Here is a 72,089-nt window from a genome sequence, read left to right on the forward strand (position 1 = left end):
AGAGTGGCCTGCTTTAAAGGACTTATAAAACATTCATTAGAATGTCACCATATAATGGATTTACAAATAAAACTGTTAGGTCCACTTGATTAAGAGATTTTTTGCTACAATGGTTAGAGAGTAACATTGAAATGATCTATTTAGTTTAGCATTACCTTTGCTTGTTCAAATATTTGTTTTTCTCTATTCTGGATGATCCACTCAACAAACATCAACTTAACACTTCTATTGCTTGATCTTCACAATTTAGTTTTTCTCGGTTATCCTCTATTTATCACCTTCGTTCTTCAACTTGATCAACACCAATGAACAATGCATTCATCTCTTAAATAGAAAACTTTTTGCTGTTTCACCAGATTTGTCTACGTTTTGTTGCTTATTGAAAATCGTCTAATCTTCATCAAACTTAGATTCATCGAGTCTAGACATTTGAGAATCATGCCTTCAGCTTCAACTTTGTACTCCAATTTAAATCATCAAATCTTCTATAATCTTCTATAACTATTGATCTCATAACCAACTTCATCCTTATCTTCAAAAATTCTCGAACAATCTTTTTTGTTATCAAATGTCGGCCCTAGTTAAATATTTTCCAAACTGTTCTTCCTTTCCATTCTTAGTTAACACTACACTTCGCTTAGTGAATACTAATCTCGGTTAACACTATTCTTGGTTGGTTAATACTACACATCCTTCACTTCTTTATTAGGTGCTAGATGACAATTATAGTAGCTCAGATAATACTAGGATTCTTCACTCACCAACCAAATAGTCTTGCTTATACTTGATCTCAACACTTAATCAAATCATGTAAAACAATCAAACCAACTTTATACTATCAGAGTCTAACTCATTCGAGTGACCATTGAATACCATACACTTATCAACATTAAAATCATCATTATACTTTCTTCAAATCCTCTTCATCAATCCAATGATACAACACTCTACTGAATTAGCATAATGTCTCACCAATTAAGGCTTTACATCAATGCCAACATAACAAATGATATGACTCTTTCACACACATTAAAAATATTATCAATTGGGGCTAACAAGACCTCCTACCTGTACAATACAATATACAAAGCCTTCTTCCTATACTACTCAACTTCTTCCATACTTATGCCTTATATATCAAAACACACTCACTCTATATTTCCTTTAGATCTTGCCTCACTTTATCTCTCATCATATATCCATGCATTAGATACACAAGGCTTTCTTTCAATTTATGCATATCGGGTAATACATATGTCAACCACACCAAAAGTATGCGGTTGCCTCAAATAAAGTAGATATTATAATTATATTTAATGCATTACTAGTGGTCCTTATAGGCCACACTTACAAAAACTTTGAAATATGTTTTTGCAAGACCCAAATAGGTTGTACTTAAGATGTATACAATACATATTACTTTTATTCAAATACAACCATATTTTGGAACCATCAAAACACCAAAACCAAGATCATGCCTTGATCATCAAACATATTTGAGGCAATCGATAGATGAAACTGGATACAATCTATCTAGAATATAGTTTGAAGATCCATTTGATGAATTGCAAGAAAGTCCAAATATCAGAAACACTTGTAGCAAAACTATAATCATAGTAATCAAAAAATGATGAAAAAAACTTCATGCAACTCCAAACATTGAACACATACAAGTATACCAAAATATGTAATCCTTGACTTGCCCCAATTACATTTGTTATACATCATAGAAATTGAAGATACTAGTGTAGAAAAGGAAAAATGATCAATCATCATTATAAGCATGAAATAAGCAACCACACAACCTACAAATCCATGCAAACTAATCCCTAAGCTACCATTAAAGCCATTTAAATGGAAAGGTGCATATTTTTTTTAATATTCAAACTAAACACCCCCTTCAAATGAAGCTCCAATGTTTTCCTTTCTTCTTCATTGAAAATGTTGCTCTTGACTTGACAAAATTCACTCACAAAGTAATAGCAATATGAGTATAATGATGATGAGAATTTTAGGAATGTGGGTGAAGATTGAAGGCAAAATGAGCTCAATTTCTAGAAATTGAGAACCAAAATGTATATTTAGCAATTGGATGTGCAAAACATAAGTTTTTCATATTTGAAGAATTGAAATGGAAAAGTGTCATATTAAGAGACATTATGATAAATTGTAAGAATTTACTTTGTAAAATTAATGAGGAGTGGAAAAGGAAGTTTATCATAAAGTATGAAAATTTATGACAATTGAAAAATGAAGATAGTCATTGAACTATGACAATACTATAAGTTGAAAAGAGGAAAGTGGAAGCTAAAAAAAGGGATGGATGGATAATTAATTATTTAAATTTAATTTCACCTATGTTGTAAATTAAGAATGATCAAAATATGAAATTCTCAAAATTCAAGAAATGAAGGATTAATTAATATAAAATTAATTAATCGCAAGAGATGGGGAATTTGATAAATAGAGTTTATTTATTTACAAAGACTAAGACTTGGGGATAAACTATGGCTTACTTACCCCAAAAGAAGACAAAGCAGACCAAATTGACATGAAATTGACTCAACTTTGATGATTTTGATGTAGGCACGAACCTGTTTTGATGGTTTTGAAATAATTTCAAAATAACGCCTTTGATCTATTATGAGAGGCATTTGATAAAGTTTGAATTGATTTGATAAGATTGGTAGCAAATTGAATTGATTTGATGAAGTTGATGAATATTTGAAATGACATTGATGTGTTTGATAAAGAATTGACATGATTTGATAGGCTATGAAAATGATTTGAACATGATCAATTTAGCCAAAATGATATAGGTTATGATGAAAAAATGAGAAAAATGTAAGTATGAATCATTTTTGAGCGTTTACAAATAGACATGTCCTATGTATAACCAAAACCTCTAATACTTTACTAATAACCAACAAGTACATAATTGATTCTACTAACAATCAATCAATACCACCGAGATGTCGATATGAAGGTTTTAACATCAATGCCAACAATGCCAACAATGTCTCAATATGTTTAGCAATCTCTTAAGTAGGATTGAATCCAATATGCCATGGTTTAATAAAAAAAACCCAATTTGATTATAGAAATATGCCCCCTTCAAAAGCCTTTTTCCTATTTGACATACATGAGAAAATTGCCAAAAAATAGCCATTGGAAACCATCAACACTTCCATCTGAGCCCCCTTTATGTTCCATGTGCAACAAGCCCATGACTCCAAGAAGGGCATTAACACCAAAATCCCCATAAACTTGTAGATCAAGGCATGCATAACAAGATAATTAATATCACTTACACTGAATCAGGCTGGATCAATATAACAGGCCTAATCCCGCTCCTTGTAAGAGAATCATTAACCTTTATAGGCTAAAACCCTCCATTTGAGAGAAAGCCTCAGCGATAGATGCACTAAATGAGCAAAATACAAGACTCACATAAATGAAAAAAAAGTATTGTTTCTAGAGATCCCTCTAGTATTAACTATAGAAGGCAAAAGCTAAACGTGTTTGATTGGCACCTCAAACCCACACCACAACAAATTGCATGTAATGAAATCTCAAGCTAGAAACCAAAAAATCAAACACCCCACGCCCAATCGAATCACCCAAGCCATTGATGATTGCTACAAGTCTCTAGATAACCAAAATCTTGCATGACTAGGACGTAAAAGGCCCAACATAGATCTCTACTCTTGATCGCCTACACCCAAGACTCAATCCTACATTCAACAACTAACTAAGCTAGTAATTTTAATTTTCATAAATATTTTATTTATTATTTAAAAAAACTATTTTACTTTACTATCTTTATTATCACATATAATACAATAAATTAAACTTTTGACCTTATAACTCTTATTGTTCATTTGACTTTATACCTTTTTTATATAGATATTTTATTTCTTACCCATGACTTTTGGAATCATATTGCCCACTTATCTTTTTGCTTTGCTTTTACATAATTAATTTTTCTAATGACAAAAGCTCTCGTCTTTTTGCTTTGTTTCTACATAATTTATTTTACTAACGACTAAACATTGATAAAAAACTTACTTAAAGCATCCATATCCATTTGAATAGCCTAGTCCACTTCCAAACAAATTTTGATGTCCCAAAACCCTTAAAAGTCCAACCAATGGGAAATTAACTCTCGGAAAATTTTCTTCATCTCCCCATGGGGCCCATAAGTGTTATCAATACGCTTATTAACTTTAAAACAAATTAATTTGTTTCTCTCAGTTAACAAATGGACCAATTTACTGGACCGGACTTGAACCAATTTACTGGACCGGACTTTTTTTAACAGCTGAGGGCCACCTCTGCATTTTACCAGCACGCCACTAACTTCGACCTTTCTCACAAATTCGGATCCAAATACGCAGCAGGTTAGGGACCTCCGATCCAAATTCATGGGCTTCTTTTCCCGACTGAGGTTTTGAACAATTTCAGGCATTTCACATAGATGAAGAAGACCAAATGGGCAAAAGTCAGGTACGAGTCATCTTCGTCGTTATTGTTATATCTGTTACTGTTGGGGAAAGAAAAAACACCAATTTGCATCGGCTTTGTTGCTGGAAAATGTAGTCATTCTTTCCAAATTGGAACAGAACATCATAATTATTCCAATTATGCAGTGTTTTTCTCTTGGAAGTTTTGGGCGGGTTCGGTTACGCTTGCACAGTATTCTGCGGATTTAAACTTGATCATCATTTATGTTTGTTAGTCGAAAAATTCGCTACATGGGGGGTTGAATATGTGGGCAATTTGGCCTTAAATTGTTATTACTACGCCTTTTACAATTCAATTGAATTTCCCTGTGGATCGTACTTTCCAAAGCCTCGTCTTCAAAGTGTTAAAGTGATTTCATTCTTGCAATTGTACATCACGAAAAAGGCGCTAAGACTTTGCATTTAAGCCAGTCTATCAATTAGAATTATAGGAACACTGTGTTAAGTGAAATCATTTAGACAATTGTAATTGGTTCTGATCAGCAATACATTTTTCATTAAAAGGCTGGATTATGTGTGGAAAATCAGAGTTAAAGAGGCTAACATTTTTTATCTATGTCGCAGGCTTTGATGTTGTGTTGGATTGACCTTTTTAATACTTTAAATGATAATTCTATCTTTATTTTTTTTTACACTTCACTTGATGGAGTTAGCATTTCGATCGACTCCAACACAAACGCAGGATTCCTTTTCTAGTTGCTCTACCTTTTCTGTTTAATAGTGTGTATTGCTTGATAGACAGACATATCCACCTGGATACTTTCCAGTTTTTCTCTTATACTGTTTTGCGCATTTTAGAAGTTGTATAGAATCATTAGATTTCTATAGTGAACTAGAAGCCCTGAACATGAGAAATACCTTAGATTTTCCACTATCTTCACTTAAAAGGGTAGGTTGGAGAGTTATGTTCTGAGATTGTTTTTCATTACTTTGTTGCACGTCATTCTGCAGATACATTGTTATTTGACTGACTTCTTTTTATGTATAGCAACTATCACACTTTCTTGAATGGGTGAATATTGCAATCCATCACAGGCACAACAACTTTGACCCAGTATCTAATTGGGAAGCCAAATACTTTATTGTGCATGTGGAAGTCAAAACTGTTGGTCTGTGTCATTTGCAGGTTTGGGTTGTGTGCATTCCCTGGTCTTCAACAATCAGTGCATATTCTCTGCTTATGTTTCATAAAGTATTGAATGCAGGCATCCTGAGAAGTGTGGCTAATGTCTGGGCTCTCAGTGAAACCAACTCAAAATGCAGTCCCATTACTTTCATGAACAATGTGTAGCTTTGGGTTTGATCAAACTATATTAGTTGAGTAGAAAATAATACGACAGACACAAAAGCTTGGGAAATTCTAAAGAACTTAACTTGTCATGATAATGGTAATCATTAGTGGTGATTCTTAAAGTATGCTGTACTAATTTTTTCCCTTTAGGGCATTATATAATGCTGACATTTTTTGCTAGATATATGACAACATTAAGCTATGATGTCTAACGTATTTTAATAGAATCCAGAGATAAGCACTTAACCAACAGTTATATTCAAGTTATTTTTTGGCTTGCTGTGTGAGGACACTAGTGAATTTATCTTTTTGACGATGATATCCAGAATTAATCACATCTAAACTTGGCATATAGTGTGGTGCAGTCTCATCAATTTCTCTTTTAGTTGTACTCTCGACTCTTGAGTCTCGAGGATCTGATCTTCTTTTTTGTGAATTGCAATACTTAGTTACTTGATGCATTAGAATTTCCCCCACCTTTTGTTCCAAGGATACAGATGCTATTTAGGCCTCATTTTCTGAAGTTTTGTTTGCTAGCAGAAATTAGCACTCAGATCATATTTGATGTGTATAGTGATGTCTATATATCCTACTCACATGGTTGTAAAATGAAACAAGTATGGAGGCTCCATTTTCTCTTAGTCATGGCATTGTGCTTGGGTATGTTAATATGAGTAATTCCATTATTTTTATGGACATATTTGTTTGTTTTTCCAGCGTGATTGTTAATATGTGTTGATATGTTTACATGCAGGTCCCAAGTCCGTTGGGATGAAACAAACCTGGGAGAAATAGAGGCAAACAAGCCTGTAAGGCAGAAAATAAATGAACCTAAAACTCCTTATCATGCACCACAATATGAAGATGGTAAGTTGTCCAGATATGATAAACTCGAGCTAATCATCAATAATGTTTCTCTTGTAACTTTTGTTGAATGATATCATGGAGACATCAATTTAATTTCTTTTATTTGCAAGATTGTAAATAACCATTTCATGTTAAATAAAATGAAACTATTTGCAGGATCTGTTTCACCATTATCAGATGGAGAAACGTCTTTGGGTGATGCTGAACATGCAGAAGCAGTACGATCTGCATTAAGCCAAGTTGCATCTTCAAGCAGAGGAGGAAGAAGGCAAGGCAATGGTTGGACATCCTCTGAGGATGAGGGTGATGCAGCAGAGCATGATGATGAAGGTTAGTGTCTACCATGTCTACATTATTGTCAGCATATGTCTTTTTATTGGTAGTAAAAGGCCTTTGTTGGGAATATATATGTATACATCTTATATGGTAAGTTGGTAAGACTCACGCTTGTCATCTTGTTTAATAAAATATTGGGTTGTATTCATGGGTCTTAAATGGAAACTCTTCCTATTTGCCATATCAAACTCTCTAACTTGTTGCTGTGATAGTCTCTTGGTGTATTTATCATTATCATATTATCAAGGCCATCTTTTGCCTTTCACAAATAGATGGGAAGAATCACCTTTGACCACTTAATAAGTTCTCTTCAGTTTCAAAATTTAGAGGAATTTTTTCTCACTGGTTATGACCTGGGGCTTGAGGCTAGTGTATTGTTTTAAATCACTGAAAATATTAGTCTGCCAAAAAATATTGAATAAACTCTAGTTTCTCTTGATCATAGGCGTTGCTTACATGTGTATAGTTTTCTTTCATATCAGGTAGCTTATATATTTGGAAATATATTTTCATTGCCTTATTTCAGAAAATGTAGTGAGAACATATGACAAAAGCAGGTTATCTTCATCCTAAAGAGAATTTTAGTTTCATCTGTATGATTTCTGTCATGATCATAAATATTTTTTCAAACAACTTTCTCCAAAGACTAAATACTTTCTTTCTTGTCAAAGATGCAATTTTGCATTTATAATTTTCATATATAGAATAATAGCTCTGGAACCTTTGAAGTTTGTATAGGTTATCAGGCCAAGAAATTACTCTGGATGAATTTGAAAAATAGAAAATGAAATAGTGAAACCCGTTTCCCATTCACCTGGAAATGTATTAATAGCTACATATTTATCAGCATGAAATGACTTTCGGTTCAATATTGGCTGTTCAGTTTCTAATCTATTTAGATAATAATAATATAAAATATTATAAGTACTTTTATTTCCTGCACTTAGGATAAATGCACAATACTGTTTGCATTTGCCCCTTTATTCACTAGGGTAGCTGTGAGCCCAATGTTTGTGTTGCCTATCTTGGATACTTTTTCTGTGTTTCAGGAAGTACATTTGACACCTCTTTTTGTAATTTATTAGAAGATTCTTCACGTCAGGGTGTATCACTCAGTTGATAGCTCTTGATCATCTTTCACATTGTTGTTCTGAAATACATTGCTCTTGATCCTCTGCCAAAGGTATTGCCTAAGTAATAATTTGGCCCCTTTTGCAATTTCAGAGTTTTCACCAACCAAGGTATTTTCTGGTTGGAGACTTGAGTTTTCTTTAGGAATGCTCAACTGTGGATCGATGCTACTGAATATTCTATGGTTTCACAAAATACCACATTCTGGTGCTCAAATAAATTTCTAATTTTGTTCTCTCAACTACATTTTATCGAGTGAGAGGGACTTTGTCATGATATATATATATATATATTATATACCATTTTTCACAGAATATGGTATTCCATTTGGTTTGGTTTATTTTATTTATTTTTCCAACCTGCATGCCTTATCCCATTTTTTTGAAATATTTATCCTCTTCATTCTTTCACACAAACTCACTGCCATTTAAGTAATAAATAAATTTGCAGGAGAATGCTATTCAACTTTCATCTCTTATAGATGTGTCAATCAAACTTGCCTCTTTCAAAGACGTCTTGTCTTGAACAATTGTGTGTTTTGGAACAGAAAGTTGAAATCAAAATGAAAAATGCACTGTCAGTCCATTCAACCCCACCAGTGGATTTGTTGGCATCCTTTATTTCTGAGAAGAGAAGACAACATACATGCATCTGTACTAGATGTTAGGTTTAACGAGGCAGAGATAACAATTATATGGAAATATAACCAATATCAGAAAATAATAAATCGCATAGAAGAGAACACAAGACACAAAGATTTAATGTGGTTCACCCAATCCCTAGGCTACGTCCACCAACAAGAAGTCCAATATTCTTATTATCTAGTGATTACAACCTGATTACAATCTGTAATCCTTCACAGCTCAATACTGCCGCAAGAAGCTACAATCTCATCATACATTATAAAATCCCTAATCCTAAACCATTTTATACAAACTTTTTCCTGCTTACTGCAGCCCCTTGACCCCGTCTTGGGGGCGCTGCCCCAACCCTTGTAGAATAATTTGGGGAGAAATTGCGTCGAATGAAGCAGGGAGAAATTAACCTTGGAGTCTGATTAGGCTCCACATCACAACACCAGAACACCCTAGTCGTAATGTTGTTTTGTGCAACCTCCATGCCTTATCCCATTTTTTTAAATATTTACTATGTTCATTCTTTGACATTAACTCACCACCATTTTAGCAATTAAAAATTTTGCAGGAGAAAACTATTCAACTTTCTACTTTTCTCTTTCAAAGATGTCGATTCAAATTTAATCTTGAACATCTGTGGCCTTTGGAAACAAAAATTACAAATAAAAAAAATGAAAAATGCCCTGTTACTCCATTCAACCCCATCATTTGATTTGTTGGGATCCTTTATCTTTGAGAAGAGCAGACATCGTACATGCATCTGTGCCAGAACACTCGACTTATAATGAACTGGCTGATGCATGAGCCTTCTATTGTGGTGTGTAGAACTTTCTTTCTAGGTCAGACTTTTCTACCTCCATTGAAACCTGCCATTTGGGGAACACTCCGTTATCCATCTCTCTCTCTGCCAGCCTGCTAGCCTGCCTGTCTGTTTGTCTGCAAAGTATACCATACATAGCATCACATACTGTATACAAAACTATGCCACCATAAAATAAAAAAATATTACAGTGTTAACTAGTCAAATTTGAATGTCATGATATATATTTAAAAATGTTAAATGTGAAAAATCAGCCATTATTGATCAGCATAAAATGGGTCTTAAAAAATATAATCACCACCAACCATATTAGATGATCTAGGTATTGGTAAATTACTAAGTTACTGGTTCAGATTCTGGTTCACATGCGAGTTTGAGATTCGCTTTTGACATTCGCTCAATTTTTTTTGGACTGGGTTCAGGTTGTTTTGGGTTCATTTGTACAATTTTTTATTTATTTAAATAATAGTATATAGTAATAATCCTTAATTAATAATTTATTAAGGTGTCAAATAATAATAATCAATATAGTCCATTGACTATAATCTTCGATTATCATTGCGACAAACATAGTCTAATGTGGGGTATGAATATGACCTAGCAAGATTATATAGGAGTTGGCTTGCATTCACAACATCAGAATTTCAATATGAATATTGCCGTGGGTATAATAGTTTCTGCAATCAACATAATAATTCATGCCATTGATAGGGGTGTTTATTATTTGTAAACCATTAAGGATTATGCTTGTCCATACTGTCGAGCGGTTTGTGGAAATTGGCGTCAGTTCACAAGGAGACTTTTGCATGGGACACCTCCCTTATACAAAATATAAATATCAAAAGAGAAAAACATCAATTGATACTTTTGCAAACGAGTAAATGCAAATGACTTTAGGTTTTATTAAGGTTAGAGACAAAAAACAATGTTTAAAAACTCCAATAAAGACAAATCGACGTCACATATATTTGCCCAAAATTGTCCAAATTTGCCGAAAGAAAGCTAAATTCGTTTCCAACTCGGCTGGAAAGTTCAAAAGTCAGACAAATTCAACTACCATTTGACTAGGGTCCTGCTTTGCGACTTGGCAATGGATTACTATTAATGTTATAATTTTGTCGGATAAATTATATTATATATATGAGATATAAATAATATATGACAAATGTTATATATTGAATAATTAACTTATGTTAAGAGTATATATATATATGTATCTTGTTATATAACCATAATAATATATTGAGGGTATATTACTTGTGTTATAACTATAACAAATGTAAGTTAATATATTAAAGAGACATGTGTCTTCAAGAGACATGCCTCTTTATATTACATATATATTCATTCCTATAGTAACTTGGAAAACAGATAAAATATCCACAAGTGCTATTACAAGTTACAAAACAGATAATCGATCCTATCATTAACATTGTATTAGAGCCTAGTTCCTTCTATAAAGCCTAACAACTTGAAGGTAAATGAGACAAAATGAAATAATCAATATACAATCCCGAAATTAAAACACTGTCATCCAATGAATAAGAGTGTGATTGGAGATTTAACATAGATCCTGACGTGCAGTAGAGAAGAATTCACAGGCTATTTTTGAGTAGTGAATTAGGGTTTCCAGTGCTATGTTGTGGGATGCCCACCCAATGTCGAAGAAGCATAGGTAGGGAGTTTGAAATGCAACAGTTCTCAACATTAGAAGACACACTATTGGCAGATCCAGTCAACATATGATTGAACGTTAGGAATGGAGGGAGCATGGAAAAGAGGTTAACACCCTCTATTGAGACATGACAAATGGAGATTGTGATCCATGGAATTGAGCATTACTGAATAACTGCTTATCTTGTATGGGACACAAAATTGTGTATATGTAATTGCATATTGCATCGGGGGGCACATTACCATTAATTATCATCAAAAGTCTTTAGCAGGAATTAGTCATCGAAGACGAAGGATAACAACTAACATTAGTAAGTCCTAGTCAGTATTAATAAAGAAGTCCTCCATATGTAAAGCCATGTCATGTGCAAGTGAAGACATTGACAAGTGCGAGTAGCAGCTTTGGTTCAAGGATTAAACAACACATAAGGAAGGATTTCCAAGGAGAAAATTAAAACATGTAACAGACAAGTCAAATATGGAGCCTTTACTTGGACTGTCAAGGTAGGGTTGACAGTGCAAATGCCTCTCACGGTTCGTTGATAGTCTCAGATTAGTGGACAAGAGAGCTTACCCATTCTGGATTTCAATGTGATATCCTCCTCCAATCATGTAGTAGAGCTGATTGTTTAAAGAGACATATGCAATCATCAGTGATGAGATGTACCATGTGGTTGAAATTAATAAATGGGCATAAATACTTTAAGATAGAGAATGGAAAATGAAATAGAGTACCTTAATCGTTAGGTTTGGTAGAATAAAAAAAATAAAAATAAAATTTAAGTGGGGATTAAAAATTGCATCGAATATATATTTAATGTTGATGGAGTCAACACAAATGGTTCTCGATGTGATCACTGTAAGCTCTATGCCACTATTTTTCTCCATGTTGATCAATGGCAGCGAAGCCAGACCAGATGGATCTCAAAATTCGATGCTCATACTAGGACTTGAATATCAAAAGAGCTGGATTAACAAGGAAGCTTGGGGTTTTCTCACATCAACCTCAATGGTGCAATGTCCGACAATCTTCACCAACGACTCACAAGTATACTTTGGTGTTTTTGGAGATTGCTAAATGAAAATATCGATGTTCGATAGCATCCACTGAGGAATGAGGGGATCAATGTGTCCACCTTCTGTCAAGCGAATTCCATTGATTCCACATTTTGCAAGCATGTGTACCCGTGCTATTGGACCACAACATTTAGTGAAACTCCTGTATATATTGTGCATTGATAGATGTTCATAACCTTTTCAATATGCTGATAGGATAAGAGAAAGGTTTCCAAATTTGGCATTTTGCTTATAAATTGCATTTTCTCGAGGTTATCTTGTGCATACTCACAATCCCTAAGATGGCATGGGGTTGTGACATTGTGTCTAATAGTTATCATGTCCTTGATTGCGGTGTAAGCTTGTGAAGAAACTAGGGGACTTGTGGATAAGGAAATTTCAAAATGCTTCGGTTGCCATATCGATATGTATGCAAGGTGTGAATATTGGAAGTTGGCACCCAAGCTATGCTCCCTATTCTGCATTTCTTTATAAAAAATATAGTGTCTTAGGACCATCTTTGTAGTTGGTGACATCTTCTTTGCTCTAGCTTCAACATTCACCAAATACACTTTGTTTGTTCTACCAAGGGGTCATAGCTTTACATAAACCATGCACAAGTCAGTAACGATGGGCCTCAAATGAGACTCTTATCATCAACGTGTTTTGCCCATGTACCAATTCTATTTCTCCTTGTCTTTGGTCGGCGAAATGTGGAGTGTCCACTATATTTGTTCCAATCTTACCGCAGTGCCAGTACTCCTCTTTAATTATCCCCCTTGTTACATGGGTCAAGCAAGGCATGTAATGTGTTACTATCTCAATGCTGGTAGATCATTTGACTTTGCATTAGTCACAAAGAAAGATGTCGTCCATGGCACAATGGCTTTTCCTATCTTTGCATATATTGCAGTAACTTATATCTTGCAAAGAAAGTTAAAAAGAATGTGAATAGGATTACAAAACATGTCTTGCAGTCAATATATCTTTTCATGTTTAGGACTTTGTTCAAATTCTTACACACACACACATATATATGTAAGAATATAAAATGCAATAATAATTGAGGAGCATATTGAGTGTTTTCTTCTCCTATGACCAAGTTGCATACATCATTCTACTAGTTGTTGGTCCCTTTACCTAACACAAGTGCTCTACTATGTGAACACTATAAGGAAAATCGAGATAGTTCAAATCCTTGATGGAGTGGTATGTTTGTCATCTACAATAAATGCTTAAATCTTAACAGACATTTTCCAAAGGCATATTATGGTCTCAAGGATCCCCATAAAGCTTTGAATAAATTGATATAAGTGGGAATCTTACATTGTGTGGGGGAATATTAACCAATGTACTGTTCCCATTGTTTGACAAATGCTTATGTGAAGGCATTTTCTGATTGGAGAAACTTGTATCAAGGAAGTTGGTGTGTAGATTTAAGTATTTATCTCCTTGAAGATTTAGTCTCTACCTTATTTGTATTTCTATATGTACTATAAGAAGCTATTTGTCTTGATCTTTTTTGTTTTCTCTGGAATGTTCTTGCAGAGAAGAAGATTGGAACATTAGGCATGCTACCAAATATTGTGCAGACTCAATCTTATGATAGTAGCTCCAAAGAAAATGTGATTTAGCATTCACGAATCATCTGATGATTAGTTTTGATAATGTGAGTTTCTTGAAGCAAATATCCTTGATGATTGAGATTATGAGAGGGAGTCTGACAGTTCATTAGAGGCAACCTTAGAGAAAGAGGGAGCAAATATAAAGTATGCTTCAGTCAGAAGATGTAACAAACAAATTTTCATAACCAATTTAAATCACCTAATAATCTGACTTAATAAGTAACTGATTTCATTTCACATGACAATGACTTCCATCAACTAACTATGATGAAAGTAACTGTTTCTATTTTAACTGTATTTCATGCTCAACTGATATAAGGAGATCCAAAGAAATAATTAAATAAATAAATACATTGCTAACATTTTAACCTTTTCTAATTGATAACTTATTCAACTGAAAACAAAGTAACAACTAACTTCTATATCAACTAATATCTTCATTCAAATTATGCTGTTAGAAAACTAATCTATCTAATTATTCTTCTAAGGATTAAAAGTAATAGTACAAAAGAAACATATAGAAATAAAGGAAGAATCCCTTTATCTTGTTGTTCAAGCCTCAGCATTGGTGAGAGGAGAAGCATTGACATAGGCTTAAACTCTCAACCTTAGACCATACTTATCCCTACACATCTTAACTTATTAGAATGACCCTCCTTACCTCGAGATCGGGCTTGGGATGTTCTTTAGTCTAGACATCCGAGCTACTCGATGGTTTGAGTGCCCCATCATTTATACCTATATAATTGACATCTATGAACAAACAAGTGATCTCAAAATTGGCACATATGCTTATAACTACCTTGGCCAAAGATTTCAATTTGGTTTGTGAACCCGTGTTAGAAATAGATAATACTGAGAGGGGGGGGTGAATCAGTATTTTCAATCTTTTTGCCCACAACTGAATGTTATTAATTACTTTACCACATGTATAAGAAAGTAAATTGATAATGCTAAACAGTATACACAACCATACACAAAGAGAGATCATAACACCATATTTTGTTAACTAGGGAAACCTTGGCCAAGGGAAAACCCCAATGGGGATGAAACCCACTAGATGATTCACTATATAAAGAATCCGGTTAAGGATATTGACCTTGTTAGGAGTCTATGAAGCATGCTTGGTTTCTCGAGTCCCTGTTAGGAGACTAGGCCTTGTTAGAAGCCTCAACCCTGTTAGGAGTTGGTGGATCATATACCAATGTGTGCAAGTAGAGCCCACTGCCCTAACATGCAACTATACAATGAGATCTTCAAGAAATAAGTATACATACAATTCTGAGATATTTAGACAGTCACTGACAACTTTTTGAAGTAGAATCAGAAGATTGACACAATTGAGCACACAATACAGCTACTTCATGATAGTATAAGGGAAATACAAGCAGAAAATCCTGAAGAGGTTCACTCTTTTAAGAGTACACTTATTCACTCAGATAACATTACTGGAGAACCAATTGGAAGAATTTAATAGTATGTTTGGTATAAGAAAAGAACTTCATTTACAAAGTTACAAGTGTGATAGAGATTGATGATAATGATGTATGATCAGTGATTGTGAAATTGATATGATCTTGTGAAATGAGAGTAAAAAGTGAATGTGACATTGTGATATATGGTGCGAAGCATTGTTAGGCTAAGATATGATGCAGATTAGGTTGTGCGCAATCACTCTTGTATGAAGAATTGTCAATCAGAAGATTTGCGAAGTACAACAAGTATCTCATAATTGTATGTATACTTATTTCTTGAAGATCTCATTGTATAGTTGCATGTTAGGGCGGTGGGCTCTACTTGCACACATTTGTATATGATCCACAAACTCCTAACAGGGTTAAGGCTTCTAACAAGGTGTAGTCTCCTCACAGGGACTCGAGACACTATACATGCTTCATAGACTCCTAAATGGTCAATATCCTTAACCAGATTCTTTATATAGTGAATCAGCTAGTGGGTTTTATCCCCACCGGGGTTTTCCCTTGGCCAAGGTTTCCCTAAACAAAATAAGGTGTTATGATCTCTCTTTGTGTATGGTTGTGTATACTATTTAGCATTATTGGTTTACTTTCTTATGCATGTGGTAAAGTAATTAATAATATTTAGTTGTGGGCAAAAAGATTGAAAATACTGATTCACCCCCCCCCCCCCCTCCCAGTATTATCTATTTCTAACAACCCGATCACCACCACTCGACTTGACAATAGATTCCATTACTGGGACATGCATGATCTATTATTTATTTATTATTCCAATCTGATTTCATTATTTGTTTCTGTAGGTTTATTTCCACCTCTTCACCATTCAATGGCTTCTTTGCCGGGTGAATTCCTCAGTGTTCGCATGATTATGAACATTTTGATATTGTTTTACACCTCTTCACCAATTCTATGGCTTCTTTGCCAGGTGAATTCCTCGGTGTCCGTATGATTATGAGCATTCTAATATTGTTTTACACCTCTTCACCAATTCCTTGGCATCTTGCCAGTGAATTCCTCTGTGTTAAAAGTATTTTGAATATGTTTGGAAAATTTATTAAAGCATGTGCATTGATGTGGATTTATGTAATCAATCAAGTTTGATACAACTACCAAATGAATTCATAAATGGTATATACTTATGGATACTTAGTGAATGATCTCATATACACTTCAGAATACAAACAACTAGTATTATAAATTGATCTCTATTTAACATGCCTAGCCGGCTATGGATGGATACTCAAATCAGAGAGAAAAGGATTTGAAAAACATATTTAATTTATTCTCAACCCTATCATTATGTATTGGCTGAAGATAGATACTAAACTTAGGAAAAATTGAATCATGATTTACATTGCTTCTATGGTATTCAATCTTGAAAATAGGAAGATCCGTTTTCAGTCGGCTTATCTTTGAAAACAAAATAAAAGGAAATTAGGAGTTGTGAACTGTGATTGGATTGTGACTCCCTTGCTCTAGCCAGGTCTCTTGTCCACCCACTAACTTGAGACTAATCCCATACTTCAGTCACCAGTAGTATTAAGAAGAAAACAAGGATTCGGGGTGTGAAATGATGAAGGGTATACGGCTGTGAACTTCCAACTTGACTCAATATGAAAATGCAATAGTATGGAGATAGGAGAGAATAGAAAGATAGAAGGAGGTATGCTCTGTCTAATTCGATCATGGCTTCTTAAAGACTTAGCCGAGACTCCTTGGCTTCTATTGGTTTCCAAGATGACTATTCGGATACAACATGAATTTGATTTGAAAATAATTAAAGAGGGAAAAGAAATAAGGAGGAATTGAAGAGTTTAAACTTTATTTTATTATTATTATATGCTCTTATATACGTTCACATAAGTATATTGATAAGATGACATCATTAGATTATATTATTATAATTTATTGGTGCCATTTCATTTTTATATTTATGTATTCGTATTTAAGTGTTTATTATAATGATAAGATAAAAAAAATTATTAATCAATCTCTAAAGGTATGAATTATATATTAATTTAGATCATTTTATGTTTTTTTATTATATAGTTTCCCTAATAGCTCACGTGATCCCATAGTGTAACCTGTGAACAAGTCTTTGTATCCTTTCCAAGGAAGTCTTACGTCATACTTGTCGATCCTGATGACTGAACCAAACGACCATTCCATTCTAATGATCCCATTTAGTAATGCTTCCCCTCTCTTCAATCTTCTCCTGCAATCACCTAAGCAAAACATCCTCGCCAAAACATTAATTCAAAAATATATTGATCGTTAATTCAAATCAAACAACTGCTAGTCATCTAATATCAGTTATAGGTTACTGATCATTTCATCAACGTCTATAAATAACTAACTCATTTCACATGATTATGAAAAGAAATAATTCATTAACAATTGATACAACGTATATAACTAACTCGTTTCACATGATCAGGAGAAGAATTAATCTGTTAACAGTTGATACAACGTATATAAATAACTAACTCGTTCACATGATCAGGAAAGGAAATAATTCGTTAAACCAACAGTTATGATCAAATTAAAAAGCAAAACTTGGGATGTAATAGAAGACCTTTTGTTATCAGGATACCTCTTGAACTAGGGAAGCATGACATGACTTGCTGCTAGATGGTTAGAAGGATGATAACATATTCAAAAGGAGTCTAAAAAGCTAATATCAAGGGTCATAAGGTTAATATTTCTTCGTGAAGAAGTTCCAAGTGCAATCCCTTGTAACACATTCTTATCTATGAGAGATAAGTTTGAGGTGAAAACCTTATTCTCTGATATGTTTCATGGTGGATGTTATGACAACACCGCATGATAGTATATGTGGTGACTTAAATGTGAACATTTCTTGTAATATGTATATGGGCCTGCCCCCTGTGTACATCATGAGGAAGTGACGACTTTCAAATGACGTCACTTGTATTTGGAGAAGTTATTGAAAGGTGACGACCTTACAATAACTTGTATCATGATATACTTTTTGTGTAAATGTTGAAATAAATCATGAAAGGCTTTATCTTATAAATCAACAACTAGGTGTTAGATGTCATTAATTTGACTATCTACAAGTCGTTTGTATAGATATATTTTAGGTACTTGGTGAATATCTTGCATTAATATTCTGATAGGCCATTACCGCATTGAGTACTTCATGAATATCAAATAGTTGATATTTTGATAGGCCATTACTCAGAGTACTTGGTGAATATCATTTGATTGATGTTCGGATAGGCCAATGCTCATTGTTACCTAATATGATATCAAATAGTAATTGGTGAATATCATGTGTTGATATTTTGATAGGTCAATACTTAGATGATATCATATTCTAGAAATCTTCTGATCAAAGATTTCCTATATGTATTATTCTTGAAATATTACCTATGGTGTAATATCTATGTGTTTTATCCTTCTTCATTAAGAGGGAGTATTAATGTTATAATTCTGTTGGATAAATTATATTATATATATATGAGATATATAAATAATATATGACAAATATTATATATGGAATAATTAACTTAAGAGTCTCTATATGTATATCTTGTTATATAACCATTATAATATATTGAGGGTATATTACTTGTGTTATGACTATAACAAATGTAAATATATTAAAGAGACATGCCTCTTTATATTACATATATATTCATTCGTATAGTAATTTGGAAAACAAAAAATATTCACAAGTGCTATTACAAGTTACAGAATAGATTAATTGATCCTATCATTAACAATTACATAGGAGAAAACAATTTGGGACTGAATTCTCACTGAATTCGAATGTCAAGAAAATCAACTTTTGAATTCTAGGCAAATCCAGCGAATATAGTAACTTCGGTAAATTAGAAGAACCATAAATAGTTTCCCAACTCTTGCACTTCCATTGGCACTAGCACTAGCACTAGCACTCTCATGCTCTCTATTTGGCTCATCTTGTAATGCCCCGCCCGGAGATCCTTGGAAACAAGGATGAAAACAAGCTAGAATAATTTTTTTTTTAAACAAGTGTAAGTGCACATGACAACAACATACACAGATCATACAGATCGCAACGGAAGACTTAACGACCATCCTGACACCCAACGGATCTCCAAACATCACCACTAACCAAAACACAAACAAGAAAACATAAGAGATCGACCGAGCAAAAAGACCAAAACAGACTCCCGAAAATTGGCGAAGTCTGAAATCTGAAGCCCTGAAATTTCCTAGAAACTTAATCTTAGCCCGTAGAGGTCTAAAACCCATCTCAAATGAATCGTCGCATATATTAAAATATATCTTAAGTATAAGAATCTTATACTTAAATGATATATTTTAAACCCCGAAGGACTAAAACAGAAACTCGAAAACTGGATTTCAAGAAAAACTATTAGAAATCAAAATGCAACAACATAGGGTCGAAGAACGCCCAAAAGGGTATCCGGATCAACTCTTAAAAAGTTCGGATCACGACGAAAAGTGCCCGCTGTCCACCCGCGCAGGTTTTTACAAAAACTGTGCGATACTTTACTGTAGCATAGAAAAGTGTCGCGCGACATTTCTCAAGGAGTGCGACACTTTCAGGGACTGGGCGATACTTTTCCTTAAGGCGTGCGACACTTTAACAATGTCGCACGACACAACTCTAAGAGGCGTGCGATACTGGAAAGTGTCGCGCGACACTTCTCAAAGAGGCGTGCGACACTTTACAGGATCGTACGATACATTTTGTGTGGGCGTGCGACACTTTTTAAATATCGCACATTGCTGAACAAATGTCGCCCATACAAAAAAAAACACTACCAGAACTCAAAAACGGGGAAAAACCGACAAAAGAACCTCCACACCGGGGAGTACCGGATCCACATTTTGAGTCTAGAACACTCGAACCGGAATTGAGTAACTGAAATACAGAAAACAGAATCTAACATCTAACAAACAGAAAAGGAACAGTACAGAATGGAAACATCACCACAACTGAAATAACATCGCAATGAACCAAACAACCACAAGTATGCGGTTCCTCCCAACCATCAATGGCGTCATAAAACCATCGTGGGCCCTAGCCATCCCTCGCGCATAACATCCCAAGCCACTGATCAGATCATTGGTGCTGTCGTGATAGGGACATCACTACTAAACATGCTACAATATAAGTAAATGAAATCTAACATGCTAGTAGAAAGCATAAGATAACCCTGTAATCAAATGACATCATCTACCATATGCTAAACATCATAATAAGGAATGCGTAAAACCAACATCATGTAACATGGAAAACAACATCCCAATGAAAGCATAAATCATTGGAAAGCATACTCCGCAAATCGAAGTACCAAGTGATACATCCAGCAATAATCACGCTAAAACAATAGACCATCTCTGTACATTGGTCCCTAGCAGTGGTGAAGGTAGCTACGCCTCCCAACCACGTGGCACCCGTAGGTCCACACCCACCGTGCTGATGGAGATAATGATCCAACCACACACACACAAAACAACAACCATGGCTAACACACACGCCAAGCAGTATGATGACTGAATCCAAGACATAGACAATGCATAAACTACAGGTCCTGGTAAGACACCTCAATGGGCTACTACGTAGGGACTGACATCATGGAGAGTCGCTTGGCATCGACAAGCCCAAGCTCGGATCATGCGTTTCAACTCCTCAACGGAGGGCCCCGCATATACTTTTTTATTATCTTAAATTTTATTACCACCCAATGTTTTATTTAATTATCACTTACTTAAAACTTCCTCTGCCAACCCTGTGGGACTAAGGTCACCAGACTGCGAGATAGAAGCCCCCTCCATATGCTACCCTACCCTACCCATGCTCATCCAACGATGAGTGCCTGTAGGCATGCAAACTCCCAACCCAACCCCAATGATCACAACTTCCGAAAGTACCATGGAAGATCGGGCCTCGCAGGTCACCCGACAATATACATGTGTGTGGCACACTACCATCACAGAGATCATACACAAGGACAGGATGAGAATGCAAACAAAAGTCAATCGAACGAAAACATAATCGGGATGACGGATGCTACACGCATCCCAATTCAACAAAAGATGCAAAAGTGTTCCGACTGGTATCCAAACGGATCAGCTAGGTCCACGAACCACAATGTGCCGAGAAAATTCAATAAAACAGGGTGGCACGCAAAACGAGGTAAAAATCTCAAATTTTGAAAAAATTTCAAAATTAAAACTCATTTGGCCTTTGGGTTCAAAAACCCCAAAAATCCAAAAATAATTGAAAACGGACACTGTATGCAAAAATGGCCAGCATAACGGCTCAAAAACCCAAACCCCCATTTCAAAAACAGGTAAAACGTTCATACCCAACCAACCGGGCAGAACTAGCACACAGAAACGGAGGGGAACACTAGTTCGCAGCCTCCTAACATAATGCTACAAGAAACGGAAGCAAAAACAAAGCAAAAACATTAAAATGGGAAGGCCCTACCTGACAACAAAAGGGGCCAAAACTGAAACCCGTAGAATAAAATAAATACTTTGCTGAAACTGCTAAAACTGACGGCAAAGCAAGAACTCCTCGAGCTGAATCCAACGAGACCAACCTCGCAAAGATCCCACGCTCACAGCTCCTACAATGAGCAAAACAATAATTCTTCAGAAGAGGATTTCCAAATTTGCTCTCCAAATTCAATTTTCCAAAAGTGAAGTGAATAATGAATTCACTTTTCTAATATTTATTCATTTTGAGTGAATAGTTGATTATGGAAAATAGCTAGCTGGAGTAGTTAAACTCCGAATCGACCCAAACGAAAACAGGTTATTATCCGCAATGGAAATTTACCTAAGGCAAAGCTGCCAGAAATTAAATCCAAAAAGATTTAAAACCCGAAAACCCAAAATAACAGAGAATCACTTAACACTTTTGCGACGAATGCGAACTTCTAAATGCACAGACATGCTCACTGGTCTAATCACATAATGCAATGAGTTTGGATTTACTAATCACCGTAAGGTTTTTTAATATAGAACAACTAAATAAGGATACATCGACCATATAGGAGCGACATTGGCAAAATATGAATAGCTGGATCACTAACTCCATAGGCCACTGCCAGGGATATAATTCTTACACACTAAAACACATGATCAAGTGCAATTGCATATAACATAATAGCCGAAGCAATTAAAGCATTAAATAACTCATTAATCCATTTACACCACTCACATTCGCATTAATCATAAAAGACGAGAATGAAGTAAATAACCAAAGCATAAGGTCCATCACATCATAAAAACCACAGATGTGACCAATACATCATATAACCAGATAATCAGTTATCATAGATCTACTGTCATCTCAAAATAGCATCAACATGCAAATATGATAAACTGAACAACATAGCAACAAAGCATCTATGGTACAGAAATCAAAATATAACATTCGACCCTCGGGTCGTCTCAAGGTACAAATATCAAAAAGAGTAACAAGTATCTCTCGAATCTAAAATAGACAAGGTACAGACTGCAAACACGAGAGGCACTACACATCTTCAATATCAAGTGTAGCAAAGTGGGAAGTGGAAACATCCAATTCAATATTCTCGGGTCCAATATCCCTCTTCCTTTTGTGCACTCACTTTGTGTATAAGGAGTTGCACATGCATCAATTCCTCTACTTTTTGAGTGTAGTCAATTGGAACTAGCAAACTATCAAGACAAATTAGAGAGGTAACAGTAATAAATTTAAAGATTCAAATTATAAAATATAAATGAAACTTTAAAGATACAATAATTCTTCTTCTAAATTTCACTTGCATAAAATGTTGACGGGAAGAGGTTGTAGGTGTGTGAATGCTTGGCCACAAAAGTACCATGAACTATGAGCATCAACCTTATACTTGTCTCAAAGAGCAATTATACTAAAGATTTTGGAGTGTACAAAATCCATGATCTCAATCCTTATTGCATCCTGCATGTAAGGATCAATGAAGAGTCTGCAAAGTGTTGTCTTGTGCACTTTACTGGCTTCAACATCTATATGTGGGGCAATTCTTGTTGGTATGGAATGGAGCTCAACACTATAATATTTGGGACTCAATGTTAAGGCAAGAAGATATAGGGGAGTGGCCATTTTGTCCGAGTTCTCTTCAATGATTTTGTGTAGTTGTTTGAAGAAAATTTCTTTAGGATCTTGCTTTTTAGCACTTATGATGGTTTTCATCTTCTCTATCATTGAGTTGTTTCCGTGAAAATGTGATTTTTAGGATGCTTCCACCATCTCAGTATTATGGATTATGCTTAATACGGGTTCAGTGAAACTGTCATATTTAGCACGATTCCGTTAAGTGCCATCTAGGATCGTTTGCTTAATCTTTTCTGCCTTTGTAGTGCCATATTGCCTCTATATGTATCAATTTGGGTTGTTGACCATGTTAGAAAGTTCCTTTGGAACCTTCACATGTGAGCTCAAAACAATCATGTTGGAGGCATAATGGGTCTCAAAAGCCCGTTTGAAATTAAAATTCATTTCTTTACAAGGTTTAGAATTTAAGTTAAATTTAAAAGTTCTACTAAAATGAAACATATTTAACTTCCTTTCAGAATAATATATTGTCGGCAATCCAAAACCTTTCAGCAGATATTTCTGAATCAACTTTGGTCTATGAATATTTCATTTATGCAGATTCAACCCTTTAAGATGGCGGGATACACTACTCTGATACCACTGTGATATCCTTAACCAGATATTAGCCCAAATCTCTCAATAGAATCTTAGAAATTTTAAACAATTAATTTCATGCGATGCAGTTCAGATTTAAACAGCAAAACCCACAAAATAACCAAATAAAATGAAGCTTCATAAATGATATTGCAATCAATCTCCAGCACAAATAACTTTTTAGAAATATTATTGTATCGAAGTTCTTCAACAAAACAACCACATAATCCAATTGTAGTTACAAAAATTACAGAAAGATTGACTATTCAGAATATGAACCTGAACACTATGTGAAATACTTGCCCATGTCTTCAACCAACAATGGATTTTCATCCACTGCCCCAAGTTCGAGGATTTTGTCCTCTCACCTATTGAAAGCTGAAGTTTTCCAACGCTCTCCGAGAGAGAAAATAAAATCCAAAATAATAGACCAAGTATGCTGCAAATGAGCCCCTCTCCTCTTTTAAGATCAACTTGGTGACTCTTCGCATTCCCTTCTTTGTTTCTTTGTTTCCTTTTTAAAATAATACTTTTCCCTACTTAAGGAAATAAAGTGCTCATAAATAACAAAGGGACATTAATGATATGAACTTGAGTTATATAGTCACTTTATAATTAAATCTTCAAGCATTAAAGTCACTAACCAGATGGACTCGGATATGCATGTGTAATAGCTCGCTGGAAAGGTCTCGACACGGCGCTCTTAGTCCGACCTTGAAATGCCAAGAATGGTGAGCCCATTGACTTACAAAAAATAGTCAGTGTTTGGAAACCCCACTGAAATAACCTTAAGTGGCCGACATCTGGAAGTGCCCAGGCGAAACCTCGATTTGACCCCACAGTAAACCCAGTTAGCCCACAGGACCATGGTAGAATGTGATAACAACACAACAAAATTCATTGGCCTAGAAAGGGGGACATGACAGCAGCCTTGTTGTCATAAGCAGGAGGCAAGGATCTAAGCACCTTTGAAACAATCTTATCTTCATCCAATTTTCTACCAGCACATTTGATTCCACTAACATACTCATTTATCTTCTGCATATAAGAAGTTATGTTCTCATCTTCAAGGCTTCATACTTCCCTTTCAAACTTTGTAACTTTACGTTGTTCACACATTTATCTCCTTCATGTAAGGTCTCCAACTTTGTCCACACTTCATGAGCAATTTCCAATTCTAGGACATTTGTACATTCTATATCAACAAAGCACTTATCAAGGCTTCTTTAGCTCTAATGTTATATTCAAATTTCTTCTTCTCATCAACACTAGCAATTGAAAGATCTGTAGGAGGTTGGTAGGAATTCTCAGTGATAGTCCAATAGTCTTCTCCAAAGCATCTCAAGTGAGTCGTCATCCAACCTTTCAATATTGTGTAGTTTGTTCTGTCAAATCTAGGACTGTCCTTGAATGCTGAAGTTCTTTTCGATGATATCATTTTTGGTGGTAATGAAAAATTGAGTAAGGAATTCGCTAATGAGATGCAATGTGAATTTGAGATGCCCATGATTGGTGAGATGAAATTCTTTCTTGGTTTGCAAATTACTCAATTAGAAAATGAACTTTCATGTCTTAGTCTAAGTATGTGAAAAACTTGTTGAACATTGGAATGTATGACTCTAAACATGTGGGTAATCCTGTGGTGACTGGTTGCAAATTGCCTTAAGGATGAAGATTCACCTAGTGCAAATCAAACTAGATTCAAATCAATGATCAGCGAATTGTTTTACTTGACACAAACTAGGCCTCATAGTATGAATTCAGTTTGCATTGTTGCTAGATTTCAGTCTAATGCTAAGCAATCTCATGTTGTTACAGTTAAAAGAATCTTAAGATATTTGAAAGGGACAATTCACTGTGATCTATGTGTTGGAAGCATAAATGTTGATGATACTTCTATGGGGGAGCATTGCAGAAACATGATTAGATCATTATCATGATGATTAGTTACATTCGTGACTGTGTTTGTCATTGATGTCAACATAGCAGTTTTCTGTGGTATCTGATAGAAGAACAACATAAAGATGAAGATGGTATGGACAAATCATTGAGTACTTTCACTAGCGAGGTTAAAAAGAGATACTACTAAGTGTCTAGTATATGTAGCTAACCTTGAAAGCATAAGATATTAAGTCTGGAAGAAGTTATGCAAGTTTCAGTGAAGACTCTTCTGAGATAGAGTTTATAGAAGCATGTTTTGGTAAACTTGTTATATCTCTTAGCAGAGCTGTTATTTTGAGAAGCTGAAGTTAAAGATGTGAAGAAGATATTCTGGAGATGATGTAGCTAAGCTCGCTCGTCATAGCTACGTCATAATGTTACATGTACGAAAAATTATTCGAGTTACAAGGCAAAAGATTAATGTTATTGCTAAGTGTAATGTGTTCTTAATAAAGTCCTATAATAATTAATTGAGAATGTGCAATAGCCGACTTAGGGAATTTTTTTATGGTTTCGGTATAAAGGAAGGACATTTTCCTTTATCATGTAAGAGCTAGAGAAATGATTGTAAGCAACACGAAGAGCGAAATGAGATGATAAGTGGAGTAGAGCAAAGGAGAAGGAAACTTCATTGTCGAGGTTTTATTGTGTGATCCGAAGTTTAATAGTTGGATCCGAGGTTCGTGACCTAGTCTACAAGGTTTGATAGTGATTGGTTTGGTTGATAGGACAGAGGAAAGAAGTTAAAGTACAGTACAAACAATTATTCTACAAGGAATAGTTGAGAGATTAGTTGGATAGTGAGTTCATTGGTCTTGCCCCAGAAGCTGTTTTGACAGTGGGTCCTTCTGTCTTCCACAACTCCTAATAGGGTTGGCACAACTCCTAACAGGGTTGGAATTTCCTAATAGGGATTCAAAGTCTCCTAACAGGGACTCATTTATACTAAATGTTGTAATAGACTCCTAATAGGGTACATCCTCTAACAAGGAATATTTATATTAGTACATCATTTTGTGGGCATTATTCCCACTGGGGTTTTCCCTCTGATCAAGGGTTTCCCTAGTTAACATATCTGGTGTAATTGTATATGTGCATCTTGTTATGGTTTCTGTTTACTTTGGTTGAATGGTTAAGATTATTTAAGGTTGATAAATGTTTTAATTATTGGATAACTGATTCACCCCCCACCCTCTTGTTATCTTGGTGGACTATTGTTTCTAACAATTGGTATCAAAGTGTTAGAGTAAATAATTAATTATTAATTATTTATTCTATTTACTTAAGCTTACTTAGGTAAATGCATTCATTTATTAGTTGTAGTCTAGGAGTTAGTTATAAGTTGTTGACAATACGGGAGTTTTTTCTCTCCTAAGTCATACTTATCCTCTCACATTGTTCGAGGACTTTCCACTTTATGTGGATGTATGCTTAGTTGTTACACTTATCTCCTAGCATCTTCTAGCTTGTTCTAGGAGATTCCTTGAGGCCTTTATAAGCGGTCTCTCCCTCCTTGTATGATATTACAACGCATATTGTAAATACATATTATCTTGTGTTTGCATATTTTCTCTCTCATGTCCGCTTAGGGTTTTTCCTAGCTCCACGCTCTTCCTTCCTTGGCTTCTCTTTGACAGGTTTTCGCATGTAGGTGATCTTGGGCATTTTCGGAGTTGGATTTCATCAACTCCAACATGGTATCAGAGCCTCCCTGCTATTGCTTCATTGAATGATTTTTGAAGCTGTGATTTGGAGTCACAAACCCTAGTTTGTTTGTGCATTTTCTCTTCAAATCAGTTGGACAATGAATTTTCGGAGCACATTGGGCCCAAACGGACGTCGCCATTGGATCCGAAAGGCCGTTTGCAGTCAGGATTCATATAAAACTTGTCGATTTTGGAGACAGGGATCTGAGAGGCAAGAAATTTTTTTCAGGAGGCCGTACGGACGATTTTGGAGCATTTATTGCGATTTAAAAAAAAAAAAGCAGCGCCACTGGGTGGCCACTGCCGCGCCACCCAGGAGCCGCCATCGCAGCCCCGCTAGCGCCTAGCCTGCAGCAGCCGTAGCAGGTTGTGCCGCCGAGGCAGCACTGCGGCCCGGCCTCCGCCGACGCGCGACCCCAGTGCCACCCTCCTCTCCGCTCAGCCGGTGCTGCGCTTGTCTCCGCCACTCCTGCAGCGCTCTACCCGTGTAGTCAGCAATTTGAACAACAGCATCAGCACCAATAGGGACTCCTAGTCAGCGCCTAGCACAGTTGTCTGCCGCGTCAGTTGCTGTGTGGGTATACTTCTGCCCATTATGCAGTTGACACGTGGCAAGGGTGCTACATGGCACTTTGCCACGTGGCCCCTGCCATGTTAGCCATCCGCCACGTGGCATCTTTTTTTGCGGCGACAGCTGACTAGCCATCAATTTTAATGCAGGTAATTGCTGACGTTAGCATGACGTCAGCACTGCATCATCAAGCCTTCTTCTTGCACTCTCCGAGGTCCATTTTGACCTACATTCAATTTTTTGGCCATAACTTGAGCATACAGAGGTATTTTTCTGATCCGAAAGAAGTCTCGGAAAGCTGGTTCGACTCTAGCATGCATATCTTTTGTGTCCCATGTCAATTTTTTGAAAACGTTATATTTTTGGAAAGCTGGTTCTATCACTTTTTCAGAAATGTGGTCATTTTCCTTAAATTTTGGCCCATGCTCTTTCTATCATATTTTTGACATTTTTGCTATATGGTGGATATCTTGAGTGTTTTAGGCTCAAGAATCATTTTCCTAGCATGGTTTCCTTTGTTTTGTTGCAGCTTGTTTTCAGTTTTGATCATTGTAACTATCATTTTGAAGCACTTTTATGTATCGCACTGAGATAAAGTGTCACTCTTGCATTTTGGGTGTCATGAACGTTGTTTTGAGACAGTTGTACCTGCACTATTTTCATAAAGCACCATGGGGGGATAGTAGTTGCCATGTTTGTGCCATCTTCTTTTGTCAAGTGAGTGTCCCTTCCACGACATTAGCCCATGTAGAGTCAATTTGACCGTGTCTTTATGGGTGTTTGTACCTCTTTCCCTCTCTCGTCATTCTTGGTTCGTCTGTAGGAGACTTTGGCCCACCTTCTCAGTTGTTTGTCATCTCACCCCGTCTGCATTAAAGGGGGGTTATGTTGTTATTCTAATGCATCCATGGTTTGATGGTTCGTTAGTGTGAACTATGTATTTAGTGGTTGATCCTACATACAAGGCGATTGCAGTGACTGGCTACCTATGCATTTCAATGAGATGGATCATCTACCATATAGACACGCTCGGTTCGTGTCTTCTTCCATGGAGGTTCTTCAGATCAACAGTTTTCTTCTTGATGGCAGAGTTTTTTGTGGCTTCTTTTTGCTTCAGTGATGCTCTTCATGATCACTCCTTGTTCTTGTTTTAGGAGACAATCCCCTAGTTGGAGGCTTCTTCAATTCTTCACTAGGTTACCTCTTTTTGGGGGAGGGTTTTTCCCATGTGGTTTTCTCTCTTTCCCCATTTACAGAGGTTGCATCTCTTTTGCATTGTACATGGGTACCTAACATGGCCTCGTTGCTGGGACCCACTATGCATTCTCCATTTCTGCATTTCTTAGTTTTGTGAGCTTAAGGCATTTTCCTAAGTTGCATTTAAGGGGGGGTGTTAGAGTAAATAATTAATTATTAATTATTTATTCTATTTACTTAAGCTTATTTAGATAAATGCATTCATTTATTAGTTGTAGTCTAGGAGTTAGTTATAAGTTGTTGACAATACGGGAGTTTGTTCTCTCCTAAGTCATACTTATCCTCTCACATTGTTTGAGGACTTTTCACCTTATGTGGATGTATGCTTAGTTGTCACACTTATCTCCTAGTGTCTTCTAGCTTGTTCTAGGAGATTCCTTGAGGCCTTTATAAGCGGTCTCTCCCTCATTGTATGATATTACAACAACGCATATTGTAAATACATATTATCTTGTGTTTGCATATTTTCTCTCATGTCTGCTTAGGGTTTTTCCTAGCTCCATGCTCTTCCTTCCTTGGCTTCTCTTTGACAGGTTTTTGCATGTAGGTGATCTTGGGCATCTTCGGAGTTGGATTTCATCAACTCCAACACAAAGCATCAGGTCCTTGAAGATAAAGTTTAACAACTTTGGGAGATCCATGACAAACATATTCAGAAAGAATAGTTCAAAGTTTGATTGAACAAAAATTATAGCGGGAAGGAAAAGATGAAGACACATTTGTTGTGTATGGGTCCAGGATATTAGATCTTGACAAAATCAGTGAAGACAATCATTGTCGAAAAAGATTTGGAAACTTGAATCGAGGAAGAGAGAACTTTTCATGTGCGACATGAGAGCTAGAGAAGCACTATTGTCTGCACTTACGGAAATTGAGTACAACCAGGTAAAATCACTTATTACTTCTCATATGATTTGGAAAACTTTGGAAAATAGTTTTGAAGGTGATGAACATTCTAAGAAATTAAGGCTACAAAGTTGGATTTGTGCATTTCAAGATGCTAAAATGGTGGAAGATGAATCTATAAAAACATATGTAGGTAGGATATCAGAAATTACTATAGGTATTAAATCACAAAGAGGAACCAAGGAAGACGATGAGGTGATTTGGAAGATATTGAAGAGCTTAACGCCACCATTTAAGCAAGAAGTTCAAATGATACAGTTGTTGATCTATTGTACCAAAGATTTCACAAAGGAAACATTACTTGGGAGACTTGAAGCAGTTGAAAATGAGCTTAGACAGTCCGGAGAATTGACCAGAATTGAAACAACTTTTAGTGCCCTAGATATTTGACCTAGTTTATCGAGGAGCACAAGTGCTAGAGGAGACTTTCCTAGCGGTAGCAGATTTGATGAGGATAGGAAAATAGGAGTAGCCGCCCTTCTAGTAAGAAGAGAAAATGATGGTAAGAAAATCTCTAAATGTTGGATTTGCAATGAATTTGGTCATTATGCATCTAAGTGTCCTAAAAGAGAGAAAAAGTATAGAGGAAATTTCAAACCTAGAAGAGATAGAGAGTGTCTCTATGCAAATGAAGAAGATGATTCTGATGAACAAGCAGTAAGTGCTAGTGATGATGAAATAGGATTTGTAGTTATTAAAGAAGAAAGTTCAGAAAAATGGCTTTGGTGTCACAGGTTGAAAAGAAATCTGATTGGATTTTTGATAGTTATTGCTCATATCATATGATTGGTGACATGAACAAGTTTGTTGACTTCAAAAGTCATGATGGAGGCATTGTCAGAGTCGGAAACAATATAGAGTGCCATGTTAAAGTTATTTGATCTGTAACTCTTGATGGTAAGACTAACACTGATGTTATGTATTTTGTTGATGGTTTGAAACACAATCTTCTAAGTGTCAGACAACTAGTGGATAAAGGTTATCAGTTATAGTTTACAAAGAAGACATGCATGATCAGAGACATAGATGTAAAGGTAATTGGAACATGAACCAAATCTAGAGGTATTGTATTTCAGCGGAATCCTATTGAAATGACATGTTTGGTTGCAAAGGTAGATGACAGTTGGTTATGGCATAAGAGATTTTGTCATATAAACTTTGACAGCATTGTGAAGACTAGTAGTATGTTTGCAATTAGAGATTTGCCTAAGATTGCAAAACCTACTAACACAATTTGCAAAGAGTGTGTATTGGCAAAACATAACAAAACTTCTTTTCCCAGCAAGAAGTTTACTACTACAGCAAAATTGGAGATTATACATACAAATCTTAGTGGTCCTCCAAAGACTAAAGGATTCTATGGCAAAAGGTATTTCATGATTCTAGTTGATGACTTTTCTAGAATGATGTGGGTTGCATTTCTTAAAAAAATAATTTGAGGCATTTGATAAGCTCAAGATATTCAAGAATAGAGTTGAGAATGAATCAGGAATGAAGATTAAATTTTTAAGATCAGATAGAGGAGGAGAATTTACTTCAAAAGAGTTTAACATCTTTTGTGAAGCTAATGGAATCAAAAGATAGTTGTCAGCTTCGAGAACCCCTGAACAAAATGGCATTGTAGAAAGAAGAAACAGGTCAGTAACTGAAGCAACAAGAGCTATGTTAGCTAAGAATGATGTATCCAAGATGTTTTGAAGAGAAGCTGTGAATACAACAGTCTACACTATGAACAGAGTGCAAGTTAGGAAATACACAAACAAGACCCCTTATGAACTATGGTTTGGTCACTCAACTACAATTAAGTATTTCAAAATTTTTGGTAGTAAATGTTATCAAAAGAGATGATGATATTGGTAAATTTGATGCTAGAAGTGATGAAGGCATGTTTCTCGGTTATTCATTGAAAAACAAGGCCTATAGATGTTATAATATGAGAACTAAGACTATTGTTGAAAGTGCAAATGTAAGAGTTGATGAGAAATTCAGAATACAAGAAAGAATAGTTGACTACCAATTCAGATGAGAATTTTGCTACCAAACCAAGGAATGATGAACTATTCTTTGAGACTAAGAATGATTTGCAAAATAAAGGGGAGCTAAGGCAAGAACAAAGCTCAGAACCTTCAACAAAGCTAAGAGTTGAGATAATAACTCCAACTTTTGGAAAGAATATGAAAGAATCATCCACCCGAGAAGATCATCGGAAGCAGAGATAAAGATGTGATGACAAGAAGCAGAATTAGTGAAGAACTATGTTTGATATCTCAAGTTGAACCAAAGAATGCAGATGAAGCATGTAAAGATGACTATTGGAAGCAAGCTTTGAAAGAAGAATTGGATTAGATAGTGAAAAATGAGACATGGGAATTGGTCCTCAGACCAACAGACAAGAATGTGATAGGAACAAAATGGGTATTCAGGAACAAGATGAATTAACAAGGTGAAGTTGTAAGAAACAAAGCAAGATTGGTATGTAAAAGATACTCACAGCAAGAAGAAATAGACTATGACGATACCTATGCTTTTGTGGCAAGAATAGAAGCAGTAAGGTTATTCTTAGCTTATGTAGCATATAAGAAATTCAAAGTGTATCAGATGGATGTCAAGTCAGTATTTCTAAATGGAGAACTTGAAGAAGAGGTATACATAGAACATCCTGAACGTTTTCCTGTAATAGATGACAAGGACATAGTATGCAGATTGAAGAAAGCATTATATGGCTTGAATCAAGCACCCAGAACTTGGTATGCAAGGTTGGACAAACGTTTAACAAAACTTGGATTTAGCAAAGGTATGGCACATAGAATCTATATTGGAAAGAAATAGATGATGGATTGATGATTCTGGTGATATTTGTTGATGATATCATATTTGGAGGAAATGATGATGAAAGTGACAAGTTTGTAGAAGAAATGAAGAAGAAATTCGAAATGAGCATGATAGGAGAGATGAAATATTTCCTAGGATTACAGATTGTGCAGGACAAAGAAGGAATCTTTATTTCTCAGACTAAGTATTTGAAAGATCTATTGAAAAGGTTTGGTTTGGAAACATGTAAACCCGTTGGAACACCTATGGTAACTAGACACAAGTTATCTACAAAGGATGAGACACCTATGGTTGAGTAGAAGAAGTACAATCTATGATTGGAGGATTGCAATATCTGACCACATAAGGTCGGATATAGCAAATGCAATTGGAATTGTTGCAAGATTTCAAGTTGATCCAGAGAATCACATTATGCAATAGTTAAAAGGATATTTAGATACCTGAAAGGAACACTAGAGTTCGGATTGTAGTATGACAAATCTAATGATTTCAGTTTATATGCTTATACTGATGCTAATAGGGCAGACAATATGGCTGATAGAAAGAGTACCAGTGGTGGAGCCTTCTTTCTTGGAGGAAGATTGGTTTCTTGGCTAAGCAAGAAGCATTATTGTATCTCACACAAGTATAGTTGAAGCAGAATATGTTGCAGCAACAAACAATTGTAATCAAGTTGTTTGGATGAAGCAGATGCTGAAGGTTATAAGGATAGAAATCAGTGAGCCTATTGTCATACATTGTGACAATTCAAGTACAATGAAAATGTCAAAGAATCCAGTGTTACATTTTAAAACTAAGCAAATTTCTATCAAGTATTACATGTTGAGAGAGAAAGTTGTAGAAAAGGAAATTAGATTGGAGTATGTATGCACCAAAGAGCAGATTGAAGATATTTTCACCAAGCCTCTTCCCATAGAGACTTTTGAGTATTTGTGAGGTATGTTAGGGGCTATGCCCCTTCCTACATCAGAGTAGATGATACAAGAGTGCATCAGTCTAGTGTAACAGAGTACTATTGTTTATCTGGACTGAATGCTGATGCTTCTTGTATGGGGGAGTATCCGTGATGGATAGAGTCATCTGGGTCTCTTGTTGGATGTTGTTTTTGAATAGTGTCTTTGGACACTTGAATAGGTGAGAGACAATTGTTATAGAGATTGATGGTTGTTGAAACCTTTGACATTGATGTCCCTGGGGGAGAAGTTACAACATGAAAAATAGTTTGAGCATGGAAAAACAATTTGATATAGAGCACATTGAGATATATCAATGGGGAAGAATGATTGATGAAGAGGATTTGAAAATAAAGGTTAACAATCATTTGCAGTTGGTATTTTTGGAACTAGATGTTTTTCATCTATGTTGCCATCAATGCCAAAGGGGGAGATTGTTGGAAGTGTGAATTCTGATGATACTTTTGATTAGATCATTATCATGATGATATGTTACATTCATGATTGTGTTTGTCATTGATGTCAATATAACAGTTTTTTGTGGTATTTGACAGAAGAACAGCGGAAAGATCAAGATGGTACAGACAGATTGTTGAATACTTTCACTAGCGAGGTTAAAAAGAGATACTACTAAGTGTTTGGTATATGTAGCTGACCTCAGAAGCATAAGATATTAAGTCTGGAAGAAGTTATGCAAGTTTCGATGAAGACTATTCTAAGATAGATTTTACAGAAGCGTGTTCTGGTAAATTTGTTAGATCTCTTAGCAGAGTTGTTATTCTGAGAAGCCGAAGTTAAAGATGCGAATAAGACATTCTGGAGATGACGTAGCTAAGCTCACTCATCATAATGTTACACATACGGAAAGTTATTCGAGTTACAAGGTGAAAGATTAATGTTATTGCTAGGTGTAACATGTTCTTAATAAGGTCCTATAATAATTAATTGAGAAGCTGTAATAGCCGACTCAGGGAATTGTTTTATGGTTTCAGTATAAAGGAATAAATTTTCCTTTATCATGCAAGAGAGAGAAATGATTGTAAGCAACACAAAGAGCAAAATGCAAAGATAAGCAAAGCAAAGAAAAGGTGAAGGAAACTTCATTGCCGAGGTTTTATTGTGTGATCCGAAGTTTGATATTTGGATTTGAGGTTTGCGACCTGGTCTACAAGGTCTGACAGTGATTAGTCCAGTTGATAGGAAAAAGGAAAGAAGTTAAAGTATAGTACAAACAATTATTCTGCAAGCAATAGTTGATAGATCAGTTGGACAATGAGTTTAGTGGTCTTGCCCCAGAAGCTGTTTGGACAGTGGGTCCTTCTGTCTTCTACAACTCCTAATAGGGTTGGCACAATTCCTAACAGGGATTCAAAGTCTCCTAACAGGGACTCATTTATACTAAATGTTGTAATAGACTCCTGACAAGGTCCATCCTCTAACAAGGAATATTTATATTAGTACATCATCTTGTGGGCATCATTCCCACCGGGGTTTTCCCTCTGATCAAGGGTTTCCCTAGTTAACATATCTGGTGTAATTGTATATGTGCATCTTGTTATGGTTGCTGTTTACTTTGGTTGGTTGGTTAAGATTATTTAAGGTTGATAAATGTTTTAATTACTGGATAACTGATTCACCACCTCCCCTCTCAGTTATCTTGGCGGACTATTGTTTCTAACACTATGGTATTCTAGAGATGGTGATTTCACATTGAGTGCTTTCATCAATGCTGATTGGGTAGGTAATGTGGATGACAGAAAGAGTACAAGCTTTATTGCATTTTTCTTGGGAAAGAGTTTAGTTGCATGGTCAAGTAAAAAACTAAATAGTGTATTTCAATCCATTACTGAAGTTGATTATGTTGTTATTGCTATTAATAGCACACAAGTGGTATGTATGAAACAAATGTTGAAAGATATTAGAGTAAGTAATGATCCTATTGCTATCTACTATGATAACTCAAGTGCAATCAACATTTGAAAGAATCTCGTGTTGCATTCAAAGACAAAACATATATCCGTAAAATATTATTTCTTGAAGGATGAAGATAGTGATAAGGATATCAAGAGAAATATGTATCTACTAAAGAGCAGATTGCATATATCTTCACGAAGCCCTTTCCAAAGGATAATTATGAGTATATTTGAGGTAATCTTGGGGTAATTACCTCTCCTGATTAGAGCTAGAGTTGTATTGAGATGCATCAATCCAATGCTATTACAAAGATATTTCTCATTTGGATTGATGTCTTTGGTGACTACTACTTGGGGGGAGTATGTTACATCCCAAATTTTGGCCCAATTTTAAATGTCTTTTATAGTGTTTGTTAAAATTTCAAAATTCATCAAGGAGGATGAAACACATGGGGGAGGGTATGGTACATCCCAAATTTTGGCTCAATTTAAAAATGTTCATATAGCCTTTGAGATTTCATGTGAAGTTAGTTGACAGGTAAAATTAGTTACAATTATGTGAAATGGTAAGATGGTTCATCGTTATGATTTCATATGAAGATGACATGTTAGTTAATAGTTATTATTGGTATCTTGAAATCTTGGAAAGATGAAGTGATATGGTGGTTAGCCATTGTGATAATTTATGAATAAGAACTTGTTCTAGTTATTGTGATTATATTGAGGAAAATGATATTATCATGAAAAATTTCTTGCAAAAGCACGTCGAAGGGGGAAAACATTGTTAGAAAGGAATGGGGCACAGAGGGCACCACCTACCATTGAGCAAATAGGTATGAATCTTGAACCACCATGGCTAAGGGTAAACATCTAGGCAAGCAAAAGTGTACTTTGGACAAACATGAGCTACCTAGTGGGTTCTTAAAGCAAGAAAAACATTAAACATTTAATAACATAAATTTTTTACCTTTTTAGAATTGAGACCGTTGAGTAGTCACTGGGATGTAATTCTATATATTGACACCATGTTATTTTTAACATATGTACTTGCACCTACATGTATATATGTGTGTGTGCATAAATCAACATATTGATAAAAGAAATTACATGATTCAATTTACGCACATACATATATGTATATATGTACACACAACTAGAGACGACACCAGTAGCATGATGCCAATATATTTTTATATAATAGTCATGAGGAAGGATAACTTTTATATCTTTAATATTGGCTCCATATTGATGAACGATTTCTACCTTCATATCAACTTATATTGTTTTAAAAATTTAAATTGGTAGAGTTACTTGTGACCAATGGCTGGCCATGCACCACCACTCTTTTTTGTAATTGAGCTAGCGTCCATGTGTTCTATTTATTACTCTCCCTGCTGCCTGAGAAGTGTTCCTTTTTCTGCTTGCATTTGTTCTGAGCTCGTATTTTCTTTTCAAGAATTCTCTATTACAGCCTCAAGCTGATTTGAAACTCCAATAGATAGTATATTGTGAATCCTTGCATCATTGAGCGATTATCAAAGGCTGTGAACTCTACCAACTCTATTGCCAACAGTTTCCAGTTAGCACTTCATTGCATTGAAGCTTATTGTTCTCAAACCGTGGTAGGTAGTGCATCAAATGAGCTACAGGTCATGCAACCATTGCTCATGTTTAATTGCCATATATTCTGTGTTCATATTTGATTCGAATGTTGCAAACAATGGTATAAGATAGTTTGTTGTTTTGACAATGGTCGTCCTCGATAATGTTTGAAGCAACAATGGTAGCAAGTAAAAGCTATAGAATGTTGTCTATGGAATTGTTATGAAATTCTGAATCTCCTTTGATACCATGTTTATTGGGTGCTATTGGTAATACAGACCCACAATTATAATGAAATAACTTGTCATCATTATGGATAATTCAATGAACATTATTTTTCAAATGGCATAATGGTGCGTGAATGTTTTAAGAAAGCACCTATATACTTGCATTACATGAACATTGATTTCGACTAATATAGTGGTATTGACCATATACCATTGAGATAAGATCAACTCGGATGGAAATAAATCAGAACTGTTAAAATTGATTTTGCATTGTACAGGACTCAGAATCTCCTGGGATACACCCAAGGCCGGAAGGGTCAAGCATTAATGGATGGGGAGGAGAAGCATCTCTACAAGAACAAATGGGTGTCAATAAAAGAAAGTAATTAAATGATTAAACTACATATACTAAGTCAACTCATAGTTGTCGGGTAAGTAACTCTTGTCAAGTCGAGCGGTGGGTTGATACTCAAAATACCAGAATGCTTAGTGGCTGAATAGGGTCTCCCCTACCTATTTTTCGAGTAGGAAGGACCTTTCTTGAATGAGATTGTGTGGGAATATTTAAGGGTCCACGGTTGGGAGGTTAAGCTCCTGACAATGCTTCTCTCCACTAAATGCTAAGGCTTGCACAAGATAGAGATACAATCTGCATTCAAATATTTTTTGGTAACGGGTATTTTACTTTATATTTGTAATCTCAAGTTGAAGAAATGTTAGATGGTTGATATTGTTTAGTCAGTTATTCCCTTCAATGCTTAGGAATTAGTTTCCTTTTAAATGTATGAGGAAATTAGTTGATCTTGAAATTGATCATGAAATGTAATTGCCTGTAGGAGATAGGCTTACTTGATGGTTGTTATAACTATCCTTCATTCATGCGAAGATGAATGTAAATGTATCTGTTATTTAGTTTTAATCATCATAATAAGCAATGGAAAACAAGGATGTTAAAGTGGTTTTGTTGCCCTAAATGGTAATTGTTATTATGATACAGTGGTATAACTTTGGTGCCTTAAGCGGTATATGTGGACTAACCCATGGTTTTGCAAATATTTCCCTAGGTGGAATACGGTCTTGGAACTTAGGGTATTGCAAACTTAAAATCCCATCAATTTAGTTTTATTCAATTTACCTTCAATTGTTAGTTATGATATTTTCAATTAAACTGATTGTAACCGTTAATCTCTTTCATATGAACATGTACGATAATTGTTATAATTGCCTTCTCATGAATGTGAAGTAGTAACTGTATTTCGATGATATGCTAGTTGTTAGCTAAGGCTCGGAAAAAGGGGTTGTTACAGAGTAGCTAGTCTTTTGATTTATTAGTTTTTGTTTCAGTATTGGGGAGAGAGAATTGTTTTGCAAATATATGCCTTTGTCATTGATGTCAAAGGGGGAGAGAAGTCATGTGAAAAAGGGCATTGAGTGAGCTATTTGATGGAGAGAAGGGTATGTGATGAATATATATCTAAGGGGGAGAGATTTGTTTGGGACATGCATTTGTGTCCTCAGCTTGATTGGATTGTAACTTGGTTGCTGGCAATCTACTTTTATTTAGTGACATAGATGATTGTTTGGTGCTACCGATGAACAATGCAGAGATATTGGAGAATTTGATGACAATGTTAATTTGGTAGTTATTGTTGTCTTAATGGTGCTTGCTGATGCACCTTGATCATGTCCTATTTGTGTTGCTAGATCACATTCATTGGTGTGACTAAATTGGATGATTTCCTTATGGCGATAGGCATTTCTTATTGTTCTTGGCCCACCTACTAGTGTAGCATGTTACGAACCTCAAGCAATATTTATGGATTACACTCATGCTCGAGGATGTTTATTTGGATCTTACTATGTCTTTAGCCAACATGCTATGGATTGGTTGGATTTGTGCTACATTTGATTAAGGATCTTGTATTAAGGTGTTGAGCCAACCTTGTGCAAGTAAGGTTGATGAATTGTGCAAATGTAATATGTAAAATTTATTCGTCATAGATGTTGGGTGCGTATGGGAGATGTGTAAAGTGGTATGAATGGAATTTGCGAAAAGTAAAAGATTTACTTCATTTGAATTGTATTGGCATAAGGAAGATGCTATCAGTCAGTTCATGTTTAGTGGATTGTTGTTCATTTAGGGTTGTAGCCCTTATTGTAATTCTTAGGATTATTGCCCTTATTTGTATTTGAGCAGTAGGCTCTAGGCAATGTGCCTAAATGATGCGCATTCCCCTTTGCAATACTCCTCACAGGGTATAGTGCTTATAGCAAAGTAGATAATCTTGTGGGTTTGATCCCCACCGCGATTTTTCCCCTAACATGGTTTCAACATCAAAAGTATTGGTGTTATGTGTTCATGTGTTTTGTGGATCAGTGGTTTTATGGTTTACATTCATATATGAGATTAATGGTTTAAGTTTGTTTAAGGTTTTGGTTTTATGGATACAACTGATGCAGGCAGCCTTTGGGGTTCCATTGCCTATGACGGGCCTTTATACTATTAGTGATCAAAATCGAGCTCTGATTTTGATGCAGACCTACCAATTGCATCCCCTACCTTGTTAACCCTGTCCTTAACATTGGAAGGTTTCAATAAGACTTGGGGAATTGGGGACTTGGCATTTCATTGCCAAGAATTGATGATTTGTTTGATTGTTTGAGAGGAGCCAAATATATATATAAGTTAGACTTGAAAAGTGGCTATCATTAGATTAGGATCCAGATGAGTGGAGAATTGTCTTTAAAACAAATTGTGGGCTCCATGAATGGCAAGTTAAGCCATTTGGCCTAAACAATGCTCCATGCACTTTAACGAGGCTTATGAATAAGGTGCTCAAAGCATTCACAAGGGGTTTTGTCATGGTATATTTGGATTAAATATTGGTTTATAGTCAATCAAAGGAAGGGCATCTTGGGCATTTAAGGATGGTATTAGACAAGTTGCACAAAGAGAAGCTATCAATCAATCTCAAGAAGAGTACTTTCTTGAAGCCATATTTAATATACTTGGAGTTTGTGATCTCAGAAGAAGGATTGAAGATTTGATGAGGAGAAGATAAAGGCAATCATTGAATAACCTACTCCTAAGAGTATGTTTGAGGTAAGCTTTCATGGTTGGGCTAGCTTTAATACGATTCATAAAGAATTTTAGAGGGATTTGTGACCCACTAGTTGATACAATTAGAGGAGATAAGGTGGTGTTTCCATGGACAGAGGCCGCTGATAAAAAAATTCAAATACTTAAGCAGATGATAATAGAGAAACCTATCTTATCTTTGCTTGATTTTACTAATCTTTTTCAAGTTGAATTTGATGCTAGTGGGACTGCTATAGACGCTGTTTTGAGGCAATTTGGAAAGCCTATTGCTTCAGTGAAAGGCTCAATGATGCAAAGAAAAGGTACTCAACATATGATCAAGAGTTCTATGCCACCATACAATATTTGAAGAAATGGAGGCATTATCTCATGCCTATGGAGGGGTTAGAGAAATGTTAGGGGTTGTTTTGATTTCACCAAATAAAGAAGATTTATAAAAAGTCAAATTTGGCTTGAGTTGATGTATAAAAACCATCCATGTATCTAACATTCACACCTGGAGAGTTTCATGAAAACAAAATCATATGTATAAAATCTTGCTTATTATTTGAAGCCATATTTTATGCAATTGATTGAGTGTTTAAGGTTGATTTTTTTGTTACAATGGTGAAAAAATCGGTAAGAAAGTATTTGGTAGCTCCCCATGAGAACTCAGAGCTGAACTAGTGAAGATCTGTTAGTGATGTCTTCCCCTATGTACTCCCAATTTTGACGTTAATCTGCAAGTAAAAAGGTTGCTAGTTTTGAATGCAAATTTAGAAGCAGTCTTGACATGATGATAAATTTGCTTTTCTTGTTCAGGTACAATGACCATCCTGCAGTTTCAAATTCAAATCTATCTTACTTCTCTAAAGAGAAAGTAAATATAAAATAAATTAATAGATCTAGGTTTTCCATCTTTTCTTAGGAAGAAACCAATTTAGCTAAGCGGTTGCTCTAGTATGAGATGATAAGTATAACTAAATGCATTGGTTGATTCTGCTTTTGAGGTTTCATTGGGAGTGAGCAGTGGGAGATATAATGCAACTATGTGTTTTGTTGATATTATCTTTAGCATCTCATAATTATCAGAAATTGGCTTCTAGTAAAGTCCTCTAACTATTTGCATATGGTGGAAGGAAGTTTCTCATGTTTTAGATTGGAGCTTTTGAATAAGGGAGTTGCCTTAAGGTAGTCCGTAAGCCAATTACAGCGATTGCCACTTATATTGTTATTGCTATAATCAAATAACTTTCATAGGTTTCTTAGAAACTCAGCTTTCGCACAGGTCTGAAGATGTTCTCAATGTCCAAGATCTTTTGAGGACTTCTTTACAGGAATTTGGAGGGTATTACTTTCTTCTCAGGACTAGAAAGGATGTTGCATTTGGCTTATAAATATACAAAACATTAACTATTAAATGAAAAAGTACTAAACTCTTAAAAGAGGAGGTATGCTATAACTAATTGATTACTTTGTGTTTAAATATAAAAGTAAATTGTAATGTACCCCTTTTGGGATATCCCTAATTTTGCCTAAAAATAATAAATCCAAAGATACAATTTATTTACAAGAGTATTCTTTAACTAGACCACACAATAGTAATTGAATTTAGCAAAAATAATCAGTCAACATAAAAAAATGATAATGAAGTTTCCTACTGTAAACAAGCACACAATAGCTTCAACCGTATTAGAAACTTGAGGGGAAAACACCTATGATGTTGAGAGGCTGCCGTCCACAATTAAGCCCAAGAGTGTCATACAAGCAATTAACTTAATCCGACTCCTTGGCCCACAAGCAGCCATGTCCAAGATCTTTTGAGGACTTCTTTACAGGAATTTGGAGGCTATTACTCTCTTCTCAGGGCTAGAAAGGATGTTGCATTTGGCTTATAAATATACAAAAAATTAACTATTAAATGAAAAAGTACTAAACTCTTAAAAGGGGAGGTATGCTATAACTAATTGATTACTTTGTGTTTAAATATAAAAGTAAATTGTAATGTACCCCTTTTGGGATATCCCTACTTTTGCCTAAAAATAATAAATCCAAAGATACAATTTATTTACAAGAGTATTCTTTAACTAGACCACACAATAGTAATTGAATTTAGCAAAAATAATCAGTCAACATAAAAAAATGATAATGAAGTTTCCTACTGTAAACAAGCACACAATAGCTTCAACCGTATTAGAAACTTGAGGGGAAAACACCTATGATGTTGAGAGGCTACTGTCCACAATTAAGCCCAAGAGTGTCATACAAGCAATTAACTTAATCTGACTCCTTGGCCCACAAGCAGCCAACTCAATGGGTGGCCACAAGAAACCCACTCTGTGGGCGTTCACTTAATTGAGGGGACCTGTACTCTTGCATCTCCCCATTATGCTTCCTTTCTAATTATTGATATGATTAGTGGAAGTCAGCTAAATAGTTACTGATCTTATGCTTCTGGTTAGGACACTGGTATACTATCTTCCTCAATTATACCTAAGAGCATTGAACTATCAACCAAGTCCATCCGACTCCTTGGCTCACAAGCAGTCATGTTTTTTGTTTGTATGCTGTGATACTATCTTCCTCAATTAAACCTAATAGCATTGAACAATCACCCAGGTCAATCTGTCCCCTTGGTCCACAAGCAACCAATTCAATGGGTGTTTACTTAATTGAGGAAATTGGTGCTACTGCATTGCCCTACAGATCTATAAATAAATAAATACTAAATACAATAATATTGTATACCAATCACTTTCCTTAATATTTTAGATGCTGCACTTTTTCTGAATTCTATTCAAATCAGAATTTGATCGTTCAATTATTGTTGAATGAGTGATATTTGTATGAATGATTGATTGATTGAATGAATTCCTTTGATTGTATGATTTGAGGTATTGATGACTGATGATTCAGATTAAGCCACTGTTAATTAGATGATGAATGAGTGTTGATGTAATGAATTCTGGTTTGATTCATTAGTGAATGATGATCAAACAAATGCCAGTTAGATAGAGATGCTTAGTTGCTGAATTGTTTAATTTCTTGATCCCAAGATAAGCTGATGATTGATGAGGATTTGATAATTTTTTGCTTGATATCTCAAGGAATTAATGAATGATGGATGAATGAAGGATTTGTTTGGATGTATTCATGAATGATGATTGATAAGTAATCCTTAAAGGCTTGGAATGGATTCTCCTTTATACTTCATTGGTGAAAGGGTCACCATCTCATAAGAATGGAGTCACCCCTGTTTGTTGTTGGCTTTGGAAATTATATATTATACCCAAAATCAATCTCTCTTGGATATCCTCCTGAAATGAAACCTCTTCCCCTTTATATCTTCCAATGGGAGCAAGAGGCACACTTCTTCATCATGTCTACCCTTTGCAATGGTCACAACTTTCCACAATTACCATCCTTCAAAAGAGTCACGACTTTTCATCATTTCTGCACTTTGAGAGAGCCACAACCTTAATTTCCAGCCCTTGAAAGAGTCACAATCCTTCATTGCTGCCCTTTGAAAGAGTCACTTATTTTCTTTCCATTCCTTTCTAATTCCATCAGTCCTTTATTTATATCTTTCTTTCTTTCTTCCTCCCATCACATACTAAGGCTTGATTCCAAGGTTAAGAGTGTTAATAAATAGTCAATGTTGACTTATTTTTCCAAGCTTAATTTCTTCTTTCTTCTTTACTGTGTGATGTTTAAGGATGACCCAATTTGTATGTTAACATCCAATAATCAGACAGAATGGAAAGGAAGACAGAAATAGTAGACCCCACACAAATCACCAAAGTTGTCAAAGTTAGATTGCTCCTTCAAAGCAGTTCGAAAGAATTGTAAGTATTAAACAATCGTCTAGTTTTCAACATCTGTTAATGTTCAACTCGTTTATGATTTATATCCTTGAACCTTATTAGAATGGAAAGGAAGACAGAAATATTTGACCCGACATCAATAGCCAAATTGGTCCAGGTTAAATCGCTCATTCAAAGCAGTTGGAAAGAATTGTAAGTATTAAAACGATTGTCCAGCTCTCAATGTGGGTTATGTTCCACTCATTTATGATTTATATTCTTGAACATTATTAGAATGTAAAGAATGACACAAATGGTAGACCCCACACCAATCGCCCAAGTGGTCAAGGTTAGATTGCTGGTTCAAAGCAATTTGAAAGAGTTGCAAGTATTAAAACAGTTGTCCAGCTCTTCATGCCTGTTATGTTTAGATCATTTATGGTTTATATTCTTGAACCTTATTTGAATGCAAAGGACGGGACAAATAGTAGATCCCACACCAATTGCCATAGTGGAAAAGCAGTTTGAAGTAATGGTAAGTATTAAACTATTTGTCCAGCTCTCAATGTCGGTTATGTTCAGCTCATTTATGATTTATATTCTTGCACCTTATTACAATGGAACATATGACACGTATCCCCTTTCAAATGAAGTTTTCTTCTCCCTTTTATTTCTCATTTTTGAGGGAGACACAATTTTTCATTTCGTGTCTTTTGACCATTCATTAAACTTAATTTTAATTTGTTTAATTTTAATTTTATTCTGTTGTATTTTGATTTTAAATTTATTTTAATTTTATTATTATTGCTTATTATTAAATCTTATCTCAAAAAGGGCACATTACATAAATAAATATAGAGCAGACTGCCCACTATCATTGAATTTACTTTTGAAATTTCTTCCACTTTTAGCTTGTTTGAGTCGTTTTTATAGCCATAGCTCCACGAACCTTTCACCACTCCCAAAAATTGATTTTTTTTGTTTCATCCCTGAGACATCAATAACATGTCCTGTGACCCTCATCCCATAAGCTCGCGTTTCTCAACTATTGTCTTTTTTAATCTGTAGGAAATGTGGGAATAAGCAGAAACCACAATGGTGAACTTTTTGTTGTCAAATTTCTCCATAGAAGAATGCACATCTAAGGTGGTGTCTTGCAGTGCAAAGTGTCTCTTTTTCCCTATCTAATTTGCACAAAGTTAAGTATAATTTTTTTGACTGTCTCACATTTTCCCTAAAACATGTTCTCAGATTCTGGAGCTACTGTCAACAAACTGAGTGGCAACAATTTAAGTTTTAAAGAGCATAGACGAGCACATTATGATGAATACCGAAAGTCTAAAGAGTTACTCAGTCATGGTTCAGCACTTGATGAAGAAGATGAGGAGAATGAGAAAGACAAGTTGGAATCCAACAGAAAAACATGCCAAGATTGTGATATTTCTCTGACAGGCGGCATGGGTTCAATTGGCATCCAAGATTGTGGTATTCAATCTCACGAACAACTTCCAATGAATGGACACTGAGTATTTAGAATTGACATGTAAGATAGTTGTAACTTGCTTAACTTACTGAGTTTTCTTGTTAAGAGGATTTTAATTACAGTCCATTTGGAATTTTGGATTACATGGCATTTCCAAGCAAGGGCAAGAGAGGGTTCTTTGGGGTGGATATTTCTGTCTTGCTTGGAGATTAAATGGAATTGAATTGAAAAAATGTTTGATATTGTAAGAATTCCAGATGAGTATTTGGTATTCTTAATTAACTCCCATATACAGTCAGAATTATTTAAGGAATTTCAGCAAGTTCGGTTGACTTCAACCTAATAATTCCCTTTTAAGCAGGAGTACTATAGTCTAAAATAGTTGAATTTTATATTGGCAAAGACAGATAATATCAATTTTTTTTGTTAAATGGTCATTTGTGTTTGTAAAATGTTTGGTCTGTAGGCATCACTTTTCCACATTCACATAATTAGGGAGACCTAGCTAATTTTGCCTGATTGTCAGGCTTTCCTTTATCCCTTTTTGTCTACAAATTTTCTCAATGATTTAAGATATAAATGGATTGCAATGGCGGAATACTCAAGTGTTCATCACTAACCATTATGTCAATGATGCAAGATGCTTTTTGGTTATTCTGTCTTACATGAATTGTTTAACCCTTTGAAATGCACCAGCTTGGTGTGTAAAAGAAATGTCATCTAGAATACATCACGGGGGAAAGCTGGCATTGCTTGCATAGGTGAATTATTATTTTTCAAGTAGGTTCTTGTGCAAATATGAACAATATGTTGATGCAAACTGTTGCTCTAGGTTGAAAGAGCTATAACATTGTTATAATAGATATGAAATCTCGTTGGCAACGATTGCTATTGAAATAGTTTAGTATTCAGTAAATGAATCTGTAGGTTACTAGTTGAATCCTTGCAAGATGTCAATTTAATGAAATATTTTAGAGAGATACACATCTTGCACAATTTTCAGTTTTTTTTTTTCAAAATAATATCTGTTAAATGTCCTTTTGCGAGTGGTTTGAAATGCCCTATTTGTGGAAGGGATCTGCTATTGTCATAGATTTTCTTGTATCAAATACCAAAACTATGAATAGTGTGATACCATGTTGATTCCATTTGAACGTGAATAGTGCCAGACCTTTGCTCACATCTCTTTCTTTTCTATATTGTATTCTCGTTTACAACTTGATGGATCTTGGGCACATCTTTGTTTTTAGATACAAGCTTTTATGGCTCAACCTTTCTAGTTATGTTCAGAATCTCAACCTAGGTAAATATTTTGTACCCAAAATTGTATGTTATTTTACATAGCTGGTTTTTTGTTGATTCTTTTGACTTGATAGTAAACCTGCTGAGAATGAGCTTTTTAAAATGTTGTTATATTATGGTCAACTTCCCATTGTCATTTTATTTGTCAATAGTTGCTCCCAAATACTCAGATGAAATGGTTGCTGCTGAGCTGGTATATTGGAAAAAAAGCATTTATCCAGAAACAATCATCTCTCAGGGTGACCCCTAGATATAAGACAGGTAAAATGCTGTGGACAAGGATTTTAAGGGCGAAAATTAATTGATGTAAAACATGCAAATTTGTTTGACAACTATATTTAAACTCAAATTGAGATAGAGGAGGAAACATTGGTTAGCATGATTAGAATATGGGTTGAAGATTGGTGATTGAATTTTTATATATGTTCATATTTACTCTTTGTAAGATGTGCTCTTTGATTCAGAAATGAAAGAGTTCTGGATTGCTTTTAAATATTTTATAGAACATATTTTTGTTACTGTAATGTTTACAGAGATGGAATTGGATAAGTATAATTGAGGCTGCTTCTGTGAAATCCTCAAGAATAGATGATTTGACAACCATGTTGAAGTGGGAAAGAAAATCATAGGCAACAAAGTGCAAAGACAATTCCATGACAGAGAGATAAATCTACCTGTACGTATATAGTAAATTATTTTTAGATTTGAAATGCATAATTTCGTGTGATCTTGGAGATGAAAATAAACTATGTCATTAAACTTGAACATAGGAAATTGTGATCACGCTCTTTGCATTCCAGCTTTGTTTTAAATTTTAAGTTCTGCAACACTATGGTGTCCGATGGAGGTTGGAGCCATGTTCCCCTGCCTAAGGAGCCTCCCCTCGGTAATGCAAATGCATTGCCCATTGAGGCCTCCCCCAAAAGGCAGATGGCTGTTTTGTAGTGGCCATTGATTCCAAACAAGGATGTAACGACAATAATGTAGCGAATTCTAAAAATTTGGAACCTGTGAATGCAAAGAATGATTGCCAACCCTCATTTGTTGCCTGACTTGGTGGTAGATCGTATTGTTTTCTCAATGAACAATACCTTAGTTGGGATGGTCAAGAAATGGGCATCAAAGAAATGGAAGCTTAAAGGGAGTGACACGATTAGTGCTATGTTTGGTGTTCTATTTTTTAATATATTTATTGGAGAGGATTTGGTGGGTGTCCTTATAGGGTCTTGGGCATATGGGATGTACTATCTCTTCTTGTATAGGTGGAAATTGGGTTTTTGTATTGCAACAAACTTAAATAAGATAACACCAGTGTGGGTTGTATGCTAGGACTCACTTGAGTTCTCTAACAGGATGGTTTTCAAATGGATTGGACACACATTTGGTCATTATATCTTTAATGATGATGTGACCAAGGTGAAATTCAGGTTAGTGTTTGCTCATTCTGTGTAAATGTTGCTGTTAATAAAACTCTCCCCAACTTCATTACCTTGGAGTCTAAATGGACGTAAGTGTTGATATATGAAAACACTATGATCTTTTGACATAAATGTTCTGAATTTGGATTGATTTCTGATTTGCGTGGCTCCCACACAAACCCCTAAAATAGAAGGGGATCTGTATTTCCCCTATAAAGTATACAATCACAACTAATAAATTTGGTGAAGGTTCAAAGGTTGAGAGTGATCAGTACTCATTCACTGATGGGTTACTAAAGTTGATGGAAACACCCAAGAATACAATGTAGGGAAAGCAATCTATTTAAACTTTCAGAAAGGGGAAGTTTTGCTAGAGGAAGGGGAAATCTCCCATTCCACTACCATGTATGGTGTCAGGGAATTCCCAATACCCATCACTCCTAGTAATTGTAAGAGCATGGAAAAATGTGGATCACCTAAACCCCTACCATGCCACACACACAGATTCTAGAACCCTTTCCCCACTCATGAAGAAAATATTTTCCTCTTTAGATGCTTCTTCAAGTGATTGTATGGATGATGAGGTTTGGATGAGTCAAAAGAGGAAGACTATAAATAAGAGGTTTGATGTGGGTTCAAAAACTAAAAGTGGACATAAATCTCAATGATGCACTAGACGTAAGGAAATTGTAAGAGGAATCACCAATGTAAGGTAGAGGACAATAGACACTAATTATAGCTAAAAAATGAGGTTCCTTCTATGGAACATGAGGGACTTGACCAAATCTAAAAAATAATATGCTTTGAGGAATTGTATGTGTTTGAAAACATGATTTATATTTTGATGTCTCAAGAATTAAGATGACAAACTCCACCTTTAACAATATTGCAGGGAGTACTTGGTTGAGCTTTTGCTTTTTCATTAGTAATGCTAATGGAGCTTATACTTTTTCGTTAGTTATGTTGATCAATATGAAGCAACGACAAAAGGTTTTTCTTTGTGAAATCATGGATTTTAATTCACAATTCTTGGTGACTCTAAGGGGAATCTTTCTTGTGAGATTATAAAAGCCTTTAAACTCTGACTATGTAGACCAGGTTTACTTGTTGGTTTTAAGGAGATTATCAATCTCGACTTGTAAGGGGAGCAATCATTCTTAGAAGGTAACACCATGATTTTCAAACACTGATATTCTTGGTCCAACTCGATTAGCTCTTGAAAGGACATGGAGCTAAGATCCTCGGAGTCTAATTCCAATATAATTTGCAATCGAATAATAGGGTAAAGCAACCTTTCAAATTGATCCAGCTACGAAGTCACACAAATTGTTTGGAGGTTTGACTAATTAAGCTATTAATCAATTTTGGCGACCAATTCGTCTAGCTGCAGAATATATTCATGAGAATTGAAACATGATGTTAATCAATATTTTCTAACTCTTGAAATCACCCCTTTGCTTCTGTAACAACATATTCCAAATTAGACAAGATAGCTTGAGTCTAAAGGGTGGCTTTATGGTAGTTGATGATCACAATTGTATGCTCACTTCTTCCCTATGATTTGCAAATGCAACACCAATGATATCTTGATATGGAGGCAGTGTATAACCAACTTGTGAGTCATCTAACATTTGGAATATTTGGAGTCACAAAATTTGAAAATTGATCAATAATAGGCTTGACCTCAACACACAAAGAATGAGCTTCTATCATGAATCTGAAAGCACGTTGAAAAGAGATAACAAATTGCTTCACTTTTGCCCATTTCGTACTTAGGATAACTTGGAAATTTGGCAAAAGATCAATAGGGGTTGGAGGAAGTGCTTGCGAACTCTTTGTCAAAAGCTTGTTTTTTGCTTATATCAAGGCTAGCTTCTTTATCAATACTTTCCTCGGTTTCTCTACATTATTCAATTGTAGCCCTACGACAACCATTTGTATACTCTGCCATTGAGTTCACTTATTGCTTAGAGGTAAATCATTTTTCTCCTTGGCTAAAATTGCCTCTAATTTTCGCTCATGTTCCTCGACTGGAGACAACTCATCTTTTAAATTCTTAACCTTGTCCTTTCTTATGATATCTTCTTGGGTGTGAAGAACTTGGGCGTCACTTAATTCTTATACAAGGTGTTCATTCTACAATGAAATTACCTGTAGTTGAGTTTGAAGTTGTGTTAGCTCATGTCCTTCTTTTGTATCCTCTTGAGAGCCTCATCTTTTGCTTCTTGATTCTTTTGTAATTTTGCTACCATGCTCAACACCTGCAATAACAATGTATCCTATTTCACCTTCTACTGCACGGATGATTGGAGTCGCAAGATTTCAGCCTCCATGGACTTCTTACTTTGTTGGAAATGATCGATTGTAGCTTTCAATTTGGTCAATTCCATGTGAGCCTTATTGAGGAGCCTTACATTCTTCATATAGTTGGAGGAAACAGTCCTTTGAGCTTCATCAACAAGAATGACCATGTCCTCTGGCTATTTGAAATTCAAATTAAACTCCTACAACCTAAACCTTGTAATCCAACATCATCTGATTATCACAAATTTGCTACATTTGGCGTGAGGGGTGTAAGCAATAGATGCTGATGCTCTCTATTATAAAAGGTTTGCAAGTTAGGTTTGACCAGTTTTTGTGCATCTTTTTCCTTTCTCTTCTGCATCCTCTGGGATCGAGCAAGCTTGGCTAAACTAGCTTCTTGCATCAAATCTATATAAGATGTGATATATTATCTTGCAAAAGGAACTTAGGGCAAAAGTGTGAATGGGGTTTGAATGATGGAAACTTGTGATTGGGTTTGGAGTGGCATAGACATGGTAACTGGAGATAATGGGGGAATTACTTGTTGGGTACGAACTGGTGGCAAGATTGTAGGGATTACACTTGATGACATTGATGTAGGGGTAGTATCAAAAGTCAATGCTTTGGTTACCATGAGTGCTGAAAATGGATTTGCAATACAGGAAAGGGAAATATGGGGGTAATATTTACTATAGTAGCTGAGGAAATCATGATCATGCTAATAGACATTCTTTGCAAAGTTGAGGAAAATTAGGAGACAAACGACACAATTAGGGATACCATTATGGATACAATAGGAAATTGAGTAATGGAAACAACAAGAAGAATCAAAGATTGAGTTTATTGAAGAAGGGGAGAAAAGCTTACTTGAACTGATGATATAGATAGTATAATGGTAGAAGTGCCTGTTCTTTGAGTACCCCCAAGCTACTAGTGGTGTTTTGTCTCTTATGTGGTGAACTTGCATCGGAGCCTACAACTTGCTGAAAATCACCAGCTTCATCATATCTCTTCCTTCTTGTTTCAGTGTGAGGCCTTTTGGAAACTTCATGAGAAGCTGAGAACCCCATGGGTGGAGAAGCTTGCACTTGCTTAACTTGTTTGCTCTATTCATTTGTAGGTTCATCGTGCTAACCTCTTGAATAGGGACAATCTCAATTGTACCAATTCCACCCTCACTAGGGCTATTACCTAGCTTAATTGAATAACCACCATTGAACTTCACCATATATCTTCAAATCTGATATGTGGTGTGACTCCCAATACTTGTGTGCAATTGCACAACCTCTTACTTATAAATCCAGAAGGCCAATCTCTTCTCTTCTGACCACACACCATCCTCCATTTTTCTTAGAATATTGGCGAGCATTTTCATGGAAGACTCTATAATACCAATGGGTTTATAGAATTTGTGCCATGGATAGCAATAAACTTTAGGAACCTAGGTAAGATCTATATACAAGTTCGGGTTCTCTTGAGAAGGGCTCATGCCATTAACCCAATATTCATTAGTTGTATATCTAATAAACTTCTTCCACTTTGTGAGGTACCCATCAGAATCAAAATTCTACTTGTCATTAATTAACATGAGACCAATCTAGAGAAGCTTTGAAGTGAGCACACTTTCCATGTCTAGCCTTTTCTCTAATGTGAAGGGTCCTAGGGTTTTCTTGTTATGTGTAATGACAATATCATGCTTCCCTACACCTATGTGACACTCAACTATAATCATCTCAAAATATCTAAAGCCAAAGTGTGATTCAGCACACAGAAAGGAAGGCAAAAAGGTTCCTTTGTAAAGCCATGAACTTGCATCAAAGAAACATCTCTCCCCAAAAACCATTCACAATGAGGATGACATGTGTTCATCCAACCAATTTTGTTCTTTAGTGAATTGTGGAATGGACCTTAACTTCCATCCCAAAAGATCTTGAATTGTAGGGAGTAAGAAAGATTTGGAAAACACATAAAAATCTTATGTGATTGACAAAATTGGGGTCCACACTATTATAGGAAACCTCTTTCTCTCTTGATTATGAGTTGCTAAGTTCATGAAGCATCCAAGGAAACTAGCATTCTAATGCAAAAACGTATTCACAAGTTAGGATGAATACCTAGACATATACTACTGGGGAAAATTGGTAAGCAATGAGTGGATTTCTTTAAAGCCAAAATATCAACAAAGTCATACCAAAAGGCCTCCTATTTTTGGAGCTTAAAAAGAACACCCATTTGAAAAAGGTGGACATCATAATCATGGTTGAAATCATAGATAATAGCCAAAATGGAGTAGAAATCCTACAAGTTCTTCTAGGTCACATCTTTGATAGATAGAGATAACCTAGGTGGCTCCCTAGCTCTGTGATTACTGCCTATCACCGGATTATAAAAAACTGAGTATGTTGTATCCTACTCCATTAGGCTTCGAAATCTCCTCCCTCAAATTTCTTTACATCTTTTGAAAGTAAAGGGATGCATATCATATCCCTAATAGCATCCACACTAATTATCACATTTAACCCAACACCCTGTATGGTGTCGAAATCTGCATTGAAGTGTTGCACACCGAAATGAATAAATTTCGAGCAATGCAAAACCCTAAGCATAATATACTGTAGGAGACCACAATTCCATCACTTATATGCAAGATATAGTGTATCCATCTTTTGCTTACTCATTGCCATTTGTGCACATGTTGCATCCCTGAGAGTTTTGGGGTGCTCGCACAAGTTAGGGTAAAAAATATCCTCATAGCTATTTATCAAGATTGACAAACTTTTGATCATTCTTTTGTCCTTTGATTTGATTTGTGCAAAAACTTGTTATGTGACTTTTTCCATGGAAATAAATTGTAATTAAAGTTGAAAATAAATGTAATTAATTAGTACAGATTACTGTTGTTATGAAAGGATGCAACTTTGTAACTACCTATGAATAGTTATTTATATGTGTGGGTTAATAGAGGGGCAAGTAGAAAAAAAGAGGGAAAAAAGTAGGAAAGGATTTATACAGTAGACACACAAAGTGCATTAAGGTCTTGGTTGGACTTTGGGCATTGCAGAAGGGGCACACAACATGTCTCCAACTTAGGGTACAACATACATTTGGGAGTGTCATGGGTAGGGTTCTGTTATTTTAATGTTGTAAGGCATGTGTTTCATATCATGAAGGTATGTAGGGTTCTAAGTAAAAACCATGCCCTCCTGTGAATGCTTATTTGCTTGTAGTTATGAGACTTGACCAAATCCTTGGTGAGCTTATGTGCAAAAACACTAGACTTCTCTCATTACATAGAAATGTATCCAATCATGTATTGTTCTCGCAAATGATAATGTTGAATCATTAATTTTAATTTGTGTATATTAAAATTAATAATGACTATTCGTTAATGTTGAAATCTTTTATATTTTAAGTAATGAGGAGCATTCTTAAATTTTTTTGTTTGAAATACAGGGCTTAAGATTATCATATTGTTTTAATAATTAAAATAGTTATGACATCATTATAAATAATAATTAATTAGGATTGGGTAAATAGAGGAATTATAAAACTTGCTTTGGATGCATCAAATCAATGACATAAAGTGCATCCCCAAAAATGTCAGCAAACTTTGTAGACTCTAGGGCCTCTGCTGTATTACTTGATTTGCCCCTCTTTGTAGCTACATATTTTTTTATGTGCTCTTTCTGTTCTTTTGTAATTTGTGTGCTCTTTGTAGGCAAAAAACTCAAGGTTAGATGTGTATCGTCAATATCAAGCTATCTTCTTTATGCACACTTATCATACAACATTGATACTTAAAGTGATGTTGAGAGTCTTTTCACATTGCATTATATGTCAGCCACTATGGCTAGTGCCATTAACACCACTTGTGAATTAATGCCTTTAATGTGCACATTTGCTACCTTTTTATCTTAAGAACCAAGTCCTCCTTTACCAACACCTCTAATCTAAGCCAAATATTTTCTCAAAATTTGCACCAACTTGGAAACATGACATTAGAACTTAGCAAAATAATATGAAATCTACCACACTAAGTGAATTTATATGATGAGATGTGTGGCTTTCACAAGCGTGACATGAAGGAAAGCTCATTGGTACACAATATCATCAATCTTAATATCTAATTTCTTTTCTTAAAATGCACCCTTAGCTTACTTTAAATGAAATGACAACTCATGGAAAGAAAAACAATTGCTTAATACAAAAAAAGCCTTTAGACTTATTGGGATAATGATGCAAGAGCATCTTGGGTTGACGTGTTATCTTTCTCATTTGTGTTCATTCTGCCAGTTGTTGCCGAGTCACAGTCATTGTCGAGTTGCAACAATTGTTGAGTGCCAGTAATTTTGTAGTTTAAGCTTAGTTGAAGTTATCACACGTCATATTAACAATCGGGTTAGCGTGTTATCCCATGTCACTCTACAGTGTGTGTCGAGTTCTACAATGTGTGCTGAGCTATCTTTCATGTGCCAAGTTATCTAGTGTGCGCCGAGCTATCCTTCATGTTCCGAGTTTTCCTGTTGATGCCGAGCATCAATATTTTGGACGTGTTTTCTACATTTTTAGTGTGAGCCGACTTGCGGGATTTATTTCGATTGCGACATTTATGATAAGATCCTGTCTTGGGATGTGTCCAGACCATTGTTGGGTCGGCCTTTCTATTATGTAATGTTTTAGAATGTTCTATAAGCCATTTTGGCAAGTATAATAGAGTGTTTAGGCTTAGAGTTAGAGTAGGTTTTGGAGAGTTTAAAAGCGAACTGGAGGTTTAGAAAGTTGGTTGTATGTGTTTGGAAGTGCAAACTTGAAGTTGGATCTTGGATTTGGAATGTATTTTGTATCTGGTTGTAATCCAAAAGGCCTTATAGCTGGGCATGTACGCTGATTATTTGATGAATCAATAAAAGAATTTTGTTCTCTCTCTCTCTCTCTCTCTCTCTCTCTCTCTATGGTGCTGTTCTATTTGTGTGTTTGCTTCCATTGTGTTAACTTTGCAAGGTTGGTTTGGATTGTTGGGTGTGCCTTTGGCCCTAGTTATTCTTTTCCCTCCTTGCGTTAGGTGGTATTAGAGATTGAGGTTCATCCTTATGGAGATTGGATCGTGTAGAACCCTATTTCAAATTTCGTTGTAGGGTTATAGATCTGTGGATTTGACCTATAACGTGCAGAGGGTTACGATCTTGTAGGGACCTGATTTGTAAAGATGGTCTGTGGCAGAGGAAATGTCGATAATGTCATATTGAATACATTGAGACAAATTGCAGCTAGATTAGATGTTTTGGAGATAGCCTAGAGGAGAGGAACGCATCTTGAGGATGTGAGTGATGATAAAGCTGTAGCACCAAACCCTAATTTGGAACCTGAAGAAGATCAAGATGACGAAAGATTGCTGAGAGTATTTTCTAGGGCACATTCGAAGGCTGCTGTAGAAGTTGTTCCTTATGATGGAAAGTTGGACACCAATGCTGTGTTGGATTAGATCTATGATATGGAGAAGTTCTTTGAGTATGAAAACACTCCTGATAATAGGAAGGTAAAACTTGCAGTTACTAGGCTGAAAGGTCATGCTTCACTATGGTGAGAGCATTTGCAACCTGATAGACAAAGGAGAGGAAAGGAAAAGATCAAGACTTGGTTGAAGAGGGTGAATAAGGTAAAGAATAAATTCCTTCTTGTTGATTACCAAGTTAGCTTGTTGAGAAAGATGCAAAATTTGAGACAAAGAGATATGACTGTAAAAGAGTATATTGAGGAATTCTATAGATTGGCATCAGATCTAGACATGTGGATGATGATGTTGAGGAAATTGCAAGATATTTAAATGGATTGAGATATAGAATTCAAGATGAAATAAGTTTTGTGAAATTGGAAAGTGTGGAAGAAGCATATCAATATGCCTTGAAAGTTGAGGAGATCTTGACAAAGAAGCATGAAGAAAGACAAAGAGGTAGAGGTGGTTGATGTTGAGAACATGTGTCTCAACCTTGCAATCTTTTTTTGGAAAATTTCAGAATTTGTTTGTGGAAGTTTTTCACTTGTTCGTATCTTGCAAAAGAGTGTATAAAATACCAAAAGGTGCCCTGTGCATAGTAGAATGTAGGAGGGCCATTTTTAGAGCATAGTTAGCTTGTTTTATGACTTTTATGGGGGTCTAATCTAAGGGACAAAATTATGGATGGGATTACTATTTTAACCTGGTTGTTTTTTCCATCTTGGAAATGTAAATGTAAAAAATGGGTAACATGTGGCATGGTAGTTTTGCTCATGGTTTTGTAAAACCACAAGTGGTTTTCAAGTTGTAAAATCACTATAAAAGGAGGGCTTGGGGAGGTTTTTGGGTCATTGAGTTCAGTTTGCAAGACTAGGTGCTAGAAGAAGTCTCTCTGAGTTTGAGTTGTGGTGATGTGCTCCTGTAAGAATTTGTATTGCAAGTGTATTGTAATCATCTTGGTTTGATAATACATTGTGCAAGTTTTGGAGGGTAGGGTTTTTCTCTCGAAAGGGTTTCCCCATGGTAATCACTGTGTTATGTGTTCATTGTTATTTTCATTATATTATTATGCATTTCTTGAGAGTTCTGCAATAGTTAGTTGAATTTGCATAATTGTCCTCTCTAAGATTAGTGTAGGAAGTGATTCTGCGCACCTTTGCTTCCTTACAGTTGATTCTAGAGAGGCAGATGTAGATCTTATGGAGAAGGTGGTAGATCTGGCAGTTTTGTAGGCAAATCTGAATTGAAAAATGATGACAAAGACAAGACTGAGTGGAAATGTGGTTTCCATGGTAATTGTTTTAGATGTGGTAAAGAAGGGCCTAGATCTTTTGAATGTAGATCTTTTGAAAGTGGGCAAAATAACAGAAATGTTGTGATTCAAGAGGGCATTAAGAGTTCACCAAGTGGATCTGAGGCTAGGGAAAATCTTATGGTGATAAGAACCTTATGTAATAAGGGAAGTGACGAGGAACCTGTCCTTAGAAAAAGTCATTTCAAGGCTAGATGTAAGATGGTTGGAAAATGTTGCAAGGTGATCATTGGTAGTGGAAGTTTTGCAAATTTGGCATCAGAAGAGCCGGTTACAAAGTTGAAGTTGCAGAGGCTGAAGCATCCTAAACCCTAATGTTTCATGGATCAAAGATGAGCATAATATATTGGTAGGTGAGCAATGTGTTGTGAAGTTCAAGATTGGACATTACTTTGATGGAGTGCTGTGTGATATTATGTCTATGGATTGTTGTCATATTTTGTTGGGTAGACCTTGGCAATATGATAGATATACTATACATGATGCAAGATTGAATCAATATACTCTTTGGGTGAATGAGAAGAAGCAAATATTGCTGCCTTTGATTGAAAGTCAAAATGAGGTTAAATGTATTGCAATAAAAGTTTGCATGGTTACTGGAAAGCAATTTGAAAAAGAAGTGAAGAAGAATCAAGTTTTGTTTTTCTATAGTTCTTAGAGGACCAAGTTTGGGTAGTAATGGCCGAATGAGAACAGATAGTGGTAGTTGAGTACCAGAAGGAATTAGAGAATTGCTGAATGAGTATAAAAAGATTGTAGTTGAGGATATTCCTGATGGTTTTCCGCCAGTGAGAAGCATAAGTCATTGTATGGATCTAATTCCCGGAGCTAGTTTTCCAAACAAAGCATCATATAGATTGACACCTACAGAGAATGAAGAATTTAACAGACAAGTGCATGAATTGCTATAGAAAGGTTTGAACAGAGAAAGTTTGAGTCCATGTGTTGTACCTATTGTATTAGCACCTAAGAAGAATGGAAAATGTGTACTGATTTCAGAGCTATTAACAAGATCACAGTGAAATATAGGTTTCTTATGCCGAGGATGGATGACATAATAGATTGTTTGAGTGGAACAAAGTATTTTACCAAGATTGGTTTGAAGAGTGTCTATCATCAAATCAGAATCAGAGAAGGTGATGAATGGAAGATTGCTTTCAAGACAAAAGATGGTTTGTATGAATGGTTGGTTATGCATTTTGGTTTGACTAATGCACCTAGTACTTTCATGAGGTTGACGAATGAAGTTATGAAAAGATTCTTGGGTAAGTTTGTGACTGTTTATTTGGATGATATTCTGATATTCATTAAGGCTAAGGAAGAACACCTTGAACATGTTAGACAAGTATTGCAGCAATTGAAAGAGGAAAAGTTGATGATTAATCTAAAAAAAAAATCTTTTATGCAAGAGGAGATTGTGTATTTAGGATTTGCAATTTCAACTGATGGTTTGAGAATGGATCTTGAGAAGGTTAAAACAATTTTAGAATGGCCTACACCTAAGAATGTGGGTGAGGTAAGATCATTTCATGGTTTGGCTAGTTTCTATAGGAAGTTTATAAAGAATTTCAGTGTTGTTTGTAATGCTATGATTGAGACAATGAGAGGAGATAAAAAGGAATTCAAGTGGACACATGGAGCTGATAAGATTTTTGAGACTTTGAAACAAAAGGTTGCTAAATTGCCTGTATTGGCTTTGCCTGATTTCAATAAGGTACTTCAAGTTGAATGTGATGCAAGTGGTAGTGCAATAGGAGCTGTATTGAGTCAAGAAGGTAAACCTATTGCTTTTTTTGGTGAGAAGTTGAATGATGCTAAAAGGAAGCATTTTGTGTATGATCAAGAGTTTTATGCTATTGTTCAAGCATCGAAGAAATGTGAGGCCTCGCCCCGACCCATCATAACATAAGTGATACATTACCCTTATTTTGTTATTCACGACTCGAGATGTCGAGACATTATCTGATGCTTAGAACACATTTTATTATTTCATGTTGTGTGATGTTATTTTCAGATATATTTGATGATTGTCATTTAATGTTCATGTATATGTATGTTGATGAAATCAGTAAATGTAGGATTGAGATTTTGATTTAAGATATTTTAAACGGTTAAGAATTTTGTAGGATGAAGAAACTCTTATTGATGTATGTTTTAATTTATGTGAATTCTGAATATGTATACATTTATGTACATGTGATTTTACGGGACTACTGATGTGTGCAATGAGTGTGCAGATATTTAGCCGAGAAACCCTACGGAGGAACAGAACTGGTCTCCATGTGCTAAATTTGGAAACCCTGTTGTTCGTAAATCACGTATTTGTATTGTGTGATGTATGTATGTATCTTTCTGTGTTCAGTGAATGATAATGTTCGTAATTATGTTCTTTCAGTGTCGCTTGACACTCGTAAAATGTTTATGTGCCTTAATATGCTAGTTAGGGTTAATTGTTTAACCTTTGGATTCAAGTTGGTTTAAGTTAGTGTCAGTTTCTCTATTAGGTTCTTAATCAAGGTTAGTCATTCCTCAATCTGGATTAGTGCTTGTTTGCAAGATAGAGTAGTTAGATGGACCTATTTTATTCCTAGATTTCATTTGACTCTAAACCTCTTCCCTAAGGCTTTAAAACATGTTATTATTCTAACCAAAGGGTATGGGTATGGGTTAGGGGTCTTTTCCAACCCCTAAGCCCCTTTTTTTGACTTTTGAGGTCACTCAAAAGTCCCCTTTTTGCCTTTGTGCGAAAATTGCAAGTGGTTGTCATGAGTTGTCTTACCCCACCTCCTTTTAGGGTTTAACCATGGTGTGGGTTGAGTTAGGAGCTTCTAGATTTGTAGGTGGGTGGGTGTAGTTATTGCTCCTTTTGGGTGGTTGAGTTGGAGGCTTATTTAGAGGCCTTCCTTGGACTAGTTGTTTTGTTACCCAATCTCTACATTTAGAGAAGATTTCTTGAAGCTTGAAGGAAGGAAAGGGATACTCTACTCAAACTGGTTCATTGCCATCACCTCTTTGTGAAGGTAGGAAATTCTCATCTCCCTTATTCAGTTTTTATGTTTGGTTTCATGTTCATGTTACCTTGTTGTTGTTTCACTGTTGTATGGTTGTGGGTATGTGGGAAGTTTTGAAAACCAGGTCATTTTGGTTGTTTTCCTTTCTTGTTTATGTTTGCAATTTTGAGTTTTCCTTACATGGGTGTTTTGGTATTACTCACCCTTGGAGAGGGCAGAAGTGACCAATTTTGGGAGAGGTCTGTTTAGTTGGACTCCAACCGGTGTAGAGTCTCTTCTCAGGATGAGAAGAGGGATAAAGGGTAGGGTGTTATGGGCCCCTACCCGTCAGCACAAACCTGGTACGAGTATGGAAAGTTTTAATGGAAGAACAGAAGTTCTTGGTTATTAGCCCCGATTGAGCATTTGAATTGGTGTTGTGCTTGACTTCTCCTGGTTGGAAGAATCCACCTTTCCCTAGTCTTGATTCATTGTGAATCCTATTGTGTAAACCATGTATGATTATGCATGCTTGATGTTCTTTTGGTTCTGCTTGGTCATCACCCAATCAGATATTGGTTTCCTCCATGGTTCTTGAAATGAGATTCAGAAAACATTACAAACTCCTTGATTATGATCATGAAGAAAATTTGATAAAATTGTTGAAATTGGGATTTGAGATCCTATTGTAAATTGTATTTTAAACCTAACGAAGCCGAGTTTTCTTCCTGATTCTTTCCCGGCTGAGCCTTGAATCAAGTTTGCCAATAAAATTGTTGATAAGTATAATTGCTTGTCTTGTGATTTAATCGTAAATTCCAATTTTGGATGGATGCATATCTAAATAGTATGGAGTTATGATGATGGGTTAATCAAGCAAAATTTTCTAGTTCCTTTTATGTTCAAAATGAAAATTATGATTAAGGAAAGAATACAATGGCTATGGTTGATTTATTGCAATTCAAGTTATTTAGGAGATCAAATTTACCATGCATTATTGTGGCCACCACCTTTGTGTAGTATAAGAACATCAAGGGAGAAAAGTCCATTGCTATAATTTGGTTGTCTCATTGTCTTGGATAGAAATATCTCTCAAGAATTTAGAATACTTGATGTTTGAGTGATAAACAAAAGTATTTTCCAAACTAAATTTGATATCATAGCAGAGATAGTATTCATAGAAATGATTATCCTTGTTGATTATTATTATCATTTTGGTTCTAGTGTATAGTAGCTGTGAATGTACATTCAAATTTAAATCTGCATGAGAATATAATGTCAATCTTTGAGAAAGTGGTTTTTAAACTTCATAATGCATAGATAGGAACAATTCAAATAGTTTCATATCAAGCCTTGTCATGGAATGTATATCCATTGTATTAAGTTTAATGTTTGAATGTTAAGTGAATCACCATTTTAAAGACTATACTTAATTTATAAATATCTCCAAATTATCCTAGATTACAAAAGAAGAAAATCAAGTGAATAACATAAAATAAATAAGGGCAAAGAATAACTTGCTGTAGGTGTTCAATTATCTCTCTGGAAAATGTATGAGGGAACCAAAATATGAGAATGTCTATTACAATTCAATAATAAATTCATAGAGAATATTCCTTTTGATCTCTTTGAGAAAATTAAAATATAAAATATATTCTAATTCAAATAACATTTAAATTGTTATGAGCAATTTTTGAATATACTAAATATCCTAACTACCTAATAAACTTTATTGTCTTTACTACTTTTATCCTTCCCCCTTGCACGTCAACTCTGATAAGCAATTTAATAAAGTTATAAAGTTTCTGCTATCATTTAACATGGGGTGGGGGTGACGTCACCCTGGCCACCCCCATGTCCCATCCCCCCCCTTATGATTTGGAGCGCTTACCTTTTTGTGGTTGGGCCTTTATCATTTGGGCAAGACTTATTAAGTCTTCCATCCTTGCTGATTGATTCACCTTGTGGTGAGATCTGCGCAGGTATTTGGGGTAGAGCGCTGTCCCAAGGACAGCGCTTGGGAAGCGCATGTCCTTTGGGAAGCGCTGCCCAATGTTGGGGTGGCAAGGGTAGATGTGACGTGAGTCACATGTGGAATTAGGGCTTTGGAGAGTAGGGTGTAGGTGGCTTAGGGTAGGTTAGGTTAGTATTTAGGTCAGGTTAAGATTTAAGTTTATTTTTTTTTATCTATTTTATTTTTAATATAGATTAGTATGTTTAAATAAGTTAGTATAGATGTTAGTTTAAAATAAGTTGGATTAGTTAGTTTAGTTAATTATTTAGTTGTTTAGTATATTTTAGTAATGGGTATTAAAGTTAGATTAAAATGTAATTTAGTTTAGAATTATGATTAGTTGGTTATATTAAATTTAATTAGTTTTGTTCTTAGATTAATTTAGTTGTTTTTATATTAATGTTAATTTATTTAGTTTTGTAATATTTTAGTGTCGATTTAGATTTATGTAAAACTGAATATGGTATTTAATTTAAGTTAAATTTTGGTTAGATTTAAGTTAAATCTTAGATTTTAGAGATGTTCGTATTAAATAGAATCTTGTTAATTTGGTTTTTTTAATAAATTGATTTATTAAATTAACTTTGTAAAAGATAGTTAGTATTAGATGTAAATATTAATGGGTTTAATTAAGATGGTTAGTCCCATGAATCATATTAGACTAATTAACAATTTGTTTAAATTAATGATCGATATCAATCTTATCAAATTTTTTTTTTTGTGTGTGTGTTTTGCCCTCGTAGTTTGGGCATGACAAGAAGTGGAGAAATTATTTGATTCCTAAGGAGTTTGTGTTGTATACTAATCATAAAGCTTTACAGTACTTGGGAAGTCAACATAAATTGAACCAAAGACATATGAAGTGGGTTGGGTATTTGCAAAGTTTTACATTTGTGATTAAGCATAAGAGTGGAGTTACTAACAGAGTTGCCGATGCATTGAGCAGAAGACGTTCTTTGTTGACTCAAATGAAGGTTGAAGTTCTTGGTTTTGATGAAATGAAAGAGTTGTATGATATTGATCCTAATTTTTCTAAGGCGTGGAGAGAGTGCAAAGCACCAAATCTGACAGATCACATTAGTAAGTATGATGAATATTTCATTCAAGAAGGTATGTTGTTCAAAGGTATTCAGTTGTGTATCCCTAAAAGTTCTATGATGTTGAATTTGATTAAGGAAAAACATAATGGTGGATTGGCTGGACATTTTGGAATTGATAAGACATTGAGTTTGCTGAAGGAGAAGTATTATTGGCCACAGATGTATAAGGATGTTTGGAAGTTTGTGAAGAGTTGTGGAGTTTGTCAAGTTGCAAAAGGAGTACGTTAGAATATTGGAATGTATACACCTATTTTTATTCCTAAGAAACCTTGGAGTGACATTAGTATGGATTTTGTTCTTGGATTGCCTAAAACAATAAAAGGGTATGATTCTATATTTCTTACTGTGGATAGATTTTCTAAGATGTCTCATTTTATACCATGTAAGAAGACATCAAATGCTGAGCATGTTGCTGAACTTTTCTTCAAAGAGATTGTTAGATTGCATGGATTACTAAGAAGTATTATTTTTGACAAAGACAATAAGTTTGTTGGTTATTTTTGGAAGACTTTGTGGAAGAAGTTGGGTACTGAGATGAAGTATAGTTCTACATTCCATCTGTAGACTGCTGGACAGATAGATGTTGTGAATAGAAGTTTGGATAATTTGCTAAGATGCTTAGTTGGAGATGAAACACATAATTGGGAGATGGTATTGGCACAAGCTAAGTTTGCATATAATGATTCTGTGAATAGAAGTACAAGAAAGACACCTTTTGAGATTGTTATTGGAATGAAGCCTAGAGTGTATTATATTTAAGGGATGTTGTTGGTGAAGAAAAGAGAGTTGTTGCAGGAGAAGAATTTGCTGATTTTATGGAGTCTTTGCATAAGGAAGTGAAGCTGAAGTTGGAACAAAGTAATCGGAAGTACAAGGAGAAAGCTGATAAGTCTAGAAGACATCATGTTTTTGAAGTTGGTGATGAGGTGATGGTTCATTCGAAGAAAGGAAGATTTCCTGTAGGAACATACAGTAAGTTGAAGATGAAGTTTGGGCCTTGTAAGATCTTGAAGAAGTTTGATGGTGGAAATGCTTACGAAGTTGAGTTAGCTGATGACATGGATATATCTCCTATATTCAATGTTGTTGATTTGTATAAATATCATGAGTCAGAATATGAAGTTGTTGTACTTGATGACTATCCTAACAAGTAGATTGAAGAGGTTGAATAGATATTAGATCAGAGAGTTGGTAAAAGCACAAGAGTAAAAGACATTATGAATAATTTGTGAAGTGGAAAAACATACTAGTTGAAGATGCTACATGAATTTTTCAATCTGAGTTGGATTCAACTCAGGTTGTGACACTTGCATGATTCAGGAGAATCATTTCTTTCTACCCTGGTTGTCTGATGTAGGAGCATCCTGGGTTGACGTGTTGTCCTGCTCATTTGTGTTCATTCGGCTAGTTGTTGCCAAGTTACAATCATTGCCGAGTTACAACAATTGCTGAGTGCTAATAATTTTGCAGTTTAAGCTGAGTTGAAGTTATCCCATGTCATGTTAACATTCGGGTTAGCATGTTATCCTATCTCACTCTGCAATGTGTGCCGAGTTCCACAGTGTGTGCCGAGCTATCTTTCATGTGTTTAGTTATTTAGTGTGTGTCGAGCTATCCTTCATGTGTTAAGTTTTCCTATTGATGTTGAGCGTCAACATTTTGAACGTGTTTTCTACGTTTTTGGTACGAGCCAACTTGCAAGATTTATTTAGATCATGACATTTATTATAAGATCTTGTCTTGGGATGTGTCCAAATTGTTTTTGGGTTGACCTTTCTATTATGTAATATTCTAGAATGTTCTGTAAGTTGCTTTGGCAAGTATAATAGAGTGTTTAGGCTTAGAGTTAAAGCAGATTTGGAGAGATTTTGGAGAGTTTAGAAGAAAACTGGAGGTTTAGAAAGTTGGTTGTATATGTGTTTGGAAGTGCGAACTTGAAGTTGGATTTTGGATCTGGAATGTATTTTGTATCTGGCCATAACCCATAAGGCCTTACATCTAGGCATGTATGTTGATTATTTGAAGAATTAATAAAGTGTTGTTCTCTCTCTGTCTCTCTCTCTGTGTGGTGTTGTTCTCTTTGTGTGTTTGCTTCTGTTGTGTTAACTTTGAAAGGTTGGTTTGGATTGCTAGGTGTGCCTTTGGCCTTAGTTATTCTCGCCCTCCTTGCGTTAGATAAACTTGAAACTAACACACCATATTTACTGTATTTAGATACTAATTTAGTTGAATTAATTGAACTATTTAAGATGGATCCCATTGATTGAGATCCCCAGGGGCTCACTATGCATGCCTTGGAGTTCAAAAGAGTTATGCTCCTTACATCTAGTAATGAGGGAGGGGCCCTCCCACAGGTTATCAAACTTTGCATGCTAGCCAGGTTCTCCTCTGTGTTCATTATACTTCAACACTTAGTCTATGTGGTTGAAGCCGAGATGAAAGTTTTTCTTGTGCAACTATTTATTTACCACTTCTTGCCTGATGTTAATAGAAGAAAACACCTTTTCCTGCTTCTCTTGTAACTCAAATAGCTCCACTAGTATGGCCTCTATGAGACATTTAATTTGAGATCAATGGTCTTGAACAACTATAGTGTTGTGCATTCTAGGGAAAGGGTAAAACAACATCCTTCTCATATAGTAGCTTTTAGGGTGAGGCTTCCAAAATTTTCTTCTGTATGATACAATCAACGAACAAAGCATTCCTCAAATGCTTATGCCATTCCTTCTTGTGTTCCACCTTTATCTTCTTAATTAGCCATATCAAGTGCTTATTTATGGATTGCAAGGCCATTTCTCCGAGCACAATAATTAGATGAAGTTTTGAGGTAAATTCCATGATGGAGAGAGAATTAAGCAAGTGGAGACCTGAGGAACACCTTGACATTATAAGAGATAGTAGATTTTAGTAGATCAAATTGAGTAATAGTTTCTTCCAAGAAGGTCAAGATTTCCCTCTCTATTGTATTATTTAGAGGGGTTGCCTATGTCTATTTGGTGAAATAATATATAGCAATGAGTATCCACTAATGTCTGGTGCTAGACATGCCCAATTGTGTGAAAGACTCATCCACCACAATAGGGTGTAAAGACATCGCAGAGTTCTTCCCTGACTAGTGTAAAACTGAAATCAGTACCCCAAAAGTTTAATCTAATTTCACCTTTTAATCATAGACTGAAAAACTATATAGTTATTTTATCGATATTTGTTGTGTTACCAATTAGTTCATCGAATAGCAATAATTTATTGGCCATTACTAAAATGTAAAGTTTTCGCTTGAACAAAAAAAATCACATGCATAACACTTAACACAATGTTTTTGGTCTTGTAGAAAACCCTTGGTTAGAGGGGAAAATTGTGGTGGGGATGGTGCCCACAACTCATTACTGCAGTAATAAGGTGACTGGTTAAGAGCTTTACATAAATGTCATCTTTTGAATGACTTCACCGTGTTAGGAGCATCTAAAGTCCTATTAAAGACTGCTTTGTTAAGAGATTTTATACCACTTATACATTGTTCACCAAGTTAAGGGATTTACAATAAGTTCATTTCAAAACTTCTAAGTCTTGCTAAAGAATACCTGTTTAAGGGATTTCAACTTCTTGGTGCTAAACTGTTAAGTATAAATCAATGAGAGTTTGACTTGTAATCGCTTTGTCCTAAAGCTTGTTAGATCTTGTTCCACTCCTTTGTTCCACAATCCCGCTATTCTTGACTCTCTAATTTTTGGTAACGCACAAAATCTTCACACACATACCACACACTTTCCCCTCTTGATCATTCTTATATATTCTCTCATCCTCAACACTTCCCTAAACCTAATTAGGGTTCCACAATACTTCTTGAATCTTCCTTAAACTCTTTTGACTTTTGATGTCATCCTTAGTTGTTTTCTTTGTTGTCTTGATAAACTCTTATTTCTGTACATTCAATTTTCCTCAATCTTTGAACAAAAATCTCTTCACCTTTATCTGTAAACTGTCTTGAATGATTCTTTGCCACATTTCGTTCCTTTTGTCATTTGTCTAGATCCAATGAGTCTTTAATTGCGATGATCATGTCGGCTCCTGAATTAACAACTTTTGAATAACCCAGTGATAAGAACACATACACCTAGGGGTAGCTAATTCCCATGGTCAGTGCATCTATTCAAACACTAGGGCCAATGCATCTATTTCTGTACATTCAATTTTCCTCAATCTTTGTACAAAAATCTCTTCACCTTTATCTGTAAACTGTCTTGAATGATTCTTTGCCACATTTCGTTCCTTTTGTCATTTGTCTAGATCCAATGAGTCTTTAATTGCGATGATCATGTTGGCTCCTAAATTAACAACTTTTGAATAACCCAGTGATAAGAACACATACACCTAGGGTAGCTAATTCCCATGGTCAATGCATCTACTCAAACACTAGGGCCAATAATAAGGCTATTTAATCTCCTCTTCAGGCTCTGCAAGACCTAGGTGGGTGGACCTCAGATTCTTTATATGGTACTAGTGTAAAGGCATATATCTGAATCTAGATAATAGATAAACCCTTGAATCTTCTATGTTTATGCAGACATTCATGGACATGAAATAACTAATAACAGGGCACATGAATTTGATAAACTAAGTGAGCAAAAGTCTTTTCAACTCTTAAACTGAAAGGGAAAAGATATTCGATTAATGTTTGAATCATGAGCATAACCCGGGTATGCAACAACAAAACATGTAATCTCCAAGTTGATTAGTCCCTTATTCATTGGGCATTAAATAAGTCAAAACACACACATGTGGATACTCGAAATGTACTCGTATACTCAGATATTTGATCTATCTATCTACCTTGCAAATAGACATCAATCTTCAAACAAAGTTCGTACTTATCAAATCCTCCTATGATCCCTGCAGTTTTGTCAATGCAATATGAAGCAAATTACTTAGGTCCTTGACCCAACAACATACAACTTCAAAACAAGCTGCAATTGGATGATATGCACTTTGGGCATATATCACAGAAACTACATACCCATAGAAAAAGAGATAAACTTCAAAATGAAACTTCAAATAAGGCTCTATATTCATTTCTTGAAATCAATATATCATGTGTAAGCAAAACTCAGAAAATATACAATGAATGACTATATAATCTAAATACATCAAGAAAACTGCACTGTTGTTGTTCAATACAGAGGAAAATATACCAAGAATGGTATCACAGTAATTGGGAAAATTCACTAGAACTGAAACCCTTACAAAGAGGAAAAGAGAGAGAGATATAAACAAGAAGAAGAATCTCGGATTGGATGCTACTGTTGAAGCTGTCTCTTCCCTCATCTACCGGCAATCAAAACTCATCAATTGTTGTTGAAATATCTTCTTTTAGAATAATCAAAGAAACTCTCCCCTGAAGGAAAATCTAATATTCTTTAAATGTACATGAACTTCAATTAGATTTGGCTTGACTTCATCTGCCCTTGCCGTGAATCTCCAACTGTCTCTGCCGACAAAACACTTATTACTTGCAACTGCTCATAAAACAATCAATTCTTGCATTATGGCCATGAACAAATCAAATCTTATCAAAAACTGGTCATAATTAGATCTTATCTCATTCTGAAAACATCAAATCTGTACTTATGCTGAGAATGCCCCAAAAACACAAAATATTCTATAGCTTCTTATGGTGAATACCTATGTAAAAACTGATTGTAGCAATTGATAATTCTGGGTCTCCCAGTTCCAGTGGTATATTATACTGTATATTTTGGACAAAAATCACCCCTCTGGTGTTCATTTGAAAATTAGCTCACCAGTTCATAATTCAGAGTATTAAAATTTGAAAAATTTAAAATGCTCTACAGTCAAAACTATAGAAAAACATGAAAATCATTCAAATTTTTCATATCATAGGCCTGCATGTTTCAAATTATCAATAAAAATAAAAATTTCTCTATTTCATTTTTTAGCCCCTTTTGCCATCTAGGTCAACCCTTTGTTGACCACCTGGGTGCCAAATGTCGGCTTCTCACTCTGTCACAAGCTTAACTCTTACTTGCACTCTAACTCATGCGAGTGGGCAAATTCATGCGTTGGTGCACCATCAGAATTGTATTCCCTTAACTGTGGTTAAGACCCACAAAGTTGCGAAATGAGCATTCTCACATTGTTGGGGCTCAAATCAAACTTAGCATTTTCCACTGGCAATGCTATGATGCAATTAAATCTGAAAATTTTGTAGAATCGCATGGTTAAGGCTTAACCGCGCAATTTTCGCTGCGAACTCGTGCTTGGTCACCACATGGTTCTTTTGATGATGTCTCACCCTGCTTCACTCACTTGCAGTCTTAGTCAAAATTTTCTTCATATCGTGGGTGATCAACACCTCATCCTTGCTGCCATGCTATGTTCCTTGCCTTTGTTCTTCATCACTACCCACAGGTGCTCTGTTGTAGAGTCCTCCCAAGACTGCTTGTAGTGAGGCTCACATGCCAGTGGCTATTACACACAGTGTTGTGTTTGTCTTTCATACTTGTGGGTGTTGTTTCCCCTGCTGTGGAAGCTCTTCTTTCCTTCCAATGCAATGGAACTCTAGAAAACTTTAAATGTGGGTGGTTAGCTCATGATCCCGTTGTGAACATTGTTGTGAATGCTCCTCTTTCTATGGAACTCTTTTCTTTGCATGGGGTGTTCTGCTTTCAACATCGTCTCTCCCCCAACCTCTTCCAACATTTCTTCTCTGCCGTGAGATGCCTTGCCCCCTTCCATTTTCTAGCACGTGGAGTGTGCTTTGTTCCTTGCTGTGAGTGTCTTCTCTGCTTCATGCCCCTATTCTACCATGACTTAGTGACTTAAGGATGTAGTCAATTTACACAAGCTAACCTGATTAGCATCCTTCTGTTTAGCCTTGTTGTAATATCACACAATTGTTTGCAAAAACTTTTACCATTAGGTGGGGAAAGAGAATTGGGATTCAATTGATTCCTTGATGTTGGAGATCATATTTGAACTTTTGAGAACACTTTCTTTCATTATTTGTTGTGGTCGTGGGTATCTTGCTCTCTCTTCAATGCCAAGTGTAATGCATAGACTTTCTATGAGGATCCCAAGCATCCACTTTGAACCACACCTCCATTTGGTCTCAAAAGAAAATGTGCACATATTGAAGAACTTATAATAATATAAGCCATTACAATCACTCCTATTAAAACATACTTAACCCTCACACATTGTCATTAATATGATGAAATTAGTTGGGACCCAAAGTGGGTCTAGCTATTTTTTTTTTCCATTTTCGAATAACTGATTCTTCAGAATGATCCAATTAGCATCTGACAATGATCAAAAATCAAAATTGACCACTAAAACATCATTAGAAATTGAGTTTATCACTTATCTGCAAATTGTGATTCATTAACAAGAAGGCCTATAGGTTGGCTTTAAAGATTGACCAAAATAGATAACCATGCTCTGAAAGCTAGCACACTGATACTTTGTTCTACAATCTTGCACCCTGTCAGTTTTCGTCTCATGACGACTTTGGGGTCAAAATATATTGACTGTCAAAGTTGCCTTCCTAAAACTGTTTGCAAATAAACATGTTAGAAAACAAGAAAGTGCATTTGGTTTTGGCTTCGAAAATAGGTTAAACAGATAGTTAGAAGCACAAAAATAAGGGCATTAGTTCATTTCCATGAGGGGAATATAATTCTTTGATTGGGGCTTATAATGAATAACAAGATGCATTTGGC

At 35.4% G+C, this 72,089-nt stretch overlaps 1 protein-coding gene across 4 annotated transcripts; it reads left to right on the forward strand.

The window, feature by feature from the left end:
• Positions 1-4,233: 4,233 nt before the first annotated feature.
• Positions 4,234-48,755, forward strand: LOC149531932 (protein phosphatase inhibitor 2-like). Of its 4 annotated transcripts, none has more exons than XM_089808545.1 (4): positions 4,234-4,506; positions 6,569-6,681; positions 6,838-7,011; positions 46,188-46,850. In XM_089808545.1, exons 1-4 carry the CDS (start codon positions 4,478-4,480, stop codon positions 46,460-46,462), a joined length of 591 nt encoding a protein of 196 aa, XP_089664671.1. In that variant the 5' UTR covers positions 4,234-4,477; the 3' UTR covers positions 46,463-46,850. The 4 variants fall into 4 exon arrangements, with proteins under 4 accessions (XP_089664671.1, XP_089664672.1, XP_089664673.1 ...); XM_089808546.1 differs by lacking the exon at positions 46,188-46,850 and adding an exon at positions 47,874-48,239 and having other exon boundaries at positions 4,237-4,506; XM_089808547.1 differs by lacking the exon at positions 46,188-46,850 and adding an exon at positions 47,892-48,239 and having other exon boundaries at positions 4,238-4,506.
• Positions 48,756-72,089: the final 23,334 nt, after the last annotated feature.

The sequence above is a fragment of the Cupressus sempervirens genome, chromosome 11, assembly GCF_028749045.1.
Source record: "Cupressus sempervirens isolate cs-2001-9-10 chromosome 11, ASM2874904v1, whole genome shotgun sequence".
NCBI classification, from domain to species: domain Eukaryota; kingdom Viridiplantae; phylum Streptophyta; class Pinopsida; order Cupressales; family Cupressaceae; genus Cupressus; species Cupressus sempervirens.

Coding starts and splice junctions, on each gene's coding strand:
- LOC149531932 (XM_089808545.1), top strand. CDS start 4,478: ATGAAGAAGACCAAATGGGCAAAAGTCAG. Junction 6,682..6,837: donor TGCACCACAATATGAAGATG/GTAAGTTGTCCA, acceptor AACTATTTGCAG/GATCTGTTTCACCATTATCA. Junction 7,012..46,187: donor AGCAGAGCATGATGATGAAG/GTTAGTGTCTAC, acceptor ACATGTTCTCAG/ATTCTGGAGCTACTGTCAAC.